The 64,238-nt window shown below is 43.2% G+C and overlaps 1 protein-coding gene across 5 annotated transcripts; it reads left to right on the top strand.

The window, feature by feature from the left end:
- Window positions 1-9,601: 9,601 nt before the first annotated feature.
- UBE2D4 (ubiquitin conjugating enzyme E2 D4) lies at window positions 9,602-59,481 on the top strand. 5 transcript variants are annotated; one of them, XM_072636744.1, is made up of 8 exons: window positions 9,603-9,795; window positions 35,454-35,517; window positions 38,104-38,135; window positions 38,238-38,315; window positions 46,782-46,887; window positions 50,467-50,560; window positions 53,959-54,000; window positions 54,667-59,481. In XM_072636744.1, exons 3-8 carry the CDS (start codon window positions 38,127-38,129, stop codon window positions 54,818-54,820), a joined length of 483 nt encoding a protein of 160 aa, XP_072492845.1. In that variant the 5' UTR covers window positions 9,603-9,795; window positions 35,454-35,517; window positions 38,104-38,126; the 3' UTR covers window positions 54,821-59,481. The 5 variants fall into 5 exon arrangements, with proteins under 5 accessions (XP_072492847.1, XP_072492845.1, XP_072492849.1 ...); XM_072636748.1 differs by lacking the exon at window positions 9,603-9,795 and adding an exon at window positions 19,266-19,441; XM_072636745.1 differs by lacking the exon at window positions 9,603-9,795 and adding an exon at window positions 19,288-19,441 and having other exon boundaries at window positions 53,959-59,481.
- The last annotated feature ends 4,757 nt before the right edge of the window (window positions 59,482-64,238 follow it).

The raw sequence follows: 64,238 nt of genomic DNA, 5'->3' as shown, positions 1-64,238 counted from the left end.
TATATTGAGCTCTTACTATATTCTAGGCACAAAATCTTGTTTGCTTTTAAAGCCTTTCATAACCTGGCTCTCTCCTTCTTACTTTTCCAATCTTCCAATCTTCCTATACCTTACTGTCCTCCACACACACTGCAATTGTTACTTTTATCTGCAACTCTGTGCTTTTTCACATGCCTGGAATGCTTTCCCTCCTCAACTCAACTGCCTGGCTTCCTTCAGGTCTACTAAAGCTACTTTCCAAAGAAGGCTTTCCTAGGTCTCCTTCATCGTAGTGCCTTCCCTAAGACTATTCCCAACTTATCCTGTCTGTAGCATGTATGTACCTAGTTGTTTGCATGTTGTGTCTCCCCTCCCACCTCCCCCATCCCCTTACATCATGAGCTCCTTGAAATGAGGGACTATAGGTAGGTGGCCCAGTAGATAGAACCAGTGCTGGGCTTGGAGTAAAAAAAAAAAATCAAAACCTGACTTCAAATACAGCCTCAGATGCTTACTAGCTGTGTGACCCTGGGCAAGTCACTTAACTTCTGTTTGCTTTAGTTTCCTCAAATATTAAATGGGGATGATAATAGCATCTATCGCCCAGGGTTGCTGTGAGGATTGAATGAAACAAAATTATGCTTGTAAAGCACTAACACAGTTGATGGGCACATAGTAGTCATTCAATAAATACTTCTTCCCTTCTGTTTTTGTCTTTCCTTATATTTTTGTATATTTAGTATGGGTGCCTGACATACAACGGTTGCTCAATAAATGCTATCTTCAAGATGGATGCAAAAATTAAGATGGAATTGTAATGATGCCATAGATTTGGAGCTGGATCTCACACACCATCTGGTGTCAACCCCTTATTTTTAGAGTGGAGGAACTGAGATGTTGACATGACCCATCCAAGGTTACCCAGGCAACAAGAGATAGAGATAAGGATTCAAAACCACAATGAGGGCTCTTTTCATTTTACCACACTGCCCCATCATTTCTGATGAAGCTACAGTATAATACAAAGGCAAAAGCCTACTCTCAAAATGCTATCAGGAAGATGTGCACACTTGAGGAGTGAAACAGGTATCCCTGTGGTCTGGAGGGCTTTTATCCTAAGAAACATCAGCCAGAGGAAGAAGCAATTCTTCTGTCTTCTGTCTCTCTCTGGGCTTCAGTTTCCTCATCTGAAAATGAGGCAGTTGGGCTCAGTAGCACCTTGAGGTCCCTTCTAGCTCTTTTCTACAACCCTCCAAAAAGACCAGAAGAACGGTCTTCCCACTGGGGGCTTCAGGAGCCTCCTGTAAACTCTAATATTCACAGCCAGTGACCTCTGCTGGTTAGAAACAAAGGCTACAGTTTTCAGTTTCTGTTCTCATCTATGGAGGCACTGATGGAGGCATTGGCAATACAGATCCCAAAGGGAGAGACAATCCTTGCCTTGGAGAAGCTTACATTCTACTAGAATGATCCCATAAATCCATGGGGTTTCAAGGAAAGTAAGTACAATTTTCAAACAGGTTTTGGCTCCTTTGCTTATCACAACTACATAATGACATAGGTGGAGATTGGTATTTTTTTACAGGTAGGGGATGTTGCTATTTATTGATCATAAAACACTTAAACAGCACTTTACATATATCTTACTTGATTCTCACAACAACTCTGTGAGGTAGATACTATTACGGTTGCCTCTTTACAGATGAGGAAACTGATATTAGCTCAGGGTCATATAGCTTACTGCTGCTGCTGCTACTACTATTACTACTACAACTACCACCACTACCACTACCACTACAACCACTACTACCACCACCACCACCATTACCACCACTGCTACCTACTACTACTACTACTACTACTACTACTACTACTACTACCACCACCACCACTACTACTACTAACTACCCCCTAACATTTAACTAGCACTTTAAAGTTTTCAAAACCTTTACATACATCTCAGTTTGAAATGTTATCTCACAGCAACCTGTAAGAAGTACCATTATTGTTCCCATTAAACAAATAAGGAAACAGTCTGAAAGAGGATAAAATATTTGCCTAGGATCACACACCTAGTAAACATCTGAGGCTAGGTTTGAACTTGGGTTTTCCTGACTCTAGATCCAGTACTTTATCCATAAGTCCTTCTAGTTGCTTTCAAGGAAGCTAATCAATTTGATGAATTTACTGGAAAGTGAGCTTTTGAGACTTGAAGCATCCTTTTCTATGAGGGTATGAACATATCCACTGATGATCTCAATGAGAGGATTAGGGATCTTTCCTGAGCCAAGGTACTTGTTGGCATCATCACATCTCATTGAGGATGAGTGATTGGACATGAATTATTTGGGCTTTTGGGAATAGGAGCCACTCCCTTTGTAATGGACCTAGAGATGAACAGAGAGACAGAGGCAGAGAAAGAGATAGAGAGAATGCGGGGTGGGGGGAGAGAAAAACAGAGAGACGGAGACAGAAAGAAAACAAGTCCAGTCTATTTTTTAGAGAGGGAGACCCAGAGAGATTGGAGATCAAAGACCTGAAACCTGATTTGAGTCTCTTCTAGGGACCAGCAGCTGCTCCAGCTCAGTCTGAGAAATGAACAGGTGGGGCCAAGCCTTCCCATGTAAGAGAAGGCAGCAGCTGAGAACGTCCCAAGGGGTTTAGGAGTTCCTGGGCTGTGAACACCTGAACCCAGACTCGAGGGGCAGTGGCAGAGATGGCCTGCAGTTGCACTTGCTCTCAGATACATGATCCCTGAATGGCAGGACCACATTAAGTGCTGGGAGATCCTGAGCCCCATTTTTCTGGAGTATTGTTGAGAATTCCTGAGACTCCAGATTTCTGCAGGGTTGTTGGGTGCCAAAAAAGAACTGAGTCATGAAAGGGAGTAGTAAAAACCTGAATTGTGCTCTCCCACACAACCACATGTTATTTGTACATCACTGTAGATCTGATAGGGGATAGGGCAGCTTCTCTAGCATCTCCAAGTTCATTTCCCTTTCAAGGGTAAGTCCAAGTCCCTGGAGCAGTACTATAAGTCTGGGGTCTTATATGTGTCCCTGGGGTGAAGGAAGGATTTAATGGAATGCTAGGGGACGCCTCTCAAGCAACCCCAAATTAATTTTTTCCTTCCAGGGGAGTTCAAATCCTTAGCATAAAGGAAGGGAACAAGTATTTATTAAGCACCAACTATGTGCCCTGCATTGTGCTAAGCATTTTACAACCATCATTGTCTCATTTGAAACAGTTACTATCATTACCCACCACCCTTTTACAATTGAGGAAGACATCTGAAGTAGACAGAGGTTAAGTGACCTAGCTCTTCTAACTCTCAATAAATACAGGATTCATTTCACTGAGTTCCTAGTGTGCAGGGCTGGTGGGAGGAAACGGAGAGACTTGCTAAGAAGTTATGAGATATGGCACTGGCCCTCAAATTTGTAGACCAGTGGAGACATGAAAAGATGACAATTCAATTCAGCAATTCTTTAGTAAGCCCCTACTTTGCTTAAGAAGACTTGGGCTCATGGGTCTCTTACTCAAAAATAAGGGACAGGATATGTAATAATAATGACATTTATCTGGAACTTTAAGGCATGTAAAGCAATTCACCACCAATTCATTGAGCCTCACAATGATCTTGTGAGGTAGGCAGCATATGCTATAGTATCCCCATTTTAAAGAGAAGAAAATTGAAGCTCAGAGGGGTTCAGTGCCTTCCCTGTGGCCAGGTGAACTGGGTCATTAGTTGGTCAACATGGACTCTTTGGCAAGCTACTGAAGCCAATATTAGTCACTCAGTCAAGTCAATAAGCATTTATTAAGCGCCTACTTATGTGCCAAGGGATATACTAAGTGTTGGAGGTAAAAGGAAAGGCAAAAGACAGTCCCTGCTATAAAGGAGCTCACAATCTAATGGAAGAGACAAAATGGGATAGATGGGATAAATTAGAGATAACCAATAGAGGGGAGGCATTAGAATTAAGACCAATCAAGAAAGGCAATGGTAGAGAAATTGGGAACAGGATGACTTTGGAGGCATTGTCTAACAATGGTCCTTGAGGTGGGCACAACAGTTATTATTATGACCATTTTACAGATGAGAAAAAAACTATAGTTCACAGACTTATCCATCTCACAGAGTAAAAGGGAGTATCAGGATTTGAACCCAGGATTTTTGGCTCTAAAGCCATCGGTCTTTTCACTCCACTGAATTTGCCACAGGATACCAGATCAAGATGCTAGATTGAGGGATCTTGAAGCCTTTTAATATAACCACTTCATTTTACGGGCAAGGAAACTGAAGCCCAGGGAGATTAAAAAACTGGCCCAAGGTCATTCAGGGAGCAGTTATCAGAGACGAGATTTGGATTCATGTCTTCTGATTCCAAAGCATTCCCTGCTGCCTAAAAAATCATTTAAAAGGCTTCAACTCGATTTTCTCATCCCTCATCTTATCTCTTCCCTTTCACAGTCAAAAATCATAGAAAAGGACTCTACCTTCTTCAGAGCACTCTTTTCTCAACCTCTGATCTTTTGACTTCTGACCTCTCCCTTACCCTCAAACGGCTCTCTCTCTCTCTCTCTCTCTCTCTCTCTCTCTCTCTCTCTCTCTGTCTCTCTCTCTCTCTGTCTCTCCCTCTGTTTGTGTGTGTATGTCTTTCTCTAAGCTTACCAATAGCCATTGCTCAGCATTCATCCACATTGACTTATCTGTAGCTTTTCATACTATTGACCAGTGGGCACAAGTGCCTGGCACACAGTAAACACTTAATACATGCTTATTGGATCTTGAAATGCTTGTACTTGACCACCCTCTGCTGGATGTGCCCTCCCACTGGGTTTCTACGACACTGCTTTCTCCTGGTTCTCCTCCTACCTGTCTGACCACTCCTCCTCAGTCTCCTTTGCTGCTTCATCATCCATCTCCTGTCCCCTAACTGTGGGTGTCCCCCAAGGCCCTCTTCTCTCCTGCCTCTGTACCCTCTCTCTTTATGATCTCATCAGCTCCCATGAGTTCAATCCAGCCTTGGTGTCTCCCTCTTGAGCTTCAGTCTTTCAATACCCTCTGACTGTTGCTGAATCTCTCCATGGTGGGGGTGGGGGTTCATAAGCACCTCAAACCCAACACATTCAAAATGAAACTCATTACCTACCCTGTCTGAACTTCCTCATTTAGAAAAATAATTTTGTTTTTCTACTTAATAATATTTTATTTTTTCCAATTACATGTAGAAATAGTTTTCAACATTTGCTTTTATAAGATTTTGAGTTCCAAATTTTTTCCCCTTCCCTCTCTCAAGACAGAAAGCAATCTGATATAGGCTATACATGTACAATCATATTAAACATATTTCCACATTAGTCATGTTGTGAAAGAAGAATTAGAACAAAGAAGGGAAACTACAAGAAAAAAAAGAGAAAAAATAATATGCTTAAATCTGCATTCAGACTCCATAGTTCTTTCTCTGGATATGGACAGCATTTTCCGTCATGGGTCTTTTGGAATTGTCTTAGATCACTGTATTGCTAAGAAGACCTTAAACTTCCTTATTTCAATTGAGGACACCAGCATACTCACACACCAATCTGCAACCTCAGCATCATCCTCAACTCATCTCTCTCCTTCACCCATCAGGTTGTCTTCAGGGCTTGTGGATTCCATTTCTACAACTTTCACATCCAAACTCCCTGCTCACGAGGCCATTACCCTAGTTGAGGTTCTCTTCACCCTTCCTCTGGATTATTGCAACAGTCTCTGGATTGGAATCTCCTCTTGCCAACCAACCTTTTTCTCAATTACAGGTAGAAAAAATTTTTAGCATTCATTTTTTAAAATTTTGAGTTCCAAATTCCCTTCTCCCTCCTCTACTCCCCTTGAAAAGACGAGGGATTTTACATAGCTTATACATGTGAAGTCATGAAAAGCACATTTCCATATTAGCCATATTGCAAAGAGCGACAATAACAAGAAAAACACAACAACAACAAAAAAACCCAGAAAAAAAAGTGTGATTCAGTCTGCATTCAGACTTCATCAGCTCCTTCTCTGGAGGTGGATCACTTTTTTCATCATAAATCCTTTCAAATTGTTGGAGCATTGTATAGCTGAGAATAGCTAAGTCATTCACAGTTGATCTTCATACACCATAGCTGTTATTCTAGACCATGGTCTTCTGTTCTGTTTACTTCACTTTGCATCAGTTCATACAAAACTTCCCAGGTTTTTCTGAAAACACCTGCTCGTCATTTCTTAGAGAACAGCTGTATTCCCCTACAATCATCTACCACAACTTGTCCAGCCATTCCCCCCTTGATGGGCATCTCCTCAATTTCCAATCCAAAGAGCCTTCCTAAAATTCTGAACCAGCCATTTCCCCCTTCCCTTACAACATTCAGAGGCTCTCTCTTGCCTCTAGGAAAAATGACAAACTCTTCAGCATTGAAAGCGCTTTGCAATTAGTTTTCTACCTACTTTCCCAGAAGTACTATGAGCACAGTATGTTGAAGCCGATGTTCGATGCTCTTCCCTGAATTCAGCATTCTGTCCCTATGTCCATGCCTTTGCTATTTCCTCCTCCCTCCTGGGAATGCTTGCCCCTCCCACCTCTGCTCCTAACCATTCCTAGCTCCCAGCAAGGTGAGGTTCATGTGCCAGCTTCTATAGCAAGCCTTTCAGGCTTCCCCTGGTTGTTAGCATTCTTTCCCTTCTGATGTGGCCATGTAATAGCTTACATTTATTTATACAGTAATTTAGCGTTTTCAAAGTGCTTTACAAATATTCTCTCATTTGACAACAACCCTAGGAGGGGGGTGATATTATTATCCCCATTTTGTAGATGAAGCAACTGAGGCAAACATGGGTCAGGTGACTTGCCCAGGGTCATACAGCTGGTAAGTATCTGGGGCTGGATTTGAACTCAGGTCTTCCAGACCCCAGAGTTCTATCTATTATGTCATCAAGTGCCTCAAATACCCACATGTACATATACATACAAAGATACATGTTTGATACCTGCTGTTATATGTGTCCTCCCAACAGACCACAAGCACTTGACAGAAGGGACCATTTTCCATTTTGATTTTGTCCTGAGGGTCCTGAGTGCATGGAACAAAATAGGTGCTTAGGAAGTCTTTATTGGACTTCATTGGACTGTTAGAATCCATCAGTATTTTCAGTGTGGTCACACAGAAGCACAAAAGTTTTACATGGGAGATGGCTCGTTGATTTGCTCAAGCATTCTCAAAATGCTAAACTACAACCTTAGATTCGCCTCTAGTCCTTGGAACTTTTCCTGTAGGTCCTGCCAGACCTTAGGCTCCACAGGCAGAACCTTCAGAGGACTTGCCTAATGTTCCCTCCATGCCACGGAGAGTGAGTGGGGGACATTGTCCAGCTCACCTGGCATCGCCCAGCTCACCTAGCATCGCCCGGCTCACCTGGCATCACTCAGCCCCTGGGCTTTCCATTCACAAGTCCTAATTTCCTTGTTTTCTATGCCTTGCCAGTATCCCCCAGTAGTCATAGGCCCCAACAAAAAGTAGTAAGACTTTCCTCCCACCCAGGCTCTTGGGATGGGGGGGAGGGTGGGTTGGTTGTGTTCTGGCCCTAGACTGCCAGATCCCTGGCTCACAGATAGGGAGAGCTTAAAGGGACTTGGGAGATCAGCCCCCTCCTTAGATGCGCAAGCAAACAAAGGCCCAGAAAAGTGAAATCCCTTGTTTAAGGTCAGATACAGGTAGTCTGAACTTGTCTAATACCCTTGTGACTATTTTTGTGTTGTTTTGGGGTTTTTGTTTGGTTTTGTTTTTTTTCTCTTCATTGTATTCCTAGTACTTAGCACTTTGCCATATAGTCAAGTTGACCACCTATGTTGAAGCAGAGATTTTTTTTGGGCATAGGTTAGCTCAGGTCCTAGAGACTTCTGCTGGCTTTCTCTCTGGAGCCCTGCTTCCATACTCCTTGTAGAGGTTTTATTCCTGATCAAGATCTGGGGTACATGTCAACGTTTCTGGGCTCCTGTTCTTTGGTTCTCCAAATACCTTATTTTGGAACTATGGGATCATTTATCATGCCACAGGTCTGTCATTCTGTCCACCATCCCCTATGAAGATCGTTATTAATGGCCATGGGGTAGGTGACGGCAGTGATTACCACCATGAATTCGAGGACAAGTAGTTCTAACCTTATGCCCAGCTTGAGTGCAGAAAAACCAAAACCTGCTATAGCTCACTTGCTCCTGAAAGCTGATCTCAATCTCCGTTTTCTCTGTCCCTTTATAATGGATTGTCAGAAAGTGAAGTCAAAAGACCAGGTTCAAATCCTGAGTCAGACACTCACTAGCTATGTGACCATGGGCATGTCATGGTACCTTTATGCCTCAGTTTCCTCATCTGTAAAATCTATAGTAGTACTTACTTCATGGGGTTGGTTTGAAGTCAAAAGAGATAATGAATACAAAGTACTTTGTAAATTTAAGGTGCTATATAAATGTTTATTATTAGTAATATTTCAGAGGTGAAAGAGATCTTAAAGTCAAGTCTTATAGACCAGCCCCTTGAGAAGAAGCATGATACAGTGGAAAGAGCTTTGAACTTGCAAAGGACTCGAGTTCAAATTCTGCCCTTCTTACTTATTGCATGCATGATCTTGGGCCAGTCATTTTCTTCACTTGTAAAATGAGGAGGTTGGAGGAGGCTACAATGAGTGATTTTTCCAACTCTAAATCAATGAACTTGGGGTTTTTTACAGACAAGATAATCAACAGAGGAGATGCTGTTTCTCCAAGGACACACATCTGGTTAATGGCATAATAAGACTTGAACCCTGGGGTTCCTGCCTTCCAGCGTGTGGTTGTTTCTACTTGGGGTCTGCTGTTCCTTCACATGTGGAAGCATTTTTGAATGTGTAAAGCCTCTGGCTGGAAAAGAGAGAAGAAAATATACCTCTATTCCCATATACATACATGTATGTTTATTTATAAGGGTTTCCTGAGGGAAAATATATTCAGAAATGAATATAAAAACAAAGGATATCCATAAAATGTTTTAAAAGAGAAAGTGGAAAGTAGGACCCAAATACTGGGCATTACTTACTATACCTGAAGTTGCTTCCCTTCTCTATGAGCCTCAGTTTTCCCCATCTGTGCAGGGGGAGGGTTGGACTGGGTGGTCTCTACTTCACTTTTCTCTTCTGAAATCCTGTGACTCCAAACCATTATGGCACAGGCAGGCAAGCTCTGTATTCATATCTAGTGGGCATGGCCTCATGCCCATAAATGGCAGCCAGGACATCTATGATTTTATGAGTGGCAATTACACCCCTTACTTCAAAAGATCCATGATTAATTAGTGGGCAGTCTTCATGAATCCCCACTTTTGCCAACAGGCATTCCAACAGATCAATCAGCTGAAAATGGGCTTTAACTAAGCTCATCCTCTGTTAACAAACACACAGTTTGCCATAGAGCCCGCAAATGAAGCCTTCCTAGGTATCTCGGGCTAGCCAGAGCCTGCCCTCTGGCCAGCTTGGCCTTTGAGAATTCCAGGCTACCTTGTGTCACAATGAAACATCAGAATGAAAGCAGCCCCATTTCATTTCAATCTGGTCCTTCTGTAATTCCCAACTGGTGCCACCAGAGGGCAACTAAAGATAGGTATCAACTCCAGTGTGCGTATCGCATCATTAATTTAATAAACCCTTATGGAGTATCTGCTGAATGTAGAGAACACAGCTAAGTGCTGGGCAAGACAGAAAGCTTTGGTGGAAACACAGCCTCTGCCCACGTGCAGCATACCCGTCTCGCTAGGAGGCAGGTAGGGGGAAATGCATATACGCAAACATTGACCAATGGTAAGCCAGTGAGAGGGCTAATGCCACAAGATTATATTCAACTCAACGAGCATTTACAACTGGGTCCTGATTAGTGCCAAACCCACGAAGTGGGCGCCAGGCTGGAGGACACTGTGAATGCAGGCCCTGACTGAGATTGAATTCCTATTTGTCAGAATTCTCTCTATGAAATGATTCTGAAGAGATCGTTTTAATTCATACTGCATGTTTCCATTGGTCTGGAACCAACTACCATATTTTTTGTCATAAATATGGAAGCAGCCTTGGTTGTTGTCATTTGGTCATTTTAGTTATGTCCTACTCTTTGTAACTCCAACTAGGGTTTTCTTGGCAAAGATACTGGAGTGATTTGTCATCTCCTTCTCCAACTCAATGTACAAAGGAGGAAACTGAGGCAAGGTTAAGTAACTTGCCCAGAATCACACAGCTGATAGGTGTCTGAGGTCAGATTTGAATTCAGGTCTTCCTGACTCCAGGCCACCATCTAGCTGCCCGATGACTTTAGATTTGACAACAATGTTGACTTCTTGTCCCTCCAGACTGCAAGTTTAGGTGACTGGAAGTATGGTGACACCTGTCATAGCATAAAAAGTATATTTTGAAGGAAGGACAAATCTGGAGAAGAAGAGAATGAGTTCTGTTTTGGGCATGTTAAATTTGAGAAGTCTTTAGGACATCTAGGTGCAGGGATTGAGCAGGCAGCTCGTGTTTTGGTACTGGAGTTTAAGCAGAGATTTTGACTGGATCTGGAGAACTGGGAGACACTTGCATAGAAGTGATTGTTGAATTCAGAGTAATTGATGAGATTAGAAAGAAGGGACTGAACACCGGTTTTAGAATCAGGAAGACCTGAGTTCAAATTCTTCCTCTAACACTTACTGGATGTGTGACTCTAGGCAAGTCATTGAACTTTCCCAACCCTTAATTTCCTCATCTGTAAAATGTGAGGGTTGGACTAGATGAAAAGTGGCACAGAAAGTACCAACTTTCTCTGATAGAGGAGGAAATCTCTTCACCTGACAGTTCCTCATTTATCAGTGAAATCACAGGACTTGTCATTATCCCTAGCCTCATGAGAGTCATTTAACTTCTCTGGTTCTCAGTTTTTTCATCAGTAAAGTAGAAATAACAAGTAGGGGTAACAGTATCGATAACAGTACTTCTCCAACTGCTCTCAAATGGTTGTTGAAAGGGTTAAATGATCGTAATGGTAGCTAGCTTATAGAGCACTGGAAGGTTGGGCCAGGTACTTTACAGAGATCTCATTTGATCCTCAGAACATCCCTGGAAGGTAGGTGCTGTTATAATCCATGTTTTTTCAGATGAGGAAACTGAAGCAGACAGAAATTAAGTGACTTACCTAGGGTCACACAGCAAGTTACTGAGGACTCCAAATCTAGTACTTTATTCACTGTGCCACCCAAAATAAATGAATATATGTAAAGTGCTTTGGAAAACTTAAAACTTCATATCAATGTCAATGATCATTTTTAAAGGAGTATGTGGGCTCTACTTATAAGATCACGTTGGTATTAAGGCAAGGACTCTTTAAGAAAAGTTTAAACAAATTTTTTGAAATTGTTTTTCAAATTACACGTAAAATTTTTAAAATTTACATTTGATTTTCATCTTTCATTAAATGTTGAATTCCAAATTCTCTCCCTCCTTCCTCTTCTCCCTTCCTGAGACAGCAAATAATTAATCATAGATTATAGATGTGCAGCAATACAAAACATATTTTTTTTCCAGGTTGAAACATCCTTTTTATTGTCTTTATTTTTCTCGAGTATTTTTTTGGGTCTGTTTTCTTTCAGAATATGACTTATGGATATGGGTTTTTTTTAAATTTATTTATTTAACTTTTAACATTCATTTTCACAAAATTTTGGGTTCCAAATTTTCTCCCCATTTCTCCCCTCCCCCCCCCAAACACCAAGCATTCTAATTGCCCCTATCACCAATCTGCTCTCTCTTCTATCATCCCTCTCTGCCCTTGTCTCCAACTTCTCTTTTGTCCTGTAGGGCCAGATAACTTTCTATACCCCATTACCTGTATTTCTTATTTCCTAGTAGTAAGAACAATACTTGACAGTTGTTCCTAAAACTTTGACTTCCAACTTCTCTTCATCCCTCCCTCCCCACCCATTCCCTTTGGGAAGCAAGCAATTCAATATAGGCCGTATCTGTGTAGTTTTGCAAATGACTTCCATAATAGTCATGTTGTGTAAGACTAACTATATTTCCCTCCATCCTATCCTGCCCCCCCATTGCTTCTGTTCTCTCTTTGGATCCTGTCCAAGAGTGCTGACCTCAAATTGCTCCCTCCTCCCACTGCCCTTCCCTCCATCATCCCCTCCACCTGGCCTATCCCCTTCTTCCCCACTTTCCTGTATTGTAAGATAGGTTTTCATACCAAAATGATTGTGCATTTTATTTCTTCCTTTAGACGAATGTGATGATGGTAAGCTTCATGTTTTTCTCTCACCTCCTCTCTTTTTCCCTCCACTGAAAAGTCTTTTACTTGCCTCTTTTATGAGAGATAATTTGCCCCATTCCATTTCTCCCTTTCTCCTCCCAATATATTTCTCTCTGCTTAATTTCATTTTTTTAAGATATGATCCCATCCTATTCAACTCACTCTGTGCTGTGTGTGTGTGTGTGTGTGTGTGTGTGATCCCACCAACTACCCAGATACTGAAAAGTTTCAAGAGTTACAAATATTGTCTTTCCATGTAGGAATATAAACAGTTCAACTTTGGTAAGTCCCTTATGACTTCTCTTTGCTGTTTACCTTTTCATGCTTCTCTTCATTCTTGTGTTTGAAGGTCAAATTTTCTTTTCAGCTCTGGTCTTTTCATCAAGAATGCTTGAAAGTCCTTGATTTCATTGAAAGACCATTTTTTCCCCTGAAGTATTATAGTCAGTTTTGCTGGGTAGGTGATTCTTGGTTTTAGTCCTAGTTCCTTTGACTTCTGGAATATCCTATTCCACGTCCTTCTGTCTCTTAGTGTAGAAGCTGCTAGATCTTGTGTTATCCTGATTGTATTTCCACAGTACCTGAATTGTTTCTTTCTAGCTGCTTACAGTATTTTCTCCTTGACCAGGGAACTCTGGAATTTGGCCACAAAGTTCCTAGGAGTTTCTCTTTTTGGATCTCTTTCTGGTGGTCATTAGTGGATTCTTTCAATATTTATTTTGTCCTCTGGTTCTAGAATATCAGGGCAGTTTTCCTTGATAATTTCATGAAAGATGATATCTAGGCTCTTTTTCTGATCATGGCTTTCAGGTAGTTCCATAATTTTTAAATTGTCTCTCCTGGATCTATTTTCCAGGTCAGTTGTTTTTCCAATGAGATATTTCACATTCTCTCCATTTTTTCATTCTTTTGGTTTTGTTTTGTGATTTCTTGGTTTCTCATAAAGTCATTAGCCTCCATCTGTTCCATTCTAATTTTGAAAGAACTATTTTCTTCAGTGAGCTTTTGGACCTCCTTTTCCATTTGGCTGATTCTGCTTTTGAAAGTATTCTTCTCCTCATTGGCTTTTTGAACCTCTTTTGCCAAATGAGTTAGCCTATTTTTCAAGGTGTTATTTTCTTCAGCATTTTTTTGGGTCTCCTTTAGCAAGGTGTTGACCTGCTTTTCATGCTTTTCTTGCATCTCTCTCATTTCTATTCCCAGTTTTTCCTCCACTTCTCTAAATTGATTTTCAAAATCCTTTTTGAGCTCTTCCATGGCCTGAGCCCATTGAATATTTATTTTGGATGTTTGGGATACAGAAGCCTTGACTTTTATGTCTTTCCCTGATGGTAAGCATTGTTCTTCCTCATCAGAAAGGATGGGAGGAGATATCTGTTCACCAAGAAAGTAACCTTCTATGGTCTTATTTTTTTTTTCCCCTTTTTTGGGCATTTTCCCAACCAGTTACTTGACTTTTGGGTTCTTTGTCAAGAGTAGGGTATACTCTGGGGATCTGTAAGATCTCAGTTCCTCCAAGGTGGCACAATCAAGCATGCACTGGTCTGGACACAGAGAGGGATTTTTATGCCCAGAATTTTAGTAGTTACCTCTCCACAGCCACCTGGCCTCCAGTTCCCAAGTCAGCACTGGGGGCTGATTTTCAGATAAGCTGGATGGGAAGGGCCACCATTCAGTTAGAGACAAAGACCAGCTTGGCCAGAGCCTCCACCCAGGGTTGAGGTAAGACTCAGTTCTTCAGTGCCCCCAGGGGTTTTTATGCTCCAACAATGGAGCTTCCATACAAGCTGCTTTGGAGGCTCTGTGGCTGCTGCCTGCTGCCCAAGCTATGGGAAGGCCTTTCTCCCTTCCTGGCCAGCTGATAAAACCCTGTCACTGACCTTTGGCGCCTGTGGGCTGAGGGATCTGAGGACCCGCTACTGCAACTGGAGATTCCACCCCTGAGGTGTCCTCCTCCCAGTCTCGTAGCAACTTGCCCGCTCAGCCACGGTTGGGCTGGGCTCTGTGCTCTGCTCTGCTCTGCTTCTGGTGCAGCTGACATTTCCCCTGGGCATTTCAGGTCCAATATATTTTCATATTAGCCATGTTTAGGCAAGGATTCTTAACCTGTTTTGGGTCATGGACCACTTTTGGGAGTCAAACGAAACCTATGGATCCTTTCACAAGATAATGCTTTTTCATCATAATTGGAGTTAACCACCAGCCCTGTGTGGTGTTGACTCCAGTGGCACATCATGCCTGATCCAGAATAGGCGGATCACCTGAAATCTCATTACCTTCTCAATTCTCAGTTGCCTGTCTCCTCTGATTGGAGGGCTGAAGGGTAGAGCAATAAACTACTCCCAATGCCTTCCTTTAGAGAAGACTTGGATCAGACCTTTCTAAATAACTTCCCATTTTCCACCAGAAATTCCCCTCCCTTTTCAGTTTCCTATTCATGTTGCCTTCCTCCATTAAAGTATAAAGTCCTTGGGCAAAGGACTGTTTTCCTTTTTCTTATTTGTATTCTCAAAGTTTATTACCTGTGCTTGGCACACAGTAGGCACTTAATATTTCTTGAATTGAATTAAAATGGAAGGAAATGATTTTCAGCTATAGGTTCATTAAGATATAATTTTTCCCATCCCATTTCACACACCATTTTCACATCTATCTAGAAACCCCTTGGGGGTCCATGGACCCCAGTTTAAGAAGTGCTAAGGCCTCTGATAGATAACTGAAAAATAACTCCTTGGGATTATTACTATTATTCTAATGTTAATCATATTACTATTATCTGTTCAAGCCACCAGAAGGCGCTAAAAGCTTGCTGACTTAAGATCATTTCCACTATGTCTACAAGAGGCTCTTAGGAAACTACTGAGTAGTCTCAGATCACAGCCCACCCGGTTTCCTCTCCTCGGCCCTTATCTAGAGTACCATCAAAATTAATAAATTCATTTGGTTGCCCATTTCCTTCCTCAATTTCACATGATCTGGGAAGATTTACTTATTCAGGTATAAAGTGTATTTAGTAAAAAAAAGAACTTAAAATGTGAAAGTTCTGGGCTAAAAACCCATGGTAACTTGAGGAAGCCACAGCAGCTTAGGTTAGCCTGAATTTTTCACACCCTTGCTTGCTGCCTCTCGCTGTTTTCACTGAGACACGGACAACCCCAAAGCCTTTACACCAAGTAGTACTTGGTCTTGTACTCACAATAGATGGGGACTGAGGGAGGGAAGGGTTCATTCATCACCAGTCCATTCTCCTTGTCCTACGATATAGCTATTGCTTCTCTGGATGTTGCCTTGAACATACCGGGGCCTGGGAAAAATCTTCATTTAGAAAGGCTGAAGTCATCTATCGCCAGCTGTCTTGACTTCTGTGCTGCCACTGGATTTTGAATACTCTGAAGTAGAGAGTGAGGCTGATGACTTATGCAGCTCTGTCTCACTTAAATCCAATTCACACAGCAAATCACTCTCCAGATGTCAGTGGTCTTCTTCGAGAAAGGAGGAAAAGCAACTGACTCCTGGAACCACTCTATAGAGTGTCCTGGACACCTGCAAAGTAATCTACCTCACCCTCCCCTCCCTTCTCTCCAAAGGAAGGTAAATTTGGATAGCCAAAAGATGCCCAGTTGGTTTGGGTTTTACTGGCTAGTTTCCTTCCCTTCCCTTCTTTCTCAAAACCTTAAACCTACTGCACTCTGAAGCTGAGACACCAATGGGCCCTTGCCTAAGGGCTCTTCTGGACCCTCCAGGCTTTAGAGTGATTATCAGTAGTAACTGTTGCTGTTTCCCTCTCCCTCTGATGTCTTTCTTTCTCGAGGTCTCATTAAAGGGACCAGGCCCTGGCTACTTCTTAAACAGGCCTATTCAATGAATGGGTGTTGCCTCACCATAAGTGAGTACCTGCAAAGACTTTGGCCTAAACGGCCCAAGGTCTCCCAGTGTATCCCGGGTCATCTCCAGTCATCCTGATGAATATCTGGTCACTGGATTCAGATGGCTCTGGAGGAGAAGTGAGGCTGGTGACCTGGCATAGCCCTCCCTCACTCAAAACAAAGTCACATGCTAGTCATGTCATCATTTCTCTGAAGGCATGGTCTTTTTTGGCAAGAAGGACAAACACAAACAACCATGAATAACCTGCCCTTCAAAACTGCAACATTTTTTTTTTCCTGCATAATCTTAACAGGGAAAAATGGATCTTGAACAGAACAGAAAACTTTCAAGCATTCTTGTTGAAAATACCATGGTTGAGTATAAACTTTGAAATGGGATTGGAAATTGAGAAGTAATTAGAGGGAGCAAAATGATGATGAAATCCTTACATTCTAATTGTGTGAGAACAGACGCGTCCTACTAACTTTCAATGGTCAACATGGGAATTAAGAACCACCAACATAGAAACTAGGTGCGGTTTTGTTAGTTTTAAGAGAGGAAAAGAAAAGGGTGGGGAAAAAAAATACAAGAAAGAAATGAGGAAGAAATTCACTCTTTCACATAACTGGGGCATAGGAGAAGGGCACACAAAAATGGAGGAAGGGATGGGGGAGTGGGCTTATCATCTTTACTGGGCAAAGGTGGTTTAATGTATCTACTTAACATTTATAATTTGGTGTAGAAACAAATTAAACTCAGATACTGTTGCTCAGTTGTTTTCAGTCATGTCAGACTCTTCATGATCCCATTTGGGGTTTTCTTGGTAGAGATCCTGGAGTGGTTTGTCATTTCCTCGTCTAGCTCATTTTACAGATGAGGAAACTGAGGCAAACAGGATTACAACAACAATATTTATTAAATTAAAGGTTGGGCAAGAAGCCTTGGCTCATGGTTACTATCCTTTAAGATCAGGTAGCAAGGATATGATGGCTCACCTGAAAATGTGGGTACTGTTAAGTGGATATTACGTTTTTCAAATGACTCTCCCTTTTAAAGTCTAAGAGAACTAGACTAATGAACAAATAAGAAACTAAGAACAGTGTGGGATTCCACCTGTGATCACAGATAGACTCTGCTCCCTGCTTTTAACTTGGGAAGTAGTGGGCCTTCAGTACACTTTGAGCACTATTTCTATCAATCCTGCCCTAGTCTTTCTCTTTACCCCAGTTCTAATCCTTTAGCATTTCTGTCTTAGCTCCCCTCTACTTTGATCAATAGACATTTATTCAAACAGCAAGCACTTATTGAGTTTTATAGTGTGCAAAGCACTGTGTTAAGCACGGGGCTCTGTCCTAGGTTTTAGAGAGGGACAGGAACATAGGATGTAATTCAGAGTTTTAATCTGTATTTGATCTGTTTCTTTGAACAGCTTATTCCCCATACCTGGAATGCTCTCCTTCCACAGAGATGGGATGTAGAATGGTAAATTGTGGAAACAGCAAGTAGACCCATGTAGTTGAAATGTAGGTACATGAAGGGGAATCCCCAACTTGGGGACCCTCCCCTTTCATTTCCCTTTTATGGGCTCTTTCCCCCTTGGAATGTAAGGTACTTGAGGGCAGGGTCTGCCTTTTTGCTTGTATTTCTATCCCCAGTGTTTAGCATAGTACTTGGCACCTAGTAATTTCAACCCCCTCATTTGACAGATGAGGAAACTGAGGCACAGGCAGGTTAAGTGATTTACCTGAGATCACCCAGCTGGTAAGTATCTGAGGCAAGATTTAGTGTAGGTCTTCCTGGCAAGTCTCCCACTCTATTCACTCAAAAGTGAGGAAGGGAAGGATGGTTTGGGGCAGGGAGACAGCCTACTTCTTTGAATTCCACAGCCCTTGCTGGGCCCTGGAGAAGCAGCAGAAACCCAAGAGGTGACTGCATCCAGTATCTCTCTTCTAGCCCCACATCTCTGTGGATCCCACATTGACCAGCCCCAGCTTCCTTATCCTCTTTATATACCTTCCCAGTCCACTTTCACCACCTTTCCCTCTTTTTCCATTCCAGTCTACCCCTCTATCCCAGTTCATTCTCTCCAGCATCTTCATCTTCCTTTTCTTCAGTTCAGCATTTAATTTCACAAACTGGGTCCTTTCTACCTTTCCCATCTTCTTGTACTTTGCTCCTCTGGGGTGGGGTACTGTACAATTGACACCAGCCTTCTAGTTCACTCTAAGCAAAGCCTTTTTCAGTGTCCCCTATACAGGAATGCCCCGTCCCCCTCCTATCAAGACTCAAAATCCCATCTTCTTCGATCCTTTCCCAATCTCCCCTCCTACTAGTGCCTCTCCCCCTCAGATGACTATTTTCCATGTAATAATAACAACTATTATTTAAATAACACTTAAAGATTTGCAATGCTTTACAAATATTGTCTCATTTTATCTTCACAACAGCAATGGATGATAGATTCTGTAATCTCCCCATTTTTATAGGTGGGGAAAAGGAAACACTCGGAGGTTAAGTGACGCATCTAGCGTCACCCAGCTAGTCAGATGTCTGAGGGAGGACAAAACCCTGATCTCCTTGACTCCAATTCCTTTGCTCCCTAGGTATTCTTACAGAAATGGCTGTTTGCCTGTTGCTTCCCTTGTTAGACTTTCAGCGCTAGGACTGTTTCATTTACTTTCTTTGTACCCCCAGAGCTTAGCACCCCTGGCTAAGCTGGCACTTAATAAATGCCTTTTGAATGACTGAGGGAGCTCCCTCTACTTGGAGAGGAAGGGATGCAAACAGCCGGCGGTCAGTCCCGGACGCTGGCCAGCCACTCATCCTCCCCTAAGATTTGAAGCTGGAAGGGTTCCCAGAGGTCATCTCCACCAGTCTGGCTCCTCATTCAACAGATGAGGAAACTGAGGCTCTGAGAAGTGATCTGCCCAAGTGTATGAAAAGTGTTTGGCAGAGAGAGGCCTGGCCATCAAGGGAGGGGCAGAAGAGCACCAGCCCAGGGTCTCCCTCCTCTAGGGAGATCACTTCGTAAAAAGGCTTTTGCTCGGTACCCCAATCCCAAGCCTGACTAAAAAGAACTACAACTCCCACAGTGCCCCGCGGCCGGCCCGCGCTGCGCACGCGCCACCAGCCGAGCTCCTCCCCTTGCAGAGAGCTGCGAGGCGGCCGAGCCTAGCTGTGCTGCCTCCCGTGGCCGTCCCTCGGCCCCGGGGCTGAGTCGTGGTCCTGCAGCGGGTCGTAGGATGGCGTTGAAGCGGATCCAGAAGGTAAGCCTCCCGCTTCCCCTCATCCTTGGCGAGAGTCCGGAGACGGAGGAGCCGCAGGCGTCGGCTCCACCGCTACACAGAGAGCCACGGCAGGAGGCGGCGCCGCGCGCAGGCGCGGGAAAACTTGTGGCACCTGCCAGGGAGTGAGGCGGCGCCTCGTGCGCCCACTGCCTTACAAGGGAACAGCACGGGGCGGGGGCGGGGCCACGCCGGGGCGCGGGGTCTCGGGGTGGGCGGGGCGGGGCCTGGGCGGAGCTAGAGGCGCCGCCGGCCAACCACGTGCTCCTTTGTGTGTTTCCCTTTCTGCTGGCCGGCTGTTGGCGTGAGGGGCGTGTCCCATTCTCACTTTTTCTCCTGTTCTTGCGCCGCCCCCTCTGCCCCCTAATAGCCCAAGAAAACTAGCAGTCGTCCACCCCCAGGCTCCCCGCCCCAGTGCCAGGCACACAGTAGGTGCTTAATTAATGCCTGTCACCTCTCCCCCTTCCTTTATGGTTATAGATGCGGAGCTGGAAAGGACCTTAGCAGCCTGATAATTAGATTCAACCCATTTTAAAGATGAAGAAACAGGGTAGATTTAGAGCTGGAAAGGACCTGAGAGCTTAATTCAGGTGGGGAAACTGAGGCTCAGAAGTTAAGTGATCGCCCCTCTGCATCTTGGGAGCATAGATTTGAGCTGGGAAGGAAGGACCTTGGAGGTTATCTGGTTCAAGTCCAGGGTCCATCATGGATAGACCTGAGCCCAGTTCCTTCCTGAAATCTGCTGGCCTTCCCACCACCCACTGTGCCTGAAAAGTTACTTAGACTAATTTCTGCCCTTTGAATTCTGTTTCCTCCACATGCCCAAAACTGACTTTCACCTTTTTACCTCCATTAAGGGCTGAAGTTTCCCTGCTGTCCCGACTGTAGCTCTAACAGCTCCTGGTAAATAGTTCATCAGTCTTCTAGGACCATTGGGAGCATTTAGAACTGGCCTGAGATTACTTCCCATTTACACAGTGTCTGTCTTGTGTGTCCACCTAGTATACCTAAGCACAGTTGTTTGCCTGTTTGTCTCCCCATTTAGACTGTGATGAGCTACTTTTAGTTTCTCTTTTATGCTTTGTGTGCCAGGGCACGTTATTGAAGTACTTAATAAAGGTTTGTTGACTGACGGGGTGGTTATCCTAGAGATCATTTAATGCTCGCTGTTCTTCAACTCCCTGCCAAAACTTGGTATGTAGGCTCTTCCAAACTATTAAAACTTAAAACCACACTAAGACTTTTGGGACATACTAATATTATGCATTTATTTGTCAGGGTTCCAGTTGTCCCCCTCCCCCAATACCTGGCTTGCACTGGGCACTTAATAAATGTTTGGTGAATTAAATAGTTCACCTTCATAATTCTGATGAAGAAAACAAGGGCCAAGAAATGAAAAATGACTTGTCCAGGTCATGCAGTGGGCAGATTTCAAATCCAGGGCCATTTCTTTGTAGGATGCATTCTGCTTGTTCCCATAGGCTGTTTGTGATCGCTGCAGACTTGCATGTTGGCCAGTTCCAGAATGGTTGCCACTTCTTATTGTGGTCCAGAACTGTGATTTTATTGGTGTGTAGGAAACTTCCTGTAAGGAAATGCAGATCTCGGAAACCACTGTAAGGTGAAGGGCCCTAACCCATACTCTGTCTCTTACACACACATGTACACACACACATACGCACACACACACACTTTCAGAGGCAGGACTCAGAGGCCAGTCCTTTCTTTATGACACCTCTCTGCCTTTCTAATTCTTCTGCTTCAGTCTTGTTAAGTTCTTTTGGGATTAAGGCTTTTTGGTACCCATTAGTTTGGCCCTCTGCCATACTGTGCAGAGTAGAGATTGCCTCCATCTTGGAGTTAGGATCATAAAATTACTTAGGGCTTTGGAAGGGACCCTAAGAAGTCTTCTAGTAGAACCTCCTTGTTTTACCAGAGAGGTTAAGTAGCTTGACTAGGGCCACAACCCTCCAGTTCTTTTTTCATGGGCTCTTCTTTCTTGATTTCTTGATTTCTCTTAGAACATATCTTTGTTTTCCTCCTTGTTACCAAATTCCATTTGGACTTCCTTACCCATTCACTTCCTGTGCAATTCCTCATAGTTTCTTTGGGATGCTTTTGATAGATAACCTTTTGACTGTACCTGTTTTACCTATACAGCTCAAATAATTTTGTGCCCTCATTTCTTCCTAAGGCTTGCTTATTAAGCTAACCTTGATGAATTTGTCTTGGTTCCATCTCAGACTGGGTGTGCAATCCAACTTTCTTCTGGGTTACCTTTGTTTGCATGGTGATCATCTATTCCAGTGGGTTATATCAGCATACTGCTTCTACTTCGTCCCTAGATATCCATATTTCTGTACGTGTGCGTTCATGCACTTAATGCATATCTGTGTCTTTGTATATTCTGTGTATTTACTTACTGATATCCTTGTTGTGCCATGTCCCACTTGTGAATGTCAGTTCTTTGATGATAAGGATTGTTGGTCTTTGGTCATTGAGGCAAACCCTCTTATCTTACAGATGAGGCAAGGGAGGTGAAGTGATTTGTACAAAGTCACACAGAAATAACAAAGACAAGATTTCCATGCAGGTCCTCTGACTTCAAACTTGATGCACTTTCTACTGTACCAGGCATATGTGTTCAGGTACATACATATGTACCTCTGTGTGTGTATGTGTGCGTGCTTGTGCCTGAGAATATAAATACAAAAAACATTCGTAGATTTGTCCCAATTCTGTAGCATAAAAGCAGATGTTTTGTTACAGATTATGTTCATGTCATAATTATCCAGAGTAACTTTTCTCAGCGTAACTTGTGCATAAAATAGTTATGTATAGTAATACCAAGATTTACAGTTGCTTTACTTAGTCACATTCCCTCCTCACAACACACTTTTCTGTAATTGCAGTCTTGACTCTTATGAACACAAGCCCATGGATGTGACAACATATGTATTCCCATGAGACACTTGTTTACTTAGATTGGCATCAATGTGGGCACATCAGTAGGACCAAGTCTAGCTTGCCACCATGTTGAGTAAGTGAATCACAGAATTTGAGAATTGGAAGGGAAATCAGTGATCCAATAGTGCAACCCCTACTTGAAAGGAAATCCATTACAAGTTGTCCTCTGGCTACTGCTTCAAGACCTCCCAGGATGGGGAAACTATCCGCTTCTGCAGGCAGCCCCCTGATTTGCTGGATGGCTCTCATGGTCAGGGAGCTTTCTTTGAAATATCTGAGACTGGCCTCTTTGCATCTTCTACCCAGGCCTGCTGGGTCTGTCCTCTGGGGCCAAATGGAATAAATCTAATTCTTCCTGTATAGGACAGCTGAAATTTCTGAGACTGGCCTCTTTGCATCTTCTACCCAGGCCTGCTGGGTCTGTCCTCTGGGGCCAAATGGAATAAGTCTAATTCTTCCTGTATAGGACAGCTTTTCAAACACTTGAAGATGGACAGATAGATGCACAGATATAGAGAGACAGGCAGACAAAGATTTTATACATATATCTATACATGCATGATAGATATTAGATAGATAGACACAGATGATAGAAAGAATTTTTTTTGGAGGCAGTGAGGTTAGGTGACTTGCCCAGGGTCACAGAACGAACTCAGGCCCTCCTGACTCCAGTGCTCTCTCTGTTGCACTATCTAGCTCCCCCTAGAACATTTAGTAAGTGCTTATTTTGTGCCAGGCACTGGGTATGCAAGTATAAGTAATCCAGGCAGCTCTTGCCCTGAGAAGTTTCAAATTCTAGTGGTTGAAGACCACAGCCTCCAGTGGCATGGTTTGGAGTTGGTGGTGGGGGGAGTGAGGTGAGGCTTATTTCAGGTGATATCATCTGTAAGTTCCCTCCCCACTCAGAGACCAAGGAGGCTCCTGGAGCCCAGGATGAGGACAGCTGGGCTGATAGCTGCTGTGGAAGTGGTGCAACTCATGTTTCCCTGGAGTTGTCTTTTCTCCAAGCTAAGTGTGCCCATTTCCTTCATAGGCCCCTTATGTGATGTAGATTCAAGGCTCTTTGCCATTCTGGTACTTTGTTTACCAGAGTAGTATAAAGAACATGAGATTTGGGATTTCCCATGTACCCTGGGGGTGACCTTAGCCAAGGTAGACCACCCCTCTGTTCTCTGCTCTGTCATCAGTCACTTACTGGGGCCTGGCTGGTCTGCAGAGTCCCTTCTGACTCTCCTTCGAGGCTCTTCTAACCCTGTGTGCTGGAGGTGTTCTCTCCGTGGCCCCATAGCTAACAATGGAGAAGGAGCTTTACTTATTCTTCCTCTTGCTTTTCCCAGGAACAAACTGTGACTATTTCTGGGCCTGAAGTAGGGGGTGATCCCATTTGTTGATGCTCAGTAGTTAGTGTGTGAATGGTGACATGTCATAGCTTCTGTGTGCAGTGATTCATTTCCAGATTGATGTTGACAGGAACTTAATTGATTGGCTGATGTATTCAGGTACAGAGAATTCTTCTGTTCTGCTAGATGATAGAAACATCCCATTCCTGCTCAGTATATATGTTTTCCTTGCATTGTTTTGGGTTGTAAGTGCCCTGAGTCACCTTGTCTTAAAAATAGCCCCTGCACTACTTTAGTCACACCTTATGAGGTTCTCTTTAAGTCATCAGAAGAAAATTTGTCATATACATTTTCTGAAACCTAAAGTCACCATTTCTTATAAAGATCAGACCTGGGGCCTATTTTGCTCCGGCTTGGCATTCCAAGATACAGAGATCAAAGGAGCCAGCCCTGTTCCATTGTTGCTTTGTCTGAGAGTTACAGAGACTTAACAGGGTTGCCAAGGCTGTGAAGTAGTTGTCTGGTAGACAGCGTGTCACGATGTCACGAATTGAGCCATATTTCTAAAAACTGTCCAGGTCCTGCTAGTGTGGTGGGCTCCTATCATCATTTTGCCCTAATCACTGAGGCTAATGAGTCCTGCCCCATTCCACTCTTAGCCAGTTCCTTTTGTAATCAAGAATCAATATTTTCCAGATGACTGACCAAGATTAAGGAGATGGTCTCTGAATGAATGAATGAAAGATGGTCCTGTCCATTGCCTGGTGTTTCTTAGCTCCTGGGGTAGTCTGGGACAATGTCCAATTGGCTTCACCCCTGTTTTGAGATTGAGAAGTGGAAGTGTTTTGATTATGTAAATTTCCTTGACCAAAGTACCAGCCCAGTCTTCCATCTTGGTTCAGAGGCATTCCTGAGGTTGCAGAAGTTATGCAAGAGGAATATGGATAGCTCAGGAAGACTCACAGTACTTTACTAGGGCTGGATTTGATGTGTGTTTTTCAGAGACTGGCCTCATTGCTGGAGGCTGAGCAAAAAGTGACTTTTTTTTTCTCTCAGCAACTCAGGAGTGGGTACTACCATCTACTCCTGGTGTTATTTGCCTCAGCAGAGAAAGTGCCCACAATTATGAAATTGTAGATCCCTAAAGTATTGAAGTGTTGGTCTAATTACACATTATTACACACCTATTAAGCCAGAAGCCCCCTTGCTACTGTGGTGGCTACCTGATAAACAAATTGGTAATACACATAAATACCAGCAGAAATACAGCATGAAAAGCTCATCCCAAGGTAGTGCGTAAGAAGCAATATAGAATATGTGTCTCACCTGGCAGGCATTATCTGCAACAGCAAAAAAAAAGGAAGTGTGGGAATGAAAGAGATGTTTTAAGAGAGGGTGGGTTTTATTTGAATATTCATAATGACTCAGGGGTAGATATGTTTTATTTTTAGTAGGACTACACCCTGGCACTTGGCTGCATTTCATCTAGCTTGTAAATTGATATCACCCCATTGCGGATTGGAGAATAATTCAGCCTCCCTCCCCCTGTCCTTCACCTCTCTCTCTCTCTCTCTCTCTCTCTTTCTCTCTCTTTCTTTCTCTCTCTCTCTCTCTTCTATCTCTGCATCTTTCTCTGTCTCTCTCCTTTCTCCTCTCACTCTCTGTCTCTCTCTCTGTCTCTGTCTCTCTCTCTCCTTTCTCTCTCTCTCTTTCTCTGTCTCTCTTTCTCTGTCTCTGTCTCTGTCTCTCTGTCTCTGTCTCTCTCTGTCTCTCTGTCTCTCTGTCTCTCTGTCTCTCTCTCTCTCTCTCTCCTTCTCCTTCTCCCTCCCTCCCTCCCTCTCCCTTTCCCTCTCCCTGTTCTTTTCCCTCTCCCTCTCCCTCTCCCTCTTTCTCCCTGTCCCTCCCTCCTTCTCGGGTTGTCAGCAAGTCCCTGGCTATTTTAGGATAAAAAGCAGCTGAAGAGCTCTCTGCAGTAGCTAGTCATCTAATTAACATTTGAGGGGATGGTGATAAGATTTGATAATATTCTGGTGCCCTATGGTCCCAGTGACTAACTGACTGACCAAAGTAATTGACTAACACTTCCATCCCTCCAGCCTGTCTCTGTGCCTTCTCTCTCCATCCTCTTTCCCTTATTCACTTTTTTCCCCATTTCATCAACCCCGTTTTTCACTTCCTCTTCTTGGTAGTTTTTTTCTTTTCCTCTCTTTTCCTGCCCTGTCTTTTTCTTTCTTTTCCTCCCCACCCTCACCTTACTGAACCAGTTATAAGGCCCTACTATTAAATTGAACTATATTTTACTGAATTGAATAGTTTTGTTTCCCAGTTTTTAATTTGAATATCAGGGGAGCTTCACCTTTTTTTTCTCGCTGCCTGTTACCCCATCATCAAACAATTGAATAGACCTGAAATAGCTCTTTTCTTTTTGTTTTTTTAATGTCTTTGTGGTCCTTAGTGGTTTTTTTTCCTTCTGTAGGTCTCCCCTTAGGACATGTTCCACTATATGTTTAAAGCAGTTATTTATTTTTGCTTATACATAGTGTGAATCTGGTTGTGGCAGCATTTTGCATTAACACTTTTTTCTTACTAGTTTTATAGCAGCATCATAGGACTGAATGGTGATGTGGTTATTTTATTAACCAAGGTTTTTATTGAAACAGATTCTTGGGAAGTCTTTGGATGTGAATCCACACAAATTAAATAGGTGGATATTTGGAGGGTATTTTAACATTGTGTATTAGGAAGATAAAAATGATGACTAGAACAAGACATTTAAATCATTTAATTAAAATAAACATGCTTTTGAGATTTTTAGTCAACAACTAGTGCATGTATTTTGACTCATAAGTTCTAAAAGCATGAAATTGTAAAGATTTTAGTTATAAATATGAATCATAGTTTGGAATTTTTTTTTAAAAGAAAATTTACACCTTCAGCCAACTCAATGTTAGAAATTTTAAATATTGGGTTCTGCAGCTGAGTTTTAATCTTCCTCTTCCTTCTTATGTACAAGAAAGACATAGTTTTCTCACTTTTCAAAATTCCTGCATGATTTTTTTTTTCAATCTAGATTCTGTTCCAAGAAGGGGCATTTTCTTTCAACGCATACAAAAGAAACCATTATTATTTAAAGACTCACTTATCACTTTGGTAGGCTGATGACCAAGTGCTTAAGTGACTTCCACCAATTCAGTGGGGTGACTTTCTTTAAAATGTGATGTATAAACTGGAATGACTCCCAGCCCCACTACTAGTATTAGGAAAAGGCTGTCTAACATTAAGCCTACTCTTCATATTGAGACTTGTGCAATGATGATTTTTCTTTGGTAGGGGCATCTGTGCCCCTCAAATGAAAGTCATCTGTGCTCAGAGTGTTTATGACTTTTTTCAGTGTGGGCACTTCCTCCAGTTAAGGACATTGTAATTCTTCTGTGATTTAATATTTAGTAATTTCTTCAAGAGGTTCTGTGGCCAAAAATTTAATCTCTCTACAACCATTCTGGTGATGAACCTGCAGGTCTTACCATGGCACCTCTCCCCTCCTCGGAAAACTGCCGTGGCTCCCTATTGCCTCCTGATCAAATATAAAATCTTCTGTTTGGTGTTCAAAGTTTGACACAGCCTGGCCCCTCCTACCTTCCTAGTTTTCTTTTTGGGGTCCTGTTGATACTGGTCTCCTTGCACAAGACACTCCATCTCCTGACTCTGGACTTTTCTCCAGCTTTGTGTCCCCCATGCCTGGAATGCTTTCCCTCCTCATCTCCTGCTTTCCTGGCTTCCTTCAGGTCCTAGCTCAAATCCCACCCTCTACATGAAGCCTTTCCCATTTATCCCAAATGTAGCTTCTTTATACATATTTCTGTGCTTGTTGTCTCCCCCATTAGATTGTGAGTTCCTTGAGGGCAGGGCCTCAGTGCTTAGCCGAGTGCCCAGCATGCAGTAGGCACTTAACAAACATTTATTGACTGACCGATCGGAATGGTCCACAGCTGTAGTTTGTCACTAGCTGTCCACAAACCTTTTAAGTTGGGTAGATTTATTAGAATTTATACTCCACTGGACTAATCTTTGACAACTACTGTTCACATGCTGAGTGGGATAGGAACTTTGCTGGAGATTATGACACTCCCTTTAGAAAGCTATTTTTATATATAGGCCAACATTCCTTTCTTCCCCTCCAACTGCATTTTAAATCTGACATTCTTTTTGCCACTTAGAGTTGTATTGAAGTGTTTTGTTTTTACATTACAGACATTTATAGATTACTAATCCCACTCTATGAGGAGTCTCTTGCAATAGCAATAAATAGTTAAGTAAAACTAATAACACAGGGACCTCATCTGAAAGGGCATGTAACGTTTCACTTCTGCAGCATCACCAAAACCATCGCCAAAATGCTGTTTTAAAAGAAGTAAACAAATCTGTTTTCCCTTCTTCCCCCCCTCGTGGCGGGGGTGCCTGGTAACAAACATGCAGAGTCTAGCAGAATACATTCCCTCAATGTCAGTCAGCAGAAATGTGTGCTCATCATTGATCTTCTGAATGGTGGTCATCATGTCGGCGATGGTCCTCACTTGTCTCTTAACGTTGTGTTATTGTGTGTGTGTCCTCCTCCTGCTTCTGCTCATTTCATTCATCAGTTTATGAAAGTCCTTAAAACTGTTCCTTTTTGTATATGGTATAAATTGTAATGCTTCTGTTCACTTCTCTCTGCATTAATTTGTCTAAGTTGTTCCAAGTCCTTATTTTTTATGGCATCATGATATTTGATCCCGTTCACATACCCCAACTTACCTGGCCATCCCTCAGTTGTTGGACAGCCTCTTAGTTTCCAGGTTGCTTTTTTTTAATTGCTATAAATATTTTTGCAAATAAAGGCCCTGTTCCTTTTTTACTCACTGTTTAGTAACTTTTTGTGTATAATTCCAAATGACTTTCCACAATGATTTGTACCCATTCACAGGTCCACCAGCATTACACCACTGTTTTCCCATAGCCCTTCCTACATTTATCATTTCCCTCTTTTGTCATCTTTGTGCCTCTGAGTGTAAGCTGGAATCTCAGAAATGCTTTTATTTACATTTTGCTAGTAATGATGTGGAATATTTTTTTCCCATGGCCACAGATTGAGTTTCTTCCCTTAAGAACTGTATGTTCATATTCTTAGACCATTTGTCAGTTGGGGAATGGCTCTTTTTCTTAGAAATTTGAATCAGTTCTTTATATATCTTGGGAATAAGACTTTTGTCAGAAAAACTTGCTGCAAAAATTTTTCCCAGTTAATTATTCATTTGATCTGAGCTTTATTAGAATTGTTTGTGCAAAAGCTTCTACATAAATGAAATTAAACATGGAAGTCCTGACTCTAAAACCCAGTATTTCTGCCTGCAAATCCAGTGCTTTTTCTGCTGCATGATACTTGAAATCCAAGAGTAGACGAGATGGATAGATTAATGAAGCAGTGAGGATAAAGAGAGGGATGCCAAAAGTGAGATTTTGCCTGGGACCTGAAGGAAGCCAGAAAGGCTGGAGACAGAGATGAACAGGGAGAGAGCTGGTGTAAGTGTTACACCCATTTCACAGATGAAGAGCTGAGGTTCAGTGCAGCGTGTGGGCAGACAGATAAGTAGCGTGGTTAAAGAAGTGATACAGTCGGGGGGGGGGAGCCAAGATGGCGGAGTAGAAAGAAACATATACGCTAGCTCTGAACCCACAGCCCATAAAATACCTGTAAAGAAGAACTCCCAACAAATTCTAGAGCAGCAGAAGTCACAGAACAAAGGACTGGAGGAGATTTCTGTTCCAGAGAGACCTGAAAAACTGACCTGAAAGGTCCATCACGCACTGGACCCAGAGCAGAGCCCAGCCCTGCCTTGGCCGCAGCACTGAGAGGAGCAGATCCCAGCAGGCTTCAGGGACAGAATCTCCAGCCGCAGCGCAGGTCCCTCCACCCACAGGCACAAAGGTCAGTGAGAGAGTCTTTTTGGCTCCTCGAGAGGGGAGCGGGGTGTCCCCATAACCCAGGCCCCCTCGGGAGGCAGCAGATGACAGAGGCTCCCAAAGCAGGCAGGAGCCCGGGTCCATTGTCAAAGGTCTCCACATAAACCCCCTGAGGTGGCGGCCCTGCCCCAACCTGAGCAGCTGAACTTAATCTCACACTGAATAGCAGCCCTGCCCCAGCCAAAAGCCCTGAGGCTGGGAAGCAGCATTTGAATCTCAGACCCCAAGCACTGGCTGGGCAGGTCTGGAGGCGAGGTGGGTGTGGAGAGGACACTCAGAAGTCAAGTCACTGGCTGGGAAAATGCCCAGAAAAGGGAAAAAAAATAAGACCATAGAAGGCTACTTTCTTGGTGAACAGATATCTCCTCCCATCCTTTTTGATGAGGAAGAACAATGCTTACAACCAGGGAAAGACATAAATGTTAAGGCTTCTGTATCCCAAACGTCCATAATTAATATTCCATGGGCTCAGGCCATGGAAGAGCTCAAAAAGGATTTTGAAAATCAAGTTAGAGAGGTGGAGGAAAAACTGGGAAGAGAAATGAGAGAGATGCAAGAAAAGCATGAAAAGCAGGTCAACACCTTGCTAAAGGAGACCCAAAAAAATGCTGAAGAAAATAACACCTTGAAAAATAGGCTAACTCAATTGGCAAAAGAGGTTCAAAAAGCCAGTGAGGAGAAGAATGCTTTAAGAAGCAGAATTAGCCAAATGGAAAAGGAGTTCAAAAGCTCAGTGAAGAAAATAGTTCTTTCAAAATTACAGTGGAACGGATGGAGGCTAATGACTTTATGAGAAACCAAGAAATCACAAAACAAAACCAAAAGAATGAAAAAATGGAAGAGAATGTGAAATATCTCATTGGAAAAACAACTGACCTGGAAAATAGATCCAGGACAGACAATTTAAAAATTATGGGACTACCTGAAAGCCATGATCAGAAAAAGAGCCTAGATATCATCTTTCATGAAATTATCAAGGAAAACTGCCCTGAGATTCTAGAACCAGAGGGCAAAATAAGTATTCAAGGAATCCACCAATCACTGCCTGAAAGAGATCCAAAAAGAGAAACTCCTAGGAACTTTGTGGCCAAATTCCAGAGTTCCCTGGTCAAGGAGAAAATACTGCAAGCAGCTAGAAAGAAACAATTCAAGTATTGTGGAAATACAATCAGGATAACACAAGATCTAGCAGCTTCTACATTAAGGGATCGAAGGGCGTGGAATATCATATTCCAGAAGTCAAAGGAACTAGGACTAAAACCAAGAATCACCTACCCAGCAAAACTGAGTATAATACTTCAGGGGAAAAATGGTCTTTCAATGAAATAGAGGACTTTCAAGCATTCTTGATGAAAAGACCAGAGCTGAAAAGAAAATTTGACTTTCAAACACAAGAGTGAAGCGTGAAAAGGTAAACAGCAAAGAGAAGTCATAAGGGACTTTACTAAAGTTGAACTGTTTACATTCCTACATGGAAAGATAATATTTGTAACTCTTGAAACTTTTCAGTATCTGGGTAGTTGGTGGGATTACATACACACATACACACTCACACATACTCACACACACACACAGAGGCAGAGAGCACAAAGTGAATGGAATAGGATGGGATCATATCTTAAAAAAATGAAATTAAGCAGTGAGAGAGAAATATATTGGGAGGAGAAAGGGAGAAATGGAATGGGGCAAATTATCTCATAAAAGAGGCAAGCAAAAGACTTTTCAGTGGAGGGAAAAAGAGAGGAGGTGAGAGAAGAAGATGAAGTTTACTCTCATCACATTCGACTGAAGGAAGGAATAAAATGCACACTCATTTTGGTATGAAAACCTATCTTACAATACAGGAAAGTGGGGGATAAGGGGGTAAGCATGGGGGGGGATGATGGAAGGGAGGGCAATGGGAGGAGGGAGCAATTTGAAGTCAACACTCTTGGGGAGGGACAGGATCAAAAGAGAAAATAGAAGCATGGGGGGCAGGATAGGATGGAGGGAAACATAGTTAGTCTTACACAACATGACTATTATGGAAGTCATTTGCAAAACTACACAGATATGGCCTATATTGAATTGCTTGCCTTCCCAAAGGGAATGGGTGGGGAGGGAGGGATGAAGAGAAGTTGGAAGTCAAAGTTTTAGGAACAACTGTCGAGTACTGTTCTTGCTACTAGGAAATAAGAAATACAGGTAATGGGGTATAGAAAGTTATCTGGCCCTACAGGACAAAAGAAAAGATGGGGACAAGGGAAGGGAGGAATGATAGAAGAGAGGGCAGATTGGTGATAGGGGCTATCAGAATTCTTGGTCTTTTAGGGTATGGGGAGGGGACAAATGGGGAGAAAATTTGGAACCCAAAATTTTGTGAAAATGAATGTTAAAAGTTAAATAAATAAATTAAAAAAAAAAAGAAGTGATACAGTCAGACAGCCATTAGGTATAAGAAACACTTCCAGTAGAGGAAGCTTACTACCTCCCAAGGCTTTCAAACTTCTCTAATTACTCTAGTGATACAGGCCTAATACCAGGAGAAACAGGAAAGTCCCCCCTTCCTCCCTTGAGTGGATTTGAGGTAAGTGACAGTATGTTAGGAAGGACTCTAGGAATCATCTGAGCCAAACCTTTGATCTTACAGGCAGGGAAACTGAGGTTCAGAGATAGTAACTGTCTTGTCAGGGTAACCTGTAGGTAGCAAGTGGCACAGCCAGGATATGTACCCATATCCTCTGACTCTTAAGTCCATCACCCTTTCTACTTTACCACACTGTCCCCTCATGGTTATGTTGGAATTGATCTCAGAGAACAACTAATTTAACCCTTCCTCAGATGGGAAAATCCTTCTCTTGAACCCAGGACATTTTAGCTTCATCCTTTTTTGCTTAGCTTTTCTGCCTTCAGGAAGGCAAATTCAGGCTTGGGCTCTAATTTTTCCTTTATGTTTTATACCATGGTGGAAAAGAGAAGAGTAGAGTGGTCCTTCTGCTTGGGTCCTCCTTCCTTTGGCTGCCCAGAATACAGCCCATCCCCTGTTTGTGGAATGGTGAGGCATTGTGGTGGTGGTGGTAGGTGTTCAGTCGCTTCAGTTATATCTGGCCCTTTGTGACCCTATTTGGGATTTTCTTGGCAGACACTGGAGTGGTTTGCCATTTCCTTCTCCAGCTCATTTTACAGATGAGGAAACAGAGGCAAAGAAGGTCACAGCAGCCACAAAATTCTCCTTCTACGCCATTACTGAGAATGGGTTGTGTCAGGTCAGGAAAAATAGGACAGTTCACACCTCTGTAGGGTGAAATAATCCCATGGAGATACAGCGATGCCTGCAGTAAACTAAGGTGACTTCCATTTAAGCAGAAAACTGACTGTCCTCAACAAGATGAGGATGAGGTGACCCTTGGGTTGTAACCTGGTGGGGGCAGTAATTCAGGTCAGTGACTATTCCTGGCATGCTTTGTGTCACTCAGGGGTGTCCAGCCAATGTATGCTCAAGCTGTCTGTAGCTTTTATATTAGGATATTACATTCAGGTGCGACAGGAGTTATGAAACTGTGAGGACCAGTGTCACAGATAAATACAAGTGAGAAAAACCGGAAGAGTCTCTGTAGATAGCGCTCTGGTCCACAAATGCGTTATCTTTTTGGTGGCTTGTCTGTGACTTTGTTTCCCTCACCTCCCTTGCCTGGGTCCTAGGCAGCTGACACTGAGCTGAGGGCCCAGGGCAGAATTTGTGTGTCTGTGGGTGGGTGTGTCTGTGCTCAGGCTTAGCGAAGGCTTGGTCTTTACTAGGTGCTTGGCAGATGGTTTTAGAATTGAGTCAGATTTCCTTCCACACCCAAAGAGTCATGATCCTCAGTTGCACCAGTGTAGAATGACCCAGAATGGTAGGGAACTTAGAAGTCCCTGTTGAAGTACCGAAGTCCTTTGTGTTCCACTGAATAAATTTGTGTCAAGCAGAAAGGATTAACCAAAAGCAATTAATATTTTGCTGGAATTACAAATAATCAGATTTAACTGTAGGGTGATGGTGGTGGTGTTTTTAAATTCTTCCATTAATTTGGATTCTCCAGAGTCCTCAAATGTTAGAGCTGGGAGTAACTTTAGACATGATTGGGGGCAATGGACTCGATTGATTTTACAAATGAGGAAGTAGAAGCCAAGCAAAGGGAGATTGCTGCCTTCGGCCACATGGCTACTGAGAGAGTCAGAACTGGAACCCAGATCACCTAGAGCCTCCTCAGGCCTCTGTTCCTCGTACAAGGCCCCTTCTCCATTTTGTTAGTGCATCTAATTGGAGCTGTTACTCTGTGTTTTCAGTACTTGATCCTTTATAGTTGTGTAGAGATAGATGTATCAACGCCAAGTTACCAGAAAAGTGATGTTGGTGAAGACTGGGATCAATGAGGGGGTGACTGAATGATTACAGGGACTTGAGCTGGGCGCTCAAAAAGAATCATGATAGGGGTGAGACAATGGCATTGCCCAAAGCTGAACCTTAAAGGCTTACTCACCCTTCCTTTGGAATTGTCCCATCCCTCTGAGTTAAGAGGGACCATCAGCCAAAGAGATAACCAGCCACCCTTGTTGTGTGGACAACGGAGCTGCATTGTCCTGCCTCAGGAAGTTCCAATTTAAGGACTCAGGAATAGTCCCTAGAAAGAGATGGAAGCTGTGGGGAGGACAGGTGAAGGGTAATTAAAAACTGGAGCCTCTCCCTGGGGATGGGGCATGGAAGAGGGACATTCTGAAACCAGCCTCTGTCCCGTTGCCCTAAGTGTTGTGGCTGCACATGGGCGACTGTCTGATGTCTTTGTTTGCTGTGGAGTATGTCAAGGTGATGCTTGGGTCTGCTTGGTCCCCCTGCCTCAAACCTTCCCCCTGCAGGCCCTTCTACTCAGCTGTCAAACCACAAGTCTGACCATATCTCTGTCTCTGTCTCTCTCATACACACACACACACACACACACACACACACACACACACAAACACGCATGCACACATAGGCATGCATGCACACACATACACACACATACCCCTATACCCCCAACAACAGTCATGTCCCTGGGATGTCCCCAGGCCTGGAATTCTCTGCTTCCTCACCTTTGCCTCTTCTCAGCTACATTCCCCTTTCTGCACAAAGCCCTTCCTGGTCCTTCTAAACGCTGGTGCCTTCCCCCTGAGATTCTTTTGAGGATTATCCCGTGTGGATCTGTTCCTTCATAGCTGTTTTCAGTTGCTCACCCCCTGCCCATCCCCAGGAGACTGAGCCCCTTTCCTCATCTCCCCAGCACTTACCACAGTGCTTGGCACATGGTGGGAGCTTAATAAATGCTTATTGACTCACTGCAGTTCCTAAGGCTGAAGGAGTCATTGCCCTGGGGAGGGGAGGCATCTTTGTTTGTGCCTTTGCTACAGCTGCTGGCCACAGATAAGGCTGCACCATGGAATATTTGAAAAGGCAGTGATGGAGGTGGTGATGGGAAGCTTGAAGCCTGCTGGGGAAGATCCTTTAGCACAACCATTCTCTGTTCTCAGGAATCTGGGTCTTACCTCTTCACCAGGAGGAATAACTTGCCAAGTGACAGAGTCAGTGCTTGGGAGTTGGGCCGGGCCAGTGTGTGTGGGGGAGCTGTCATGGACTCCCAGCGAGCCCGCAAGTGAGCACAGCCAACTCTGAAATCACTCTCTCATGTTCCTAGGAATTAACTGACTTGCAGAGGGACCCTCCCGCCCAGTGCTCAGCAGGACCTGTGGGTGATGATTGTAAGTAATGGCATTTTAGGGCTTTGGGTTAAAGGAGTCTTGCAAATGAATCCCCACATTTTGCCAGCTCAGCTTTTAAAAAACGTTCCCCACTGCAGATCACACAGTGAATGAATGAAGCAGCCATCCTTTTTTCTTCCTTTAGTTTAAGTTCCAATTTCATTAGAAGATCATTAGTCAGGAGTAGTGTGGCTGGTCAGTAGTCAGCAGTGAGTGGGCCCCTCTGGGGCTGTGATACCACCCTTCCTGCTGGGGGCAGATGAGGACATTGCTTTCCAGGGAGGTTAGGCAGTGGCCTTTCCAGGTAATCAGTCAGTCCGCTCAAGAAATCTCTCTGTGGCATACTACCACAGGCGCAGAATTACAAGGCAGCTGGCACTTGAAAGATTTCTCTAAGTAATTATCTCTTTGGGTGATGGCTCTTTATGAGTTTTTGTTTTTTTTTAAATATTGATGATTCTTGTGCTGTGGCCACTGCCCATGCCTTGTCAGGCTTCCTTTAGGACTGGAGGAAGGGGCCAGCTCTCTTCATTCCTCTAGTGTAGGACAGCAGTATCCATGCAGGGGGCTGGCTCCCCACTGCTTTGGCTTTTGTTGACCCTGGCGGGGGTGGGGGGTGAGGCAAGGAGAGGCAGCAGCCCATCTTTTCTCTGGCTTTTGCCTGACTCTGTTTACCTACCTGTCCATACCTGTGATAGAAGAGCTTCAGGAAACTTTTCTCTCAACCGTGGCCAAATTGGAGGAGAGAATGGCATGGAGACCCACCCACTGCCATCTTCCTGGTGCTCCTGCTGCCTTCTTCTGGAGCTTCCTGCCCAGGCCACTGTCTTCTCCAGAGAGCTCTTTGGCCTCCTTCCCTTCCCCCTTGCTGCCCTCTCCTAGCACCTCACCTCTTCTCCATAGCTCTCTCTGTTCTCTGGACCCCTGCTTTCAGACTTGTCTGCTGCCCTTGAGGAGGCAGGCAGGTAAGTGGTCAGTAGAGCAGGTCCTTGTGTCACAGATAGAGGATGGCAGAGTAGATGACTGTACCACACTGACGTCTGTTGGGTGAGTAGATTTCAGGGGCAGCTGATGCAGAGGATTCTATTCCGGTTTTGAGGGCTTAGGGACCAAAGACCCTTCTCATGTCACCATTCTCTCCAATGAGGCTCCTCTGTGTCCCATCAGATGACCTCTACGTTCCTGCAGGTGTTTGCAGCACCCCATATTCTGAGCATGTGGCGTCCATCTGGCAGAGAACCCTGAGACACCTCAGTGGACCTGAGCTGGCCAGTCACCATGCAGCCAGAAGGGGCCACCACATCTGTTTCTCTTCCTTCGCTTTTCTCCTTGCTAGGGTCTCCTCCTTTCTCTGCCTTTTTGTCTTTCTCCTCCATCTGTGCCTCAGGCTTGTCAGGCACCTGTGATTCCCACTAGTATTAGGCAGCTTTGCTGGAAGCAACAAGGGCTAAAAGTGTTTGTCAGCTTTTGCCTTGGCCCTTGCCTTTGCAACACTAGTGGTAGTGGGTCTGTTCATTGTTCTTCGGTATAGAGCTTTTGTTGTATTTGCGTACACACTAGGAGATGGTTGATGGGGGACATCAGGACTTGGACCAAGTCTCTGTGAGAGACATGACACCATTAGACACCCACACTAGATAGAAGTCAGTTGGAACATTCATTCCCCTTCAGTGGTGTGGACAGGCATTTTCCAAAAAGGCTATGAAATGAGTTGTATTAACCTTATGCCAGTACCAGACGTGATTGACTTTAGGAACCGAGGAATTGGTTATTGGGCTATTTATACATTCTGTTCTTGCCTCTCTTTCTCTTCTGTGGTGTCAGGTGAGTGGAGAGGAGCTCATCCAGAAATGGGAAGCAGAGCAGGAGCCAAAATAGGTAACCCTGAGTTCTTAGGTAGAGCCAAAAATGAAAATGGGAATCAACAGAAAGTGAGAAAAGAGAGAGGGAAACCAGAAAAACTTGGAAAACTTATCAGTGCTGCTGAATCCTCAGAGAGTCCATGGCCCAGGCCCCACAGGGTAAAAACGTGTAGAGAAGAAATAGTCCTTCACTTCCGGTGTCTTAAGGTTGACTTTTGGGAGAAATGCTTTGGAAGAAAAGCCTTTGGATGGACCGAGGGAAAAAAGGTTCTTTGGTAAGAAACAATCATTATAACAGTGACAGCTAATTTTCATATCGTACTTGGTGCTAAGGGCTTTGCAGTTATTGTCTCATTTGATCTGCACCATAACTCTGGGAGTTAGGTACCAGGATTATCCTCATTTTACACTTGAGGAAACTAAGGCAAACAAAGGTGAAGTAACTTGCCCAGGATCACACATCTAAGTAAGTGTCTGGGCCTGGATTTGAACTCAGATCTTCCTGACTGTAGGCCCTGTGCTCTCCCCACTGTACCACCTTGCTGCCCCTCACAAGGAATCTGGAGGTCAGTTTAGCATTATAAGAACTGATCAAAACAAAGAAAAACTCTAACTAGTGTGTGAAAAGTTGTAAGAGGGTCAGTAGTGGAACTGGTGTATTTATCTGAGTAGTTCCTAATTCTCATGGCTTTATTATATCACCATGTCTCTCTCTATTTTTCAGTATTCCACTGGCAGGCCACCATCATGGGCCCGGTACGTACCACCTGCTAAGTTCCCTGCTTTGGCCTTCCCTTTTCATTTTAAATTCCTGTTTCTTCTTCTAATTGGCGTGTGTTTGATGTCTTGTCATTCTAGAATGATAGCCCTTACCAAGGTGGTGTTTTCTTCCTGACTATTCACTTCCCTACAGATTACCCTTTCAAACCGCCAAAGGTAAGGAAGGGTCTCGTTGACTTTGGCTGACATTTGTAGACAAAGAAGGCCCCGTGATAAGTGGATTTGAAAGTGGTTCCCTGGAACAGCAACAGGGACGCTGCCTTCATCCCCCCAGGGAGAAGCTGGAGTAGCTTGGGCTGTGGGACAGTTCAATTGACAGGTGTTTTTATTTCAATCATTGATACTATTTTGCATCCTGAAAATGTTTTTCATAGATGAGGTTACAGCCCTAACTAGGACTTTTTTCACCTGGGGTGAGGGCAGAGATGGGGGGAGTGGGGTAGGAGGGTGGGAGGTGGGATGGCAGGTAAAACAAGCAGTCCAGCTGTGGGTGCCATAGTATCTAGAGAGGCAGTGGTCTGGGCCTTGTCTCTGTGAAGGTCTCAGGCATCTGGGAGTGGGGACCAGGGTGGGAATGGGGAGGGGACGGAATTGTGCCACACTGGGATGGCTGTCAACCCAGGCAGGAAGCAGGTTTCCCTAGGAGGGACTCTAGGCTCCTCCCCTTCCTGACATCATTATCCAGGGATGAATCTCTATGTGGCCCAGACTAGTTACTATGCTGGTGCAGGTTTCAGCCTGACTGTTTCTTATCATAGAGTCCTCATCTCCACTTCTCTCATCTTAAGCTTCAGTTGTGTGACCCATTTCTTCATTTATCTTCAAGTGAGAGCAGAACCATAGCTCCCTCCCCAACCATCAGCCTTTATCAGTGAAGTATCTGTACCGTGTTTGACCTTTAAGATAGACATCCTTTAACATAAGGTATAAGGTCACCAAGTGAAGAATGAATGTCCTTTGGGCCTTCCATTTCTCACCACCAGGCTCTAGAATCTCCCTGATGGCATGGCCTTTGTGGACTCTTACAAGGAGACTACATAAAGCCAGGGTCTGAGGTAGTCCCACCCTGAAGCCTCCATAGGCAGACTATTCTAATGTGTTGCTAACCAACTGACAGTGCCAGAGACTGGCCTGCGCCCACAGGTATAGAACTGTGTCTTCTGGTTCTAGGCACAGGGTCTGTCAGCTGTTGGGTGGTCTGTGGGTGATTATGTTGCGCTGAGCCATGGTGTGCTTCAGATATCCTCATATTTATCATAACCTAGACTTAAAGTGTGTGTGCAGTTACCTGCTTCCTGGTCTCTCTGCTTGTTATTAGGGGTGACTTCTGTGGGCACCGGTGGAGAGAACGGGCTGCCCTCTGCCTCGGACGCTCGTAGAACTTTTGTAGATGCCCACCTTCTCTGGATTTGTCATGCAGTGCAGGGACCGGGATCTGAACCTCAGAAGCAGCTTGGTTAGATGAAAAATGACAATTTTTGGTGTACTTTAACCATGTGCTTCAGATATTGGTTACGATGTTGTCGGTTTGGACTTAACAGCGTGGTCACAGATAATTGTTTGACTCTGAAATGTTTTTTAAATTAAGATTAGAAAGTATGTATTCTAGCCTGGCTTACTTCTATTTAAGGTAACTTAGTTAAGTAAGTAAAAATAAGCATTAGCATACTTCTCGGACAAGGGACTGATGATGATTTCAGAGCAGATTGGCCTGTGCTCTGTACCAGATCTGTTTATCAGCATTCCAATAGAATGCCTTGCTTCAAGTAAACAATAATGTAGGTTTGGTTGGGGTTGGGCCGAATGGGATTTAGGAGTTGCGTTTGCCCAAGGTACAAAAAACAAATCACAAATGTGTCAGTTATTAAGACTTTAAAAACCATATCTCCAGTAAGTAGGCATTAATTTAGCAAAGGAAGCTGAAAGGTAAGTAGTTCAGTGATAGGAAAGTGACCATTGGCTCTCCATCTCCTCCCCCAATAGAAGAGAAAGAAGCATTTCATTGAAGAGCATGGAGAATAGGCAGGAAGAACTCTGTCCCTGGGAAGAGAAAGTGGAGGAGGCGACTGTGATCTCCAGAACCAGAGACTCTCATGGAATTGTTAAGTCACCGAGCCTAGACTCACTTCTGTGCAGGGTTCTCTGAGCAGCCTCCCAGATACCCAAGCGTCATGGGCATCATCTCATGCCTGTGTCACTCGCACACCTGCAGAGCTGTAGCACTCACTGTTTCACAAGCCTCCCATGGAGTCTTTTGGACAAATCTGATTTTTGGAAAATTCTTCATCCTCTTGTTTCTGTAGCTTCTACCTCCTGGTCCTAGCTCTGGTCATGGGCAGTTCTCAGAATAAGCTTAATCCTGTCTTGAAACCCTTTGTGTGAGGACTTCAGCCTCATCTCATCGAGATTGTTTATAAACAGGTGTCCACTGGATAAGTTGTAGTGTTTCATGTTCCTCTTTAAGAAAAAAAACCCTTGATATTCTTTGTTTTTAAAGAACCAGACTTTCTCCCAGCATCCCTTCTCCTCCCTCTCAGCAGTCCACCTTATATAACAAATACTTTAAAAAAAAATTAAATTAATGAAATCAGCTGGAAAAGGGACAGGGAGGAGAAGAGGAAAAAATCAGCAAAATGAATCAATATATTGAAAAGTTCTGAAAATATATGCAGTATAGCCCATTGATGCTTCTCTTGCCTCTCCAAAGGCCTCTTCTTATGTCTCTTCTTTGGGGCCAAGTTTATTCTTTGTAATTTTGCAACATTCACTTGATTGTTTGGTGGTGGTTCCTCTTTCCACTTACATTGTTGTCGTTTTGTATGTTGTTTTCTTGACTCTGTACTGGATTGTACAAGCTTTCCATTCCTCTCTGTAGGCTTCATTTTCACTGAGTAGCACAGTAACATATCATCCTATTAATGCACCACGATTTGTTTAGCCATTTGCCCATGAATGGGAATCTACTTTGTTTCCAATATTTTGCCACCACAAAAAGTGCTTCTATAAATGTTTTGGTGTATATGAGATGTTCTTCTTATCAGTGGCCTTTCTGGGGTATAAACCTCGTCAGGAAATCTCAGAATCCATCCGAGAAGACAGGACGGACGGACGGACGTCGCAGTCGCTTTGTTTGCTTCATTTCACAGTTCTTATCAGACTGCTTTGATTCACAGCTCTCCCAGCAGTGTGTCCCCACAGCCCCTCCAGCATGTCAGAGTCTTTCCAAAAGGGAACATAGCCCTTTAGGTGTGGTCTGGCTAAGCCAGAGCATAGAACAGTTATTACCCCTTGTATTCAGAAGAGTACACCTTTACTAACGAAAGCCAAACTTGCATTGGAGTTTTTGGTTTTTGGCGGCCCTGTCATTCCCACTGAGTTTTCAGTCCACTGAAACCCTGGTTTCTTGGGGTTTTTTTTGCATAAACCGCTGTTAAAGAAAGATTTTGTTGTTGCCATCTTGAAACTTAGGTGGAGAACATTGCATTTGTTCTTCATCAGTTTGACCTTTGCCTCTCAGGGCTGTAGTTCATGGGGATTCTGACTCTGTCTACTACATATGTTTCAGCTTGGCCTTGATTTCATTAATGGGCATCTGGGCAGGGGGCTCAGCCAACAAGTGCTCACCTAACTGTGCGACAAGAGGATCACGAGAGATTTTGTCAGATGTTTGCTAAAAATTCAGATAATAATGACGGCTAACATTTATCTAGCACTAGCCATGTTCCAGGCACTGTGCTGGATGCCTTACGGTTATTCATTTGATCCTCACAGCCACCTGTGTGGGATAGCATGACACCCCCTCCTTACTCAAATTGACTGCTCAGAGGTGTCTCAAGGTAAAAACAGAAAATCTTCTTTATTCGGTTCTCCCAAGAGGCAGGCGGTCCCTTCACCAGTAAAGCAGGAGTCGGGAGGCACCTTACAGAAGCAGAATGGCAGTTTACATAGACCCTGATGCAGAAATCCCCCTCCCTTTATTCTCATTGGCTGAGAAGCAAGGTCTTACATTCTAGGCGCGAAAATAACCAATCCCTTTTAGAACCCGGTTCAAATTTCCTGCAAAAATACACATCATCATATGCGAATTAGGCATTGAAAACATGCAAATGAAGCATTGCTGACTCATGCAAATTGAGCATTGAGAGTTTATGCAAATCAGGCGGACTCGAGTGAGGGCCGCAGACTGCATGTGCCTGTGCAAATTAGGTATTGAGGAGTTAGTGAACCCTAGCTAATCGTTGATCCTAATGCACTGTATAGCCTTATATGGAAATCACCTGACTGGAGGAATCGAAACCTGGGCCTGAGGTCTCTTCTCCTGTGGGGAGGAGCCTTGTCCCCCTGAGAAGTCTTCACTGCATCTGTTCCCATTCAGACCTAAGAGGGCGGGTGCTGTTGTTATTATTCGCATTTTACAAATGAGGAGGCTGTGGTGACAACTTGCTCAGACACAGTAAGTGGTGGAGGTCAGATTGGAACCCCAGGGCCCTGTGGCGGCCCTGAATGCCCTGATCTGCCCCACCAAGGAGCCACTCCAAAGAGGCAGTGGGAAGATTTGGTACGGCTTGTTCTAATCCCTCTTCTTTGTACGTGGTCAGATGATAATTATTAAAAAAAATGAAGACGGAATTCTAGAATTTTGGCCGAGGATTGATATTCTTAAGCTGGATGCTCCAAACTTTCTAGATTTTACAAATGATACCTTTGTCCATTTGTCTTACTGTAGTGCTCGGCACGTAGGTGCTTAATTGATGTTATTCTGTGGTACATCTCTCATGTTCTTCACCTTCTCATAATTACCAGCAGCAGTAAAAACTGCTGGGGGGTGGGGTTGTGCATTTTATTCTCTGAAGACCTGGCATGTAACTCTTTGCTACCAAGAGATTTAAATTAACTTGAAACATCGAGGCACTGTTTCACTTTCAACTCCCTGCTTCTGGGTTTCATTGCCTCTTAACCAAGAGGTTTCAGTTTGAAGGCCATTCTTCTTGATCTAGAAGACAAAAGCCACACAGACACTGCATAATCCAGCATTGTTTCTGTAGTCTGTCTGAGAACAATGTGCCATCTGTCCCCAGTAGTGATTGGGCCTGCTGTAGCTTTGTTCTTTTTTTCCCTTTCAAACAAACCTTTAGAAAGCCTCTTGTTACGGTCTTAAAGCATTTTCTACAAACCTTCCTTAGCCTGTGCTGGGGGTTAGCCTTCCCAGCGCAGCTCTTAGAGGAATGCTCCTTTCTGCTTATCTGTGGCTTCATGTGCTTGTTTCCGTATTTTGAACATGACTCAAAAACCAGAGCTGCCCAAAGAGCTTTTTGAACACTTTTACCTCAGTCTTTTTTTTAAAGTTTGCCTTTATCTTCCTTATCTAGATCATTTGTGATTATATTGGCAGCATTGTTATTATTTTTAGAGCTTACTATCCCTTCTGGTAGCATCTTATCTTCCTTTAGAGCCTTTATCAGTGGGACAGTGGCTGTCTTTTTGATGAGTCTAGAGGAGGACTTGTTCATCTTTTTTTCACTAGTGACCCCTTCGGTATTTCTTAAACTATGGGTCATGACCCACAGTTTTAAAAGCACTGAACCTGGATTTAATTTAAGGGGGGGGCACCTATCTGTACAAAAATTACATAGAGATGCATTATTTGTAGTGGCAAAAATCTGGAAACAACCTCAATGTCCAGTGTTCAAACAAATTGTAGCATGTCATTACTACTGCTCTCCCACTGAAAATGGTAAATGTAAGGAACGTGAATTATAAGTTCATGAAATATAAAATACAAAGATACAAAGTAGAGAAATAAAAATAGAAAAACAAATAGAGAAAACCAGTTTACATACATGAACTACAACTACAAGTATATGGGATGTAGCCGCAGCGGGTAAATGTGGATCAGAAAGGGGATAGAGATAGATCCAGAGGGAAGAGTGGATAAGTTGTTGTTATTTTCTAGTTTATTAAGATACCCACAGTGCTGTGTAATGAATAGAGAGAGGGCTGGACCCAGAGTTAGAAAGCCCTGGGTTCCAGGCTTACTTCTGGCACCTTGGGCTTTTTCACCCTTAGCTAATCTCTCAGTATCTAAGAAGGTCCTTGCCTGCTTTGGTAGCAGGAGTTTCCTCACCAGAGGTTCCCTATACCACTGAAATCACAGAGCTAGGCCCTATCCCTTGTTAAAACATATTGATTCTTGTGAATAGCTTTGAATACACACACATACATTAAGATAAACAAATAAAGCCTAGAGGATGCCTCTGTCTCTATCATCCGCTTCCTTGGCCCACATGGGCAAAATATCTCAATGTTCCTATCACACCATTATCATGAATCACTCTTTGATTAAGAATGGAAGAAAGACTTGCATTCTGAGCCATGTTAGCAGCTTGTACCTTCCTAGAAAAGTTAAGAGAAGAGTCAGTAAGCTCTTGAGATCTCCTGACCATTGGATCTTGTGATTGTTAAATTCATAAAGAAGGAGGATGAGAGAATAAAATCACCCACTGAAACACCAGTGTCCTTTCCTGTGTTAGAAAGTAAGTTTGGGCATGATAGGTTTTTACGTGGCTTGTAGAACTAGACTTATTGCTTTAGAGCAGGGGTTCTTAACCCAAGGGGAACTTGGATGGGGAAAAAAATTACATTTTTATTTTTGCTAACCTCTGACTGAAATTTAACATTCCCTTCAATTATGAATGTAGTCAACATGTATCATTCTAAGGAGCTGTTCATCAGCTTTGCTTCACACCAGATCCTACCATATTTGCTTGGCCATCATTGCTCCCAGGAGAGTTGAGGGAAGGGGGCTGAAGGGCTGGACGATGCTCCCGAGATTGAATGTGCACCTGCCCTGTTACCAGACCGCTACTGCACACCCTCGTACTTGACTGCTCCCTCTTAACAGGGTTACATCAGATATCCTGCCATTCTTAATAGATTATTAACTACTCAAATGTTGATGTTACTTTCTGGTCACCTAAGGAAGGCAGAGTGGTCATGGCACCTAGAAATTGAACTGAATTTGGAATCAAGCGGACCTGGGTTCAAATCACCAAGCTGCTTTTGACCTTGGAGGAGCCAATTCTTTTCTCTGGCCTCGGTTTCCTCATCTATAATTTGAATTCAGTGATTCTTCACCTTTTGGAGGGGGGGGTGGGTCATGGGTCCGGTTGGCAATTTAGTGAGTCCTTCTCAGAATAATGGTTTTAAATGCATAAAATAAAATTCATGGGATTACCAAGGAAACCAACTATGTCAAAATATAGTTATCAAAAACATCAGAAAAAAACCCCAGCCAAATTCATGAATTCCAGGCTGAGAATTCCAGGACTGGATTTCCAGGTTCCTTTCCTGTGCTAAATCTGTGATCTTCACAGGAGCTCTCTGAGATTGATAGGGCTTGTGTGCAGAGCTTTTAGATGATGATCTGAGGGGAGGAGAAATAAAGTACTTTGTCCATGGCCCCAGAGCCAATGATTAGCAGAGCTCTGACCCTAAGCTCATGGGGCCCTAGCATCAGAATCAGAAGGGATCATCTGACCTCCCTCCATCAGTTTTACAGATGAGGAAATGGAGGCAGAGAGAAGTGAGTCACTTGCCCCAGGTAGTAAAAGTGGCCAAGTGGGATTTGAACCAAGGCCCTGTGATGTCAGATCTAGTACCATTCCAGTTCCAGTTCTACTTTTTAATGCCTTTCAGCCCCCTCAGTTTAAGTGAGTTTAAAATGTTTCAGTGATTCATCTTGTATTAAGGTAATTTTGTGTCTGTTTTTATTTCACCTAGAAGAAAGATGACAGCAGTTGCAACATTCATTTTGTTTATAACTTCCTCAGGCTAAAATAAGTAGGAGAAAGAAAGAAGAGAAAAACCTAATTCTTACAGGTTTCTTTACTATATTGCCTTGATTTCCTGTTCTTAGCCATGATTGTGATCATTTTTCAGTAGAATTTTATCCGCATAAAGACAGTATCGACTTCCTCTAGCTGTGGTGTTCACTGGTTTCTCCCATTCCAAGTGTTCCCCACAGCTTCCCTGTGTGGTCAGTTGGTCATTCAAGAGGGAGAACAAGGCAAGCCATGGGTAAATGTAACTTGGCTTTTCTGAGGGTATTTTGGTGATAGAGCTCCTGAGTTGAGTCCCTAGTCACACAGCCTTTTCTTACTATGTTATTGAGGGTCTCAGTATTGATAAGAACCTCTAGGTTGATATTTTTCCACTCCTAGGTATAGGTCTGGCCTATTCATGGACAAGGTGAGCCCCAGCAAGTTCAGCTTTCTTTCAGGAGATTCAAAGAGGAAGGTTTATTTCAGGGACAGGCCTGGGGGTCCTCTCTGGTTCCCACTTGCCAGCTCCCTTGGCTTCATCTACTCTTTAAGTACCTGGACTGCTCCAGAGCAGGAGGAGAAGGATCCCCATCCTGTCTGAACCTCCTGCCCACAAGGTGGCCTGAGACCAGATGTGTGACTGGTGAGAGCTGGGAATGATATGATGGACACCAAGGCTTGCTCTTAGCCTCTTAGCTCTTTCCTCAGAGCATTTTTCATTTTAACTTCACTGTTTCTGCAGATTCAGAAGGTCTGTGATAGCATCATTCCTAATCTCAGCTTTTGATCTTTTATCCTTCAGGTTGCTTTTACAACCAAAATTTATCACCCTAACATCAACAGCAATGGCAGTATCTGTCTTGACATCCTGAGATCTCAGTGGTCTCCAGCATTAACAGTATCAAAAGGTAGGAATGAAAAAGGGATGTAGAATCACCAGTGGCCATTTGATAAGACGTCTCAGTAGGACTTGATCGAAAATTCTATCCGTCACCTCCCATCTGACATTCAAGAGCATGAGTCAGAAATGCCTTTTGGTCCCTTAACCTAAAAGAAATTGAAGTGGAAGTATGTTTCTCTTCCCCTGGCTGACGAACATCCCTCTAGCTAAAACATACCAAGATGTGAGAGTGTATCTGTGGAGATGGGGCAATGATAATTAGGATGTAAGTTATTCTTGATAAAGGTAAACACAATTATCCCTTCCACATCACGATTTTCCCCTTTGTGGTTTTGATATATTGCAGATGGGCATAAAAAATTAAATGGGAATTTTTTAGGAGTTTTGTGAAAGCTGTAGACAACACACAAAGGCCTGTGGATGACATGGGAGAAGTTTAGAAACTCAGAAATGTATAAAATATATGTATAGTATTGTATAATATAGCCTATGGCCAAATACTTAACCCAGTTTTACAGTAAGGTACTGTAAACACTCCATAAATGAAAAAGAAAAAAAAAATTCAGACTTCTTCTGTAGTATGAAAGGAGGGCCAAAAAATTTTATGAGAATTTTCCAGATCAAGGGGGTGCCATGCCGCGCCGTGCCCCAACTCCTTCAATATGGAAGAGATAACTATTGTTAATGAGCTGAAGTGCATTAAATGTAGATATGGGCCCAGCAGATATGTGGCTAAGAATAGACAATTCCTGTTAGGAAACATTGAAGCTCTGTAGCCAGCAATAGGATGTAGGTGGGTTGGAGGACTTCCAATGGCCCCCAGAAGAGGCACATCAGCTGATCCAGAGGCAAGTTGGCAACAGAAAGCCTGAAAACCTGGAGTAAACTGCTTAGCTGACTTTGTTCAGACTGATAGAAAGTTCTTGGAAAAGATGAAGTGATGCTTTTCCTGAATCCAGGGCAAGATGTCCAATAGAGATCTTAAACACAACATGCCCAAAACATAATTCATTCCCTACTCCAACACCCCCTTCCCTATTAGTGTAGGAGACATCACAATTCTTGTAGACCCTTGGGCTGGAAACCTAGGAGTTGTTCCAAATTCCTCACTGTCTCTCACCCCCCCATATCGAAGCTGTCACCAAGACCTATCCATTTCACCTTCATAATGTCTCTCAAATATACCTACCCCCTTCTGTCCTGGATACTGCCTCCACCCTGGTGCAGACCATGTTGCCTCGTGCCTGGACAATTGTGGTAGCCTGGGGGTGGGTCTGCCTGCCTTTGCACTCTCCCCACTCCAGTCCATGTCCCATTCAGCCACCAGAGTGATTCTCCCAAAGCACCCATGTCACATGCACATACCTCCTTCATATCCCATCTTGTATTTAATACACTTCAGTGTCCACCTTTCATCTCCTGGAACAAATACAAAATGCCTTCACAACCTGCCTCCCCCACCTTTCCAGTCTTCTTCAATCCAGTGACCCTGGACTCCCTGCTGTCCCACTAACAAGACCCTCCATCTCTCAGCTCTCTGCATTTTCTGGTTGTCCCCTGTGCCTGGAATGTTCTCCTTCCTCTCTCCTCCTGCCTTCCTGGCTTCCTCTAGATCTCAAGTAAAATCCTGCCTTCTCCAGGATGCGTGTGTGTGTGTGTGTGTGTGTGTGTGTGTGTGTGTGTGTGTGTGTGTGTATACATGTGGTAGGTGTATAGATGTATATATACATATGTGTGTATATATTTATATCTATGCACATATGTCGTATTCAGCAAGCATTTATTAAGTACCTACTATATACCAGGCACTGTACTAAAGTTCTGGGAATTCCCAGAAAGGTAAAACCAGGGCCTACACTCAAGGAGCTCACTGCCTACTGTGGAAACAGCATGCATAGAACTAGGTACGTGTGAGGTGGATTCAGTGTAGACAGGCAGGTGATCTTAGAGGGAAAGGCACTAGCAAGGAGAGAACTTGTTCAAGTTTTATTGTTGCTTCTGGTTTGAATGCCACTGATGTTTCCTGTCACATCCCCAAGCCCACTGAATCTTGGAGAAGACACGTCTTAAGACAAGACTTGTCTTAATATTGAGGAACGTTTAACACTTTATACTCAAGAAAGAGAAAAATCGAATTTGGAAGCTTATTATTTTTTCACCTGTCAAGGAAGGTCTCTGATTCTGTAGCTTGGGGAATCCCTTCCACCAGTACAGAAGGATGTCATCACCACCTCAGACACAGGCACGTTCACTTTGAGTAGCCAGTGTTTTGTCTCTGCAGTAGTAAAGTGAGAAGGAAGCTCAGTTCCAGCGCTGCTGATGATAACACTAGTCCTAGGTGAGGTCATCTCCCTGAGACCTGGGCTTGGATCCCATCCCAGCTCCTTATTGTTCCCACATCCTGGAGGGATTGGGGGGCCCTAATACACTAGCTGGATATCATCATTGTCAACATTACTCCCACTGTGACCTTGGCTAAAGCATCTCCCCTCTTTCTGCCTCAGTTTCCTTATCTGTAAAATGAAGGTGTAGTACCAGGTGACCTCCAAGTTCCCTTCCTTCTATAAAATTTATGGTTCCCCCTCTCCCCATTAGTATACCCCACCAGAGGAGGAGGAAGAAGTGATGGCTGGGATTAACAGGTGAAATAGCTTCTATCAGTGGCCTGATTTTCCCTGCTCCTGTGCCCTGTGTTTTCTCTGCCTTCAGACCTGGGCTTCACCACAGCAGCTTTGGAATCAGTACCTTCCTTACTCTCACCTTCAGCTGCAATAATAAACAGGTGCCCATGGTTACTCCTCCCAGTGTGTCTGCACAGTGGAGCAGCCTGAGTGTTGGGCAAACAAGAATGTTTCCCCACTTACTTGGTAGGTTATGGGTTTTTGACCCTGTCTGCCAAGTGTTGAGCTGAGGTGTGAGGTAACTTGTTTCTGAGGCGACAGCAGAAGAAACAGCTCTAGAACTTTCATGATGGTCCCAGAATCCCATAAGCAGTTAGCAGCAAAGGTGGCCTCACCATTCAGACTCTGCTTGTGCACTAATATCTCATGATGTTGTGTTTTAAAGAATGAATAAGCATTTGTGAAAGTGTTTGTGATGTGCGAGGCACCGTGCCAAGGTCTGGGACTGTTGATGCAAATAGAAAGCCTCTGCCCTCTGATGGCTTACATCCCAGTAGTGGAAGGGGAGGCTACCAGGGAGGGGGCTTGGGCTAGACCCCCAGGCCAGTCCTCTCCAGCATTGGAGGTATTAAGAGATTGGGAGGAAGACAGAAGGGGAGAAAGTTTGTCAGAGGATGGAGCCAGCTGGGTCTGCTTCAGGATAATGAAGCGTGCTTATTGTGGGGAATGCAGGCTACAGTAAGAAATGGAGTCAGGCCGGAGGTAAGGCAGAAGGGCATGTCAGTGGCCAGTGAGTGACTAGCATGGTGGGTCTGGATTGGACTGATCATGGCGGATATAAAGTTATAAAGGACAATTGCTCCAGCAGACCCTGAAATCCCTGGAGTATCAATGACTGGGGCAGGGAGGGGGTGCCTTTCCAAGACGCAAAACAGTCACTCATTAAACTCTTCTTTTTTCCTTAGTTCTATTATCCATCTGTTCCTTGCTGTGTGACCCCAACCCTGATGACCCTCTGGTTCCTGAGATAGCCCACACCTACAAAGCAGACCGAGAGAAGTAAGCCCTCTCTTTGAGTTTCTCATTTTTCCTATAATTGGCAGAACAGGTGCCCTTCCTTGGGCAAGTCCCTTTTTGTCCTCAGGTTTACCTGCAGAAGATTATTCCTCACCACTTCTTCATAAGGGATTGTGATTAAACCACAGGTTACCGATAACAGGTCTGTTTTGTGAGAAACCCACTAAACTATTACAATCAGTTGGCAGAAAGACAGTGTAGGCTAGTGGATGGAGGCCTGAATTATAAACAGGAGGTCTCTTTGGGTCCTTCTCTAACTAGTCTGTCTAATGACTTTAAGGAGGAAGAAGAGGATGGTCACCTATTTCAGAAGCAGTTCACCTTCTCTGTAACTCACCATCTGCCTCTGTTTAAATCATAAAAGTATGAAAAAATGTTTCCCTCAAATGGTCCTGATAAGCTTGGCTGGCAGATGGAGGGCCCAGAACCAGAGATCCTCAGGGCTCTGCCTGTGGCAGAGAGATTGTGGGCATTTTAGTCAGGCACAAGCCTGCCATGTGTCAGGCTCTATTCTAAGCACTGGGGTACAAGTACAAAAGATGAATGACCTTACTTGCAAAGGGCTGACATTTTAATGGGAGAGACAACAAGTGCATTTAAAAATATATTCAACGTAAATATAAAATGAATAAACAGAAGTGACCCCAGAGTGGTTAAGCACAAGATAGTTTGGGAGGGAAAGCCCTGGGGAGGGTGCGGGGGAATCAAGAAGGACTTCTGTGACAGCAGGCACCCCAGCATGTCCAGGATGACCTGCTGGCACAGGCTCTCATGTCTGCTTTTCTAAGGAAAGCAGCTTTAAAGGGTCAGCAATCACTTTAATGAAACATGTATATCATTCACTTAGTTCAGGGGAAGAGTCAGCACCCTGAACTTGAGAGAAAATACAAATATGTTACAAGCAGAGCAAAGAGCACAGATCAACAGACAGATCCAGCTGTCTGACCATTGCATACATACATATTTGGGGACCGGAGTGTGCTCATTAATGGCTACCCAGAGTCTCCTCCAGCCAAATCACAGGAACACTTTTCCAATGAGGGGGCCTGGAAGCAAGATGCTAACCTCACAATACATATAGAGCCAGAAGGCACCACAACTAGGGGTTTCAGTGCCTAATTACCAAAAAGTGTGAAAGCCTTCGAGCAAGCTTCCCTTAATGGGCTCCACTTGAGGCCTAGTAATGGGCGGGAAGGTAGTGCTTAAGCTGCATCTTCAGGGAGGAGAGGGACCCTGAGGCAGAGGTGAGGAAGGTGAAGCATTCCTGGTAGGGTTTGGAGATGGGAGATACTTCTAGGTGGTAAGTGACATAGTGTGAAGACAAGTCAGGGTGAATCACAGAGTGTGAGAGGGGAAGTAACAGGGCTTTAAAAGCTAAATGGAGGAGTGCTGGTGAGATGTGCTCAGAAAGATGGCCTGACTCTGTGTGTGGACAACAAAGGCGTTGGTTAGTTAGTGCTAGGTTTGAGCAGCCATCAAGCTCCCCATTCCTCAGAGACTCTGACTTCTTATTTGGTGACTGTGCCTTCTGTTGTCACTTCAGCACCTAGCCTAGTAGAATCCAGACACAGCACACAAACAGTAGCATGAATTTAACAAGGTGGCAAACTTTGTGTGGTGTGAGAGAAGACAAGTTAACATTCATTGATTGCTGATAGAATTGCAAACTTGTAAGATATTGCTGAACAACAATCTGGCAGTTAAATTTAAAAAAATAATCACACTGACTCAGTAATTCCATTGTTTGCAATACACCCTGAAAGTGTTATCAAAACAATTTCTTTAAAAGCTATCTGTTCAGAGATTTTCATAGCAGGATTATTTATAATTGGGAAAAATGCTGGAGGTAACCCAAATGTTATACAGTAGTGGAGTGGTTAAATTCATTGTGGCACATTGATTTAATGGAATTATGTTATGCCATCAAGACCAACATATATAGAATATAATATAAAGAACTCTGGGGAGGCCTTTGTGAATTAAATTAAAGCATAAAAGCAGAACCCAAAGATTGATGGTAGCTACTCGAGGCAGAATGCCTGAGAATGAATGGACAGAGCCCTGATGAAGACCCTCATAGAGGGGTCTCAAAGTTGGGGGAGTTTTATGTGTTGGAATTAATTAAATGTAAGTGGTTGCTAAGCAGATTTAATTAGTTAAACTAATATTCAGTATTTATTATAGCTTCAAACATAAATCAGATTCAGAAAAAAAAACCTTGATAATTATTAAAATATTCAGAGGTCACTTAAAAAAAATTTAACAAGTATTTATTTTCTCTCCTTCCCACCCATACCCACTTCCTTGTAACAGATATGTACAGTCAAATAAAACAGATATCTACTTTGGCTTGTTATGGAGTCTTATGCACCTGGAGTCCATCTATTCCCTCTCAGGAGGTGAGACCCAGAGCCTCCATTCCTGGGCCTCTTAGGCTGAGTCCTTGAGGCTGGACCATCACTTTACCAGCTGGTTCTCATCACCCAACCTAAGTTGTTTGTCAGCAACTAGAGCATTGTCAGCAACTAGAGATTGTTGGACATCAGTTTGACATCTCATTTTAGACATCTCATTTGAGAACCTGAAAAAAGGCAGGTAGATGAAGGATTCTTTGCAGCTACACACTTTTTGAATTCTGGAGGACAGCCTTTTATTTTTTCCCCTTTGACATATTTTTCTGGCCTCCTTCATGTGTAGGTTTATTTCTCTTTAACTGTCCTAGTTTCTCAGTGTTTTATCTTTTGTTTTTTAAAAGTGAATACAAAAGTGTATGAAATTTCACTGTTGGGTTTTTTTAAACACTCAATCATCCTTTCAATGGCAAGAATTTCAGAAACACCCCCAACAGTACTTTAAATTCATTACTGATAAATGTCAGTCTCCTTTTGAAAGAGACTATGATTTACCGTCAAGGTTTCTTCAAAGTCCTATGGAGAACAGCCTCAGAACTTTGTGCTACTCAAACTGGAATTCCCTTATTAAAACTAACTTTTTTGCTATCTTTTCTCACAATAGTTCTAATTTAGCATCCCACCTCACTTGCTGGGGCTTGATCAAGCTGCTATTTTTTGCCTTGCCTATTCAAATATAAAATTAGTTTTCATTATTCTTGGATATGATCAGCTTGGGGTTTTCCTACTGCCCATATTACATTATCACCTAGAATAGGGGAAAAGAAGCAGGAGATAAGACTGAGGGACCCTTGAGAAAGTGATAAATGTCCTCCAAGGCTGGAACCCCCCAGCCAATAGGCAGGAAGATCAGAGCTGAGTTGTTGTGGCTTCTATGACTTGAGTCCTCTGTTTTCAAGAGAATTGAAAGAAAGAGGAGCCTTTTTGCCTCTCCTATAGTATTGAGAACCTCTGCTCTTTCTCTTCCAGGTACAACAGATTGGCCAGAGAATGGACCCAGAAATATGCCATGTAAATGCCACGAAGATTTGACTCTTTATAAGCTAAGAAGTTAACCTTTCAGAGCAGTCTCTTAGTGGAAACTCTGGATTGTCCATTGTTTACCTGATGCCATGAGCCATTTGCCAGGAGTCTCCTACTCTGTGAAAGAACCTTGGTTTCCCTTTTGCTTTTGTCTCAACTTGGAGGTACCACCTGCAGTCGTTTGGGTTCTGACAACTTCATGCCTTTGATGCCAAATCAGTAGCCACTTCCATTTACTGATTTTTAGCCTGGTTCAAACTGGAATCCACCTTCCACTCTGACTCCCTCAGCCTTCTCTTGGAATGGCAGAAATGCACGCATTCCTTCCTTTAGTCTTTCCTCAGGGTGGCATACGCTGTGCCCTTCACGCTGCACTACAGGAGCTGAGCGGCTTCCTGATAAGCTATCCTAATAGAACCAAGTACTAGCCTGGTGTGCCCAAGAGAGCCAGATGAGATTTCCCCTAGTTTTCAGTTTACTGAAGAACTCTATCCAAAGAGGAATCTCAACTGCCAGGGACATTGCATGGGATTGGGAATAGTTTGGCGGTGAAATGAATTAGTGGCTAGATTTTTCCACTGTCTCCAGGTAAAGGAGGGCAGTGGGACTGACCATTCTTCATATGCAGTAGTAATCACAGTCTCACTTTTTTAGACAGAGAAGCCGGAGATCCAAAGCACCTGCCGATAATGGCCAAGAGCTCCTCTCTGCTCTCGCTCACAGAATTACCAGAAAAAGAAATCATGAGATTGGGAAAGATTTAGGATTGTATCATTGGAGGGTCATGGAAGATCCTGGAAGACCCTGAGGTCCTGCAAATAACAGGAGAGAAAGTCGGAAGGTGGAGAGTGTTTCGTTTATTAGATGATGAAGTCAAAAAAGGATGGCGCTCTGGCAGAGAGACTTCTTTTGTAAATAAACCTGCCATTTTCCCTTTGACATAATCCTGGAATTCTTCAGAGGGCTAACTGGACTTTTATACTTGCATTTCTGTGCTCATTCAGAGACAAGGATCGGAAGCTCTGTCCAGGTACTGCAGAAACCTCAGCGGGAATGGCCCATTGGGCCTTTTGGCTCCATTAGCTTTTAGGTTTAAACTTTTTTATTGGAGGTGGAATAAATGAAGAAGCGAGGTATTGGCTGCCTTTGAGTTTTGTAAGTATTTTAGCAAGAAAATAAACAGATTTGTTTTTTACCTTAGCTAAACCTTCTCAAAGAGAAGCAAAATGCATTGTTTCAAAACCCAAGATAATGATTTACTTGTCTCTGTTCTCTCCTGGTTCATGATAAAATAATAATGTTTGGGGGAGTCCATGGGAGCCAAGTGACTGTAAAACTATGCAAATAGCAAGTGACCCCATCAGGCAATTGCAGGTTTAAAGGGAAGACAAAGGACATAGATTTGTTAAACCCTGAACTTGAAGGGCAGTTGATTACTTTTCTGAAGAATTGTCTAAGTCCAGAGACTCAGAAGTGGTCATTATGTTATTGCCAAAAGATTTCACTGAGGAAGCTCCTCTAAGAAGGCAGAGCAGCTGGGATGGGCTTGTCTTGGGATTTCCCACGCCCTACATCCCCCTCTTGTCTAATTACTCTTTTTCAGTCTTTTAGAAAAACTAACCAATAAAGAATTTTAAACCAATTAAGAATTTTAAACATTTCAGGTATTAAGATAGTGGAGCAAACGATTATGATGGTGTTAGTATAGAACAAGTCACTATGAGAAGCGAAGTGGCAATACTGACATAGGTCTCGGTGCCTGTGTTCACTTACTGTTTGGTTCTATTGCATCTTGTATCTAAGGATCACAAAGCACTTTAAAATACGACTTGTGGAGCACATTGTGAGAGGGAGAAGAAGGAATTGATTCTCATTTTTTGAATGGGGACATGGAGACCCAGAGAGGGGCTACCCAACGTACTGGAAGTCAAAATGATCTACAGAATGTTAGAACTAGGAGAATTCTTAGACCCAGTGTCCCAGTTTTGCAAACAAAGAAAGTGAGCTTGCTTGAAGTTACATAGTATGGACTTAGCAACCTAGTGACTACTAAAAAAAAAAAAAAGACTTCTTAAAAAAAAAGTTTTTTTTTTTAACCAGTTCAACCAAATTTTTAAAATCATCTTCTGCCCAGGAGGTTCCATGGATAGTAAAACAAGTGAAATCAGGTCTTTGTTTCATCCTTCAACATTTATCTTTACTCAGTCTTTGCTGGGAGCTATTAGCAAGCTTATACTAGACATTGTAGATTCAGAGAGTCCTGAGCTGGAGCCACAGAATACATGTCATCTTTACCCCAGCCAGTTCAGCTGGTTCTTTCATTAGCAAAGTCACCAGACCTGTCTTCTTTCAAGGGCAAAAGCCATCGGATATAGAGCTAGACAAGACCTTGGAAATCATGTGGTCTGACCTGATTCTTTGACTGACAAGGAAATCAGTGTGGTTGCTCCACAGGGTAAAGAGGTCTTATTTCCAAACGGATTGCTATTCTCTATCAGTTCACCAACTCTCTGCACTTAGGACCCCCTTTCAGGGGAAGAGACCCAACTTTGCAATGGAATAGCCAGCTAGCTATGCAGCTTTTTTCTTCCTTTTCCTAAAGGTATGATGGATGTCCACAAGTCATGTAGACTGACTCTTTGTGTTCCTAGACGACCTCACCATTTGGAATCCTGGTTGCCATATGGGGGTAGTATTGGCATCCTTGGATTTTACAGAAGTTGAATTTGAAAAATTTATGAACATCCTCCTGTTAGGGGACAGAGAAGGAAGAGGTGGCTTTTCAGATCAGTCTGACCAGAGAGGCATTTCAGTGGGCTGTGCTGCCCCTGAAGGTCACCTTCTAAGCAAGCAGCAGCACAACTTGGTTCTAAGCTACCTCATCACACTTCCTTAGGGATTTCTCTGAAACGCTCAGAGTGGCACATCGGCAGCTTCCTGTGCTCACTGGCTCTGAGATCATCAAGTTGCCCATGGGAGTTTAGAGGATGGGCTTGAGATGACACAGATCTCCATTCTTTATGAATTTACTTGCTTTGACTCATTCTGGTTGTTTTGATGTGTTTCCTCTTCAGTAGTGCTGGAGGACAGGAGTGGAGCCATAGCTGACTTGTCAGGGAATGCTAACTGTGCCCTCTGAAGAAACTGAAAATTGCCAGAGTCAGTCCCAGGCACAGGTCACAGGTCATCATCATGTAGCCCCAAGGCCAAGGTTGGCTGAAGCTTCCTGTGGTCTATGCTCAGACCTAGGCCAGATTTTCTTTCTTAGAATGTGCATGTTTCTCCCTCTTCTGTGTCAGTCTCGAGAAACAGGACAGATAGTGGAGAACCTGCTAGTCTCCTTCGTGGCAGTTTGCTGACTCCACTGCCAAAGTTTTCCTGACTTCCATCCAGGAAAGGCTCCCACTAAGGGTCCATGAAATGTTCATATCAGATAAATGAATGTATTTTGGGCGACCTCCTTGATTGATCCTCACTACCCCAAGGATATTCTGCTGCTCACTGCAGGACCTCAGCTGCCCTTTGAGAAGTTTGGCCACAGCGTCTAAGGGCAAGAAATTCATGTTGGCTAAGATGCACAGGTTAAGCACCAACCACTCCCCAAGAGAAAGGAACAAAGTACCTGTTAGTAGTAAAAGAGGATAGAACTAACCTTGAGTTGCCATGAATGAGACTGCCAGGAGCCTATTTATCAAGGATGAAATGCTAAGTCATCCACATTAGAGACTACTTTGATTTCATTCAGCCTTTTTTGGAGCTCCCCAATGCTTGTGTAGCACTGGTTGGTGCCCCAGGGGAAGGGCTGGCTTCCAGAGTCCAGCCTCTCAAGACTTTATATTCTAGTAAGTTGGAAATTCAGGGTATACAATAAAGCAGTATGAAGATTAAGTCCTGGATGAGTGTTAAAGATCAGAAGAGTTACTTCAAGTTCAGTGTGAGGAAAAAAGCCTTGTGGAAACTTGAATTAAAACTCAGTGGAGGGGATCTTTACAGGTGAAGGACTGGAGGCATGGCCCAAGACAAAGCTTAGAGTTGAGAAAAAAGCAAGATTTATTTGGGGGACATTGAGGAAGCTGTCCTCGGAATGAATGATTCATTTCTGGGGGGAGATAGAGGGAGATAGAGGTCTCTGGGTTCAGTGGGGAAGGGCAAGGGCATGATGGAGGAGGCTTCAGGGTAATAACCATCATGTCCTTGTCTTCCTTTGGCATAACTAAGGGATACAGTAAAGCTCTGCAGTGTTTATGTAGGCATTAAAGGGAAAAATCCACGAGAGTCTGGCTGCTTGTCTCAGATGTGTGTGTGTATCTCTGATACACAAGTTTATCTCCTTGTCTATCAAGGAGCAATAACAATCCTTTTAGGGCATTGCACATAGATGGGGCAGGTCAACATCTGCAAGGCTGAAAGCCAGCCAATGTAGATTGTTGAGAGCTACCTCTTTAGAGTGAGCATTTTTTTTTTTAACCTATGAAATGCAAGAAGTAGTTGTCCTCGAGTATCTCAGAAATTCAAAGTACATTGGTCTTGTTACAGAGAATACTGGTATTAGGTTGTTTATTCTGTGTGTTAAAATGTAAAATGTCAGACAGGCTTACCACAGAACTCCTCAATTTGTTGAAGTTGCCATCCTCCTTGTGATTTCACTTCCGTTTGTGTGTGTGAGTTGACAGCCTACCCTACATTTTCTTTAGACCTCTTCCTATCTGAAGATTGTACCCCAGGGAATTGGGGCAGATGTGTACCCATTACCTGGGCTTTGGGCATCTGTGAGAATCCCAAGAAACTGGAAAGGCTTAGGTTGTAGGAATGAGGGTCATCTTTCCTTTGGGTTCAGAAAGGACTGGGCCACCAAGAAACGCCACATTTCCTCTTCTCTTCTTTGAAGGGATCTGCCCCTTCCTGGAAGCCCAGATGGACTCTACTAAACAGAATCCCAGTCTGCAGTCCCTTAAAGCTGTCTTTGGTCTGCCCGCCACTGCCACCTAGAAAAAAGCAAGCTGTGATGTGTAATCACACAGAGTTAGGGTTAGCCCTTGTCTTGCTTTGGGTTCCACATTGTGGAAAAGTTGTGGGTAGTTGGTGGGTTCCTCCAGTTGCCTAGCACATTCATTATTCCCTCTCCTCCCTCCCCGCCCTGCACTATCATCCAATGCTCGTTACTGCTCAGACCACAACAGCCAATTATCATGAAGGGTTTGTGTCTATTTTTTTTCTCCTAAAGATTGTGAAGTATCCATTTACTGAACCATACTTGCCATTTACCACCATGTACAGTGGACACAATTCCTTTTTAAGTTAGGAAAAGCAGAGACTGAAACTTTTCCAACCTCTGCAATGCTGTGGCCACATGTTGGTTTGAGCAGGGAAATGTCATCTTGGAATTCTGCTGAAATATGATTTTATTGCTAACTGTGAATCTTCTGTTGATGCATAAGTTAAATAAACAGTGGTCCTTTCTTACTGGTCTTTCCTTTTGAGAACAGCCTCTTTTCTGATGTTGTTCCTGTTGTGTTCTTGGACTATCACAAATTGCAGAGAAAGAGAACTTCAAGAATCCCCCTTTATTGCCCCATCAGAACCCCTGAAGATGTTTAGAATATGAGCCAGGTAGTTAAAGAGAATTTAGAGAATGAAGCTTGTCTGGTAGGATCAGGTCCTGCCAGGTTAAATTTTCCCAATGGTAAAGCCTCTGGGGAAAAAGTAGAATGAGAATTAAATGTACAATGTAGGTTTAGACCTAGGAGGAAAGGGGAGGAAAAGAAACCCAAAAAATACCCATAACAAAACAATAAAATTATGAAATCAAATGAGAATTTAGGCAGAGAGAATGAAAGCCTAAAAAGCTCATTGGGTTTAACCTCCTCAAAGTGAGAATGAGTTAGCCAAGGACACATGGAAGAAAAGGTTTCTGGTGAAAGTGAGAAAAGACTGCATTGAGTTTGGTTCTGGGTGGCACATTCAAGAAGGATGTTGATATATTGAATGGTGTCTAGAGAAGGGGAACCAAAATGGTGAAGGGCCTTAAATCCCTGCCTTCTGAGGATCCATAAAATGATTCAAGAAGAAAGGAGAGAGGGGGCATTCTAACTCTCCTCCAGCATTTCAAGGGCTGTTCTATTTGGCCCCAGATATCAGAAAGAAGAGCAATGGGTAGAAGTTACAGTGAACAAAATATAGGTTTGATGCAAGGGAAAACTTGCTAACAATTAGTCACCAAGAAGTAGAATGGGCTTTTGGGGCAGCTAGGTGGTGCAGTGGATAGAGCTCTAGCCTGGAGTCAGAAAGACTTGAGATCAAATTCAGTCTCAGACTGTAGCTGTGTGACCTTGGACAAATCACTTAACCCTGATTACCTTAAAAAAAAAAAGTAAAAGAAAATAGAATGTGCTTTCTTGGGGCAGCAAGTGCCCTTCAACTGGAGATCTGCAAGCAAAAGAATAGTGACTCCTTGGGCATGATGAAGAGGCAATTCTTGTTCAGGTATGGTGTGGACTAATGAAGTCCCTTCTAATTCTAATTCTGTAAAGATAGAAACAATTTAAAGATAGTTGATTGGTTTTCTCTATTTGAAATGGTGGTGAAAGATGGCTCTGTGAGTAGAGATATGTAAATTCTAATAAGACATCCTAGCCCATGACTACTCAATAAATATTTGCTGCCATTGTACATTATTGCTGGTAGTGGGCATGAGTTGTACAGTGGGGCAATAATTACTGTTTGTGCTTAATATTTGCTATTTTAAAATTTGCCTAATTTTGCTATTTTTATTTGTTTAATGTTTGCTATTAATTTTTTCCATGAAAAATAATGAAGTTTGAGACTTAATTGGCTTAAGAAACTGTGAGACTATTAACATAACTTGCTGATGGCCTACACACAAAAAGCCCGTACAAGATGAGTCAGGACACTTCTCTTTGCTAAGGCTTCTGGCCAATAGACCATTGTGATCAACCAAGAGGCAGGGAAACTGTACCCAAGTGAATCAGTCCTGGAACCTTTTCATGCTGTAGGTAACTAAACGTTTTGTTAACTGTTAGATGGCCTATAGGGATCTCTTTTCTTTCCATTCTTAAACCTGAACTACCAGACTTGGCCTGCTCACCACAAGTGGCCTCAGTGATGTTGTACTAAGTTGAATTGAAGAGGAGAAATGAAAGGAATGGAATTAAATATGTAAAGAGTGCTTGCAACTTCTATGATATTGTTAAAAAGAAAAAGCAGTGGGGGGGAACAGTATAATTCATGCTACTTACCTCATAGGGTTGTTACTGGGAGAGCATTTTTGGGAATATATGAATGTAAAGGGAAATTATTATGAAATAGAAGATGACCATTGGGGAAAAGATTTTAAATATAAAATTTCCCAAGGAAAGGAAAATGGATTTGCAAATTTCTTCCAAAGATGCCCAAAGAATCATAGCTCTAGAACTGAAAGGCACCTCCCAAGTTTTACAGAGGAGGAATCAAATTCGGGAACTTTAAGTGACTTGCCCAAGGTCACAGCTAATAAGCTTCAGAGGTGGAATTTGAGCCAGATTTCTCTAACCCCAGAGCCAGGACCCTTTCTGTGCTACCAGCAAAACACAATTCATTCTCAAGTGGCTTAGGTGGGTCACTAAGATTAAAATGATATCTAAGATGTGTAGGCATGAAGGAGAAAAGAGACAAGAAGAACAATTAAGTTTCATTTATTTAACCAAGATGTTTAAGCATCTTCTATATATAATACTTGAGGGAGAGATGAATAAAACATTGCTTTCTACCCTGAAGTACTTTATACTCTAATGAGGTGAAGAAAACATGTACGAAAAAATTAAAATCTAGACTAGAATGTACTGTCTTGTAAACTCTACTAGTATAGGAGCAGTGCCTTACCTCAACTTTGCATCTGTCTCAGGCCTAGCACAGTACTTCTGCAAATGGTATTCAACAAATAACACTATTAGTAATAAAACTTAAGAACCTACTATGTGTGTTTGTGGGGACACAAAAATGTTATAGTTGCAAGTCTCTTGGTGTTCAGTTGCGTCTGACTCTCCATGTCCCCATTTGGGTTTTGTTTTTGATTTTTGGCAAAGATATTGGAATGGTTTACCATTTGCTTCTCCAGCTCATTTGACAAATAAGGAAACTGAGGCAAACAGCTACAAAGTGTCTGAAACTGGATGTGAACTCAGAAAGATGCCTTTTCTTAACTCTAGGTCTGGTACTCTACGCACTGTGCCCCCTATTTGCCCCAGAGACAAGAAGGCTCAGGGCAAACCCTGTGGACATCTACAGTAAGAGGGGGGTGAGGTATCTGGATAAGTATGCTGCAGAAGAGACTGAGGAGGAGGACTCAGGCAGGAGGAGAACCATTACAGTGGCAACCTGAAAACCCAGAGAGAAGAGAGTATGAAGGAGGAGAATGATTGATGGTGTCAAGGGCTTCTGAGAGGCACAGAGAATGAGGATTGAGAAAAACCATTGGATTTGGCAATTAAGAGATGCCTGGTGACTTTGTAAAGAGCAGTTTCAGTGGAATGATGAGGTCAGAAGCCAGATTGTAAGGGGTTAACAAGAGAGTGAGAGAAGATGAAGTAAAGATGCCTTTTCAAGTTTAACCTCAAAGCACAGAAGACAAATACAGCAGCTATCCAGGATGGAAGGATCAAGTGATAGTTTTTCAAGGATGGGGAATACATGGGTATATTTGTGGCCATTAGGGAGTGTTACATTAAACATAACATTAGTGACTCCATTTTGCCTTTCTCTACCATTTTATGAAGCTAAGTTTCAGTTGCTTGTAAAGCATCAGATTTTGGAGAAGTCACAAGATGACTTCTCCTCCCAGAGGTCACCTGGCTTAGGAAGTGTCAAAGCTGTCGCTCTCCTGTTTTACTCAGTGTCTCCCAATCCTCCACACCAGTCAGAAACCAGGTGTCTCAATTCCTACAATCCCATTTTTTTTTTTTTTACTACATCCAAATTGTATATTAACTATGTAGAAACCAAGGTTCTGAGTCTTTGGCTACCAAGAGCCTTGGTCCTGGATTGTTTCAGCAACCAAATGCACTGCTAAATAAATCATTTGTCTGGCTGTATGTACTCAATTTCTTTATTCCACCAAAACAGGAAGGAGCCAGTGGATAAGGAGAGACTGAAGATATGTGAGAGATTGGGAATGACAAAGGGGATAATCTGTTGGAGGAGATGGATTTATACAGGTGGAAGGTGGAAGAGTTAGAAGTGAGGCTACAAGACAAGAATGGACGATAGAGTGGCAGAAGGCATCTGAGTGATTGGAGATAAGGAAGATGGGAGAAGTTCACAGAGAATGCCCTCAACTTTTTTTTGTAAAATAAGAGACTAGGTCTCAACCAAGAGGCCTGGAGAAGGGGGAATCATGAGAGGCTTGCAGAGGGATGCAAAAGTTTGGAAGAAACAATGTGGAGAGTGGGAGAGTGAGTTGACAAGGGAGGTATAGTAGGATGCCAAGCAGCAGTGAGGACCTAATCAAAGTTGTGTAACATAAACTTGTAGTGGACCCAGTCAGAAATGATACATGATTTTCTCCACTTTCATTCAGCAGCACATGTGTAGGTGTGAAGTTAGTGGATGGTGGGACTGATCCAAGGCTGAGGCATAAGCTAGGTATAATCAGTGAACTGATAAGGGAGCTAGGGATTCAAGAGAAGACAGTATAGTGTTAAAGTGGTTTGTCAAGGAGTCAAGATGGTAGAAGAGGAGAGAGTGGCTAATGTAGGGGAAATGGCCTGGGAGAGAATTAAGGGGTCACCATATTGGAGGTCATCGTTTGGATGAAGAATAGGATTTTGTAAGGGAAGGCAGTGGGAGAAGTTAAAAGCCAATAGGTTAAGGTTAGAAAAGGGGATTTCATAATTTTTATACATGGAAATAGTGCATTTGTGGGTGATGGCAAGATCAAGGGTATGGCCATCTTTGCGTATGGCTAAGGGAACAGTGGACGAGTTAGTTCATGGGACAAGAGCAGGTAATACAAATGAGTGGTTAGTGTTTGAGGGAGAATCATGTATGTTGAAGTCCATAAGTATGACAGCAGGAGTTGGGGAGGAGGGAAAAATTGTGAGCCATGTACCTAACTCATTGGGGAAGATTTTGGAGTGAACTGAGGGTGTGAGGTGTCTAGTAGATGACAGTTACCAGGATTTTGATTGGGTGGTACATATGAATAGCATGAATCTCAAATTAGGAAAGGTTAC

Source organism: Notamacropus eugenii, chromosome 1, assembly GCF_028372415.1.
Source record: "Notamacropus eugenii isolate mMacEug1 chromosome 1, mMacEug1.pri_v2, whole genome shotgun sequence".
Classification (NCBI taxonomy): Eukaryota; Metazoa; Chordata; class Mammalia; order Diprotodontia; family Macropodidae; genus Notamacropus; species Notamacropus eugenii.
Note: the sequence above shows the minus strand (reverse complement) of the source record. Positions and strands in the feature narration are given on the sequence as shown.

Bases quoted from the DNA above. Each gene is read 5' to 3' on its own strand.
- UBE2D4 (XM_072636748.1), top strand. From the start codon at position 19,418: ATGGCGTTGAAGCGGATCCAGAAG. The intron at 46,888-50,466 runs GTAGGAATGAAA...TTTTTTCCTTAG, and splicing joins AGCATTAACAGTATCAAAAG to TTCTATTATCCATCTGTTCC. The intron at 50,561-53,958 runs GTAAGCCCTCTC...TTTCTCTTCCAG, and splicing joins TACAAAGCAGACCGAGAGAA to GTACAACAGATTGGCCAGAG.